General features: G+C 49.2%; 1 protein-coding gene across 4 annotated transcripts; it reads right to left on the reverse strand.

The window, feature by feature from the left end:
* Window positions 1-13,899: 13,899 nt before the first annotated feature.
* Window positions 13,900-47,984, reverse strand: AKAP1 (A-kinase anchoring protein 1). Of its 4 annotated transcripts, XM_073879566.1 has the most exons (12): window positions 35,229-35,438; window positions 33,894-33,959; window positions 27,457-29,080; window positions 24,798-24,931; window positions 21,951-22,077; window positions 21,232-21,359; window positions 19,183-19,360; window positions 17,594-17,744; window positions 17,080-17,147; window positions 15,751-15,824; window positions 15,453-15,515; window positions 13,900-14,880 (listed from the first exon to the last, which is right to left on the reverse strand). In XM_073879566.1, the coding sequence occupies exons 3-12, from the start codon at window positions 29,054-29,056 to the stop codon at window positions 14,806-14,808; spliced, it is 2,598 nt and encodes an 865-aa protein (XP_073735667.1). In that variant the 5' UTR covers window positions 29,057-29,080; window positions 33,894-33,959; window positions 35,229-35,438; the 3' UTR covers window positions 13,900-14,805. The 4 variants fall into 4 exon arrangements, with proteins under 4 accessions (XP_073735667.1, XP_025707028.2, XP_025707027.2 ...); XM_025851243.2 differs by lacking the exons at window positions 33,894-33,959; window positions 35,229-35,438 and adding an exon at window positions 47,884-47,984; XM_025851242.2 differs by lacking the exons at window positions 33,894-33,959; window positions 35,229-35,438 and adding an exon at window positions 47,646-47,800.
* Window positions 47,985-66,545: the final 18,561 nt, after the last annotated feature.

Raw genomic sequence — 66,545 nt, forward strand, 5'->3', positions numbered from 1 at the left:
GGCGGGGAGCAAGTTCGAGATTTTCGTCTGAAGGTCAAACCCAAACATCCTTCCACGGGCGGCTGGATAAACAGTGTGGTACATCCATTCAAGGGAACACAGCGCAAAAAGGGAAGAGCTGATGCACGCACCAACATGGATGAGCCTCAAAGCGTACTGAGCAAAAGGAGGCAGGCGGAAGAGAGTACATCGCATAATGCCATTTACAGAAAACACTAACTAATCGGCAATGACATACGGCAGATTTCTGGCTGCCTGGGGTCGGGGTTGGGGAGGGACAGGGGGATTACAGAGGGACTCAAGTAAACTATTGGGGGTGACTGGATATGTTCATTGTCTTGATTGTGGCAATGCGCTCACCAGGGCGTTCATGTCAAAATTTATCAAGTTGTATACTTTAAATACATGCAACTGACCATCTGCCAATTATACAGCAATAAAGTTGAAAAACGTAAATGGACTAAACACCCCAAATAAAAGTTAGAGATGGCCAGAGTGGGGAAAGTAAACGATTTGACTTTGTGTCCCAAGATTTTATTTATATAATATTTTATATATGTCCATAAGTGACACATATTTAAAATATTCTTACATGTTCTATATTTTATGTATAATCATATTCATGATTATATACTATAATGTGTGCTTTTACATGTGTTATATTTGTATTATGGGAATATAGTTAGTTTTTATATCTTTTCTTTTTTAAGTAGGCTCCACATTCAGCGAGGAGCCCGACATGGGGCTTGAATTCACAACCCTGAGATCAAGACCTGAGCTGAAAGCAAGCGTTGGACACTTAACCGACTGAGCCGCGCAGGCACCCCTAGCTTTTATATCTTTTATATTTTATCTCTCTTATGTGATTTTTTTACATTTACAAATATATTTATACATACTACATATAATTTATTCATATTGTATGTGATGTATAACTTTGCATTTATACATTTTATATATTATGAATATATTCGTGTGTGTGTGTGTGTGTGTGTGTGTGTGTGTTTACATAGAGAATCCCAGATGTCAGGTCTCTCAGCTCCATAACGGGTAACATTGATCTGATTGCCCCATTCCACAGATTCCCCAAGATTTCTCCAAATCCCCAGCTGCTTGAAGTTCTAGACTTCCAGCCTCCCCTGGTTCTGGCTCTCAGCTCTGTCACTCGGATGTGGCTTTATTGACACCCTGACATTTGTTCACAAATGAGACACACACCTCTTCTCCCTCCCCATGCCCTAAGCAACTCAAATACAAGGCTGACGCCTAAAAACCGAATTTTCCATGAAGACTTGGGAGTGACACGGGCATTTCATGGCAAACAGCTTCAATGACAGGGTATTCCTTGGGCGGCCCTGGTTGAGAAGCTGGGGAGGGGGAGAGTGGGCATTCCCCTTGGCCACACCAACTCAGCCCTCCTCCCTCCCGCCTCCTCCCCTCCCGCCCCCTCTCTCCCCTTTGCACCCTCCCTGCTGGACCATCTTCTTCTGTGCCCCAGATTCTCTTCAGAGGAGGCCAGTCCTGCCTCCTACACACACAGACAGGTTTGTAACAACCCGTGCAAATGTATCCGTGGGCTAACTCAAAAAGCAGCACCTGAGATTGGCAAGCTGCCCTTCTGGTTCCTTTCTCCCTTGCCCACGCCCCTGCTCCTGGGACATGGGGGCTCAGAACCCCTGTCTTGCCCCCTCACGCTCTGACGTGTCTTTCCATCCTGTCCGAAACTAGGGCTTCGTGTCCCCGGTCCCCCCTCTGGGGGTCGTGTTTGCTGAGGAAGGAGCAAGCCGGCCGGTACAGAGGCTGAATAAACAGTAGGTAGAAATTAACTTGAATGTTCAGGGAGAAGAACAGAGGCTTTCGACGTGAGCTGGGGAGGGAATCCTAATTGCCAGAGAGAGAGAGAGAGAGAGAGAGAGGAGGGCCAGGCGCCTGGCCGCAGGGGACACGTGACGCGGGTTGTTGGCGGTGGCTGAGACAGGCAGGTACACTGCTGATGTGGGAAGTAGAAGGGCAAGAATTCTAGTGGAATGAAGACACTGTTGGGAAGGGGAAGCGGGCGAGGGGTCCCAGAGGCAGCCAGCTGAGGACATGTGCCAGGGCGGGGGGGGTCCCAGCTTCTCCCCGCAGCCCGGCTCAGAAGGAGAGGGCATTTGGGAACAGAGGTCTGGGTGGCAGGTGTTTTGACGGTGGCGTCCCCCCTGCAGATGGAGTTACAGCGAGGGAGGCATCCCGTGGTGGTTCCAGAGGATGAGCAGGGAGTAGAGGAGATGGGTAGTGGGGTCGTCAATGTGGAGGAAATGATGGGCCTCCCGGACCCAGAAAGAGGGGGGAGGCCCCATCCTGCAAAAACTTGCAGAAGCAAAGATGACCAACCCGTTTGAGAGGCTTCTACAAATCTTATCCTCATGCCTACCCCATGTGGCAAGCTGAAGGGCACAAATAATAAACAAAATATTTATCAAATGCATCCTAGATGCCAGGAAATTCACATTTAATTCCTACCATTGGAGGTGACCCTAGTTTACAGATGTGCAAGCTGAGCCCAGAGAGGCTAAGTAACTTCCCTCTTAGCCTGTATGCCAACCCAGAGACGTCCATGTATGTAGATTGCCTTTGAAGTTGGGAGGTTTCAGTCTTAGTGGCACATACCTGTGGTCAGATACATCGTGTTCTAGGGCCTAAAACCCAGCAGGATATGTGCTTTTTACCATACGACCTCACACCTGAACTGCCAGACCTAGCCCGGATCCACCAGAGGCAAGACGGGCACCACTTGTCCCAGGCTCCCCGCCACTGGCGTGAGCGACCACCCAACAGCTCCGCACACATTTTCTCATGTAACCTCCTCCAGCTCCACCTGAACGCAACTCTGGCACAGACGGGATATAAGGAAGGTCCCTGACACAGAGGCGTGAGAGGCTAGAACCCAAGACAAGATAAGAGTCATGGAAACCTTCGGGGGATTTCATCCTGTTAACTGAGTTTCTGTGGTATCTGCTTGAAGGCAAATGCCCTCAATCATTTACTCACTCACCCAAATATTCTTGAGGGCTCTGATGTTCTGGGTCCTGTTTCACATGCTAGAGTGTTACAGAAATAAGATACATGCCCTGCTCTCAAGGGACTCCCACCACGAGCAGCAGGACAAGGGGTGTGCTCTGGGGATGAGCTGCAGCTGGCTATCACCCACAGGTGGGAGGTGGGGGCGGGGGGCGGTGAAGACAGGAAGTACTTCCTGGAGGAGGGAGCCTTGGTGTGTTAGGGGAAAAGGGGGAGAACCAGCAGGGGGAACAGCCCTTGCAGAGGCTCAGAGGGGAGAGAGGCAGAACTTTCGACTGTCTGCAGTGACAGGGGGTTGAAGGTCAAGGGTGGCAGGGAGCCGCGCGCTCTGGAGGCCCGGAGGGTTCTGGAAGACTTTCTAGGTGGCATCAGGGATCTCCTCTGAGGATGGTGAGAATGGTCGGTGCCCCCATCCAGCCTGGAAATGGAGCTAAAGAAAACTTCCCCTGAGAGAAATGGAAGAGAGTCCCCAGGCCCTTTGACCGGGTCTTGCCCGGGCTAGTCCACCAGGATCTGAACTTGGGCACCCACATCTTCCGGAAGGTAACTGCGCCGGACCACAGGATGCCCCTGAAAACCACAGGAGGGACGCGCCGTGTCCCTGTTGCCGAGTTACACCGTGTTCTCTATGTACCTCGGGTCCGTGTGCATGCATAAATATTCATAGCTGGAAAAACAAGGTGACAGTCCTTTCCTGCTCCGGAAGAAACCACAGAGGACACCTGGCTTTCCCGTCCTTCTGCCTTTAAAGGCTGTGTCAGAGCCCAGGAAGGACTACACCTTCTAAAACCGGGCTTCCTTAATTTGTTTAACAAAAGACATCTCTGTGCTCTATGGCCTCTTAATTTCCGTAGATGTTAAAGTGCAGAGAATTAAAGAATCAATGACCAATTAAGGAGGCACTGGCAGCTTCTGGCCAAGACCATATTATTTATTTATTCAGCCAGCCACACTCATTTTTAAAGCGCCAACTTTCCATTTTGTTTCTGACATCAAAAATAAATCAAACTAAACTGTACACGTCATAGCTGAAAAAAAATTATTTGCATGATGCATTGCCCCTCTGAAGGCTCAGTAAGCCACCTGCAAAAGAAATTTTCGTGTCCAAAAAAAGATATAAATTCATTCTGGCACTGGAAGCCCCTTTGGGTATACATAGGATTGAAACGATAGAAATAAGATTTTAATTCACTAGTGATTTTTCCACCTACTCCTGAGCTTCTTTTTGATTTCTGAGCATCCATTTTCCTGGATTGTCCTGGGAGGGTTGCAAAGGTTTTAGTCCATTAACACAGTGGTGCTTTGGTGAAATGTCGGAATGGGCAGAGGTAAACAGCCATAGTGGGGACACAGGCTGGCCTTTTTCTGCTCCTGGTCCTGGCCTTCCATCCAGAGTGGGGGTTACACAATGACCCACTTTTTCCTCCATCCAAATGACACCCTTTGACATGCCTTACCTTAAAAGAAATACAAATTCGCCACCTAGTCTCTTGTCCCTTAACTGCTCCCCGATTTGCACAAGCCCTGCCCAAATTTGGACAATAAGGAGTTGTTCCTGCGATGGGTACCTTCACTCTCCACCCCCATTCCTCCCCCACATCCCCTCTCCTACCTCACTCCCACCCTCTCTCCAGCAATCCCTCAATCCCACTTCCTACTTATATCTACCCAAGGTCGACTCTAGGACAGTGATTTCAAACAACCCTGTGCACCAGAACCACCCGGATGGCATGTTAAAAAACAGTTTCTGATTCAGTGGGTCTGAGGTAGGGCTTGAGAATTTGCATTTCTGGTAAGTTCTGAGAATGAGACTATACTTGGAGAACCACTGCGGAGGCAGTTGTAGGGAGGGCATCCTTCCAGAAACTTGTGATATGGCGCCATCTAGTGGTCAAAGGCCACAGTGGCAGTGATCTCTACAGGGCAAGTTGCAAGACCCTGAAATTCACCCCTCCCCACACACCAAGAGCTTCATGGCTTGAGCACAGGGTATTCACTTTTGTTATCTCTACCTTCTTGGTAAGCTTTTTTATTGAAATTAAATGATCTCTTTTCATCCTCAGAACAACCACAGGGCAGAGCTGAGACTGAAATCTTTTGAGGCCAGAAACGACACGGTGCAAACAGACCTTGGTGTTTGTCCTCCAAATGCTGCTAAGTTAAATCTTTGGAAAAAAAAAAAAAAAGTTGGGCATGACAATCCTAACACACTGGCAGGCAGCGAAACAGCCACCTAGGTCACACAATACTTAAACCCTACTTTAACCCAAAATTTGGTCCTGAACACTCCTGGTAGCCAAGTCAAGGGAGGAAATAAAAGAGCAGCTCCCGAAGCAAAGGAGCATATCTTTTAAGAGGGAAATCAAATTGCCCCAAGTTCTAGGAACAGGGGAGCTCAAATTTAAGAGGGCATGAGTTTAGCTACGGAGTTAATTGAAAATGCAGATTCCTAGTCCCATTCTTAAGAGTTTCTGGGCAGGGCCCAGCAATTTGCATTTTTAACAAGCACTCCAGGTAAGCTCTGAAGCAAACGGCCTGAGCCCCAACTTGAGAAACATTATTGGAAAGAGTGTAACCTCCTCTCATGGCGCTCCTCTACCCAGGGCTGCCCCACAAACGATGGGAGCCACGAGGGATGTGCACACGTCCACCAGCCACCCTTTAAGAAGCAAAAAGAAACACGTGTGACTGATCGTATCTTTTTTAACCCACTATAACCAAAATGTTTCATTCTTTTTCTTCAATCATGCTTTTTCTCACAAAGTGTATAGTTTACGCTTACAACACCTCTCCATCTGGACAAGTCATGTCTCAAGCACTCCGTGGCCACATGCGGCCAGTGGCTACCACGTTGGACAGCACCACTCTCGATGCGCTGGAACTGGGAGCGGATGGAAATGTTCTATGATCTGCATTTAGGCATCATTTATTGAACACTTTCCACCGGGCCCCGTGCTAAGTGCCTTCCATGCTTTATGCCAGTGGTTTCATGCCAACCCTCTTAGAGCTCTCGAGATAGGATGCTGGGAATCATCCACTGCATGATCGGAGGGCCCAGAGGATGCAGGAGGAAGAGCGTGATGGAGACTGAGTTCAGCCGCTGCAGGTAGTGAGGGCTCTGGCAGGAGAGACACTGGGGCGAGGCTGGAATCCAATCAGCAGGGAGGAAGTGGATTCAGGGGTGGGGTAGGACTGGCCTGGAACCACACCTCTGGTTAGAAAATATTCATAGTGGCAAGCAACAGAAATGGATTTGGGATTGCCTGGAAGGTCACTGGGCAAAGCAACAGGATAGGAGCCGGAAGGGCAGCTGGGCAGGAAGAGCTCGGAGCGGTCTCTCTCTTGAGCAGGATTCTCAGTTCCAGAAGCACATCAGAGTCACCTGGTGAGCTTTATTTATTTATTTATTTATTTTTTTAGGATTTATTTAAGTAATCTCTACACCCAATGTAGGGCTTGAACTCTCAACCCTGATTATCAAGAGTTGCATGCTCTACCGACTGAGCCAGCCAGGAGCACTCCTGGTGAGCTTTTATAGATCCTGATGTGCAAATAACTGAGTCTAAACATAATCCGGCCCCACGGCCCGGCCCAGGAGTCCTCCTCCCAGATGCAGGCCCAAGAGAAATGAATATATACATCCACCAAAAACCTAGGAGTGAGTCAGGGCAGCTTTATTCATTCCAGCCCCAAAGGGACACTTAAATGACACTCCTCAAATGGGTAGAGAAGCTGTGGTATGTTCATGCAGCAGAAGACACACACCTTCTCAGACCTCGAGGCCGGTGGAGGGAGCAGGATGCAAGAGTACTTGCTGGATGATCCCATTCATTCAAAGTTCCAGAAAGGCAAAGCTAATCTTACAGAGGTCAAAGAATAGTGGTCACTGGGGAGAGGGTGCTGGCCAGACAGGGCCTGAGAGGAACTCCTGGGGTCCTGCAAATGTCCAACTTCACCTGACTAGGGTGACCCAGGTGTATCTGTGTAACAGGGCATCACATTCTACCCTCAAGAATTGTGCACTTTATGTAGTTTAACGTGTCATACTCCAAAAGTAACAATTCTAAAAAATGTATCTCAACGCCCAAGCTGCCGCCCAGCCCAGTGAAATCTGCATCTCTGAGAATGGGTCTGGGCACTGGGAGTTTTGAAGCGATTCCAGTATGCAGCCAGTTAAGACACTACTGCCCCAGAACGGCACTTCTCCCAACCTGCATGAGCACATAAATCCCCTGGGGGCCTTAGGCAAAGGAAGAGTGGGTTCAGTAGGGTGGGGCTTGGGATTCTGCTCCCAGATACTGCCAGCACTCTGGGATTGTGGACTACACTCTGCTACCCAAAAAGGGTCTTCCTGGTCTACCCCGGGTTCGTGCCCACCCTATGTGAGCGGAGGTTTCTGTGCTGGATTGCCCTACCAGGAGCAAGGCTTCTACCAGGAGGGAGTCTACAAGACACAGAGCTGCCCACCACAGACACCCTTAGGGACCCTGAAGATTCTGTAATTCTCCAAGTCTAAAGAATTCATGGTTGGAAAGGAGGCAGGAAATACTAAGGCTGCATTTAAGTTTGATTAAATAGGGCCAAGTATGCAGGAGTGTTTATAGTGGGGAGGTCAGTGAGCTTTTTTCTGTAAAGGACTAGGTATTTCTGACCTTGCAGGGCATATGGTCTCTACGGGAGGTCCTCAGGTTGGTGGTTGTAGCACAATGGACAATATGCAACCCAACACCCGTGGCTGTGGGCCAATAACACTGTATTTACAAACACAGGTCTGGTTTGTGGCCTGAGGCTGACATGATGCTGTCATTTGTGTGTGTGAGGGATGGGCCCTCTCGTAGAAGACACGAGAAACTAAACCATCTCCCCGGAGAGGAAACGTGGCGGCCTGGGAGACACAGCAAGGAAACCACCTTTCACTGGTTATCCTTAGATATCTTTGGAATCATCAATTGTGTGTATCACCTATTTAAAAAAAAAACGAAAGGGGCGCCTGGGTGGCTCAGTCGGTTAAGCGACTGCCTTCGGCTCAGGTCATGATCCTGGAGTCCCGGGATCGAGTCCCGCATCGGGCTCCCTGCTCGGCGGGGAGTCTGCTTCTCCCTCTGACCCTCTTCCCTCTCGTGCTCTCTATCTCTCATTCTCTCTCTCTCAAATAAATAAATAAAATCTTTAAAAAAATAAAAATTAAAAAAATTAAAAAAAATTAAAAAAACGAAAGAACAAAAAGATAGGACTTGTACACATGATGTATTTGCAGACAGCCTCCTGTGAAGATGTGCGTCCTCCTTTACCATCTCTTTCTCCACGTGTCCCCGAGCCAGAGCTACAGGACAGCCCCCATCTTGGTGGGAGGGTGGCCCCCACCACCTTCACCTCTTTCCTCGGCCTTCTCTTCCTTCAAGGTGGTGGGGGCCACCTCCTGCAAGGAGCTTTCCCAGAAACACGGGAATGCTAGCCTCCCTCATCCCCCCATCAACACAGCCCCTTTGGCCACCATGAGAAGCAGAAGCATTGCATGCACGTACGTAAGAGCAGAGTCTGGGGTCTGGAAGGCCCGAGTCCCAGTCCTGGAGCTGCTGATCTGTAGCCTGTTTCCCACCTCCCCAGCGGTTGCCAGGATCCCCTAAGGAAGTGAGGGAAGACACCTCCACAGGAAAGCACCATCTATGTAGAGACCACCAAGCCCCCCTCCCCAGGGAGAGATGCTTCCCTACGGGCCAGTGTCTCATCCTCACAGGCCCCTCGCAGGATGCCTGACATACAGCAGGCACTCAGTGGAGAGAAAGACATCAGTGGGAGCAGGCAGAGCTCCTGTCACCAAGCCAAGGAAGCTGGAGAAACATTAAGAAATCCATCCCAGGTCGAGGTAGGAGGTGTCTGCCTTCCGAGGCCTTCCAGGGCTTCTCAAATGGTCTGCCCGACCAGATGTCAGCTGGGCCTATTTCTAGCAACAAACAGCCAAGATCTCACCTAGATGATTTGCTTTGTAAAAATACAGTCAGCCTCATTAACAGGAATCTCCAGGAAGGCTCTTATTTATAGAACAAATCGGTCTAAAGGCAAAGTTGGGAAGTACCTCTGTGTTCATCTAAGTCACCCCCGGGTTTTACGGATGGGGGGTGGGGGATGGGGGAAGAGAGAGGGTGAGACACTTGTCCCAAGTCCCATGGCCAGAGCTCTCTGAGTCCTCAGAGGAAAGGTCAGGGGCCCAGAACGAGGGACCACTGATCAGCACAGGCTAGAACGGGCTGCAGATAACACACCAGCTCAACCTCAGTGACCTAGGACAGACTTGCTTCGCACACCTACATCCATGGGGGACTGGCCGCAACCCTGCTCTTTGTGGCCTTCACGCCGGGACGCAGGTGCACAGACCAGGCCCCACCTGCAGCACAGCCATGGCTGGGAGGGAGAGAGGTGAGTCTACCTTGGGCCACACACTGCTTCTACCCACCGTTCATGGCCCATGCCCGAATGCAAGAGCACAAGGATGCACAATCCTACTGTAGGGGACAGAGGACGGCATTTTCGGCAAGGTGACCTTCATTCCAGCAGAGATGCTCAGCCTAGTAACCTGCTGGCATTGTTAGGACAAAAAGACAGAAATGTTCAGATGCACAAGGTGTTCTGAAAACCAAAAAAAGTCAAAGTCATACTCCAGACAAAAGTGAATCAAAATAAAGACCTCAGGAGCAGGTGTGTAAGAAATAGTAGGAATAAAGCTAGTGAAACAAAGTTGGTGAAAATGTTTCCCGGTAACGTGACTGAAGTTTAATGTCACCATTCTAAAACTCTTGAGATAGAGGCATATGTGAAAAAAGTTTGGCATTCTGAACTGGATTCTAGATGATTCTTGTAACAAAACCCAGGAGACAGAGAAAGTGTGTGCATGCACATCTGTAGGAAGAAAGGCAGAAATCTTTCTGCTGAGTTTCCCTTTTGGGGAGAAAGGAGGAAATGTAACTATGTGGTATTAAGAGAAACATAAATTCAAAGTTACTGGCAAATAACTGATATCCACTGATAACACAGAAACAAGATGTTAAATGCTAAATTGAGGGGCACCTGGGTGGCTCAGTCGGTTAAGTGGCTGCCTTTGGCTCAGGTCATGATCCCAGGGTCCTGGGATCGAGCCCCGCGTCGGGCTCCCCGCTCCACAGGAGTCTGTTTCTCCCTCTCCCTCTGCTCCTCCTCACCCCCGACTCCCTGCTTTTGTTCTCTCTCTCAAATAAATAAAATCTTTTAAAAAATAAAAATAAATGCTAAATTTACTACAGGGAAAAGTTCTGATCAAGCAAATGAAAAAAGCAAAAACAAACAAACAAAAAAGGCCTAAAATCACCCAAAACAAAACAGAAAAATGAACTAAATGGCAAATAATATTGCAACGGTGACTACAATGAACAAGTCAGATTCACCTACTGACCTCTTAGATTTCGCTAAAAGAAAAAAAAAATTCTGGCAGTGTGCTGTCTATAAGCCATCCACCCACCTCATTAAATGACAGAAAAAAATACAAAATTTAAAACAAAAAGCACCAAACAGAATACCAAAGATACTTCACATTGATGAGAAAATATCACCCATGAGCTTTTTCAAAGCTAGCAACACAACAGCTTCTTTCAGAAGTTTCCACTTATGAAGAACAGGAAAATGTGACAATACCAGAATCTTTTAATGCACTTTTCTTGGGAATGGACAGAAAGTACAGACCAAAAAAAAAAAAAAAAAAAAAAATGGAGGGAGAGGGCAAGAAAGAAAAACTAGATATGAATAATTTATAAGCTCAATTTAATATATTACATAAAACTTTATAACAAACCAACAACATGCATTATTTTTTCCAAATGTTGGTAAAACATTCACCATGATTGCCTCTCAAAAAAAAATCATGCTAAAGGTCATCTGGAAAAATAAATGTGCAAAGGAACCTAGAGCTTTTTGAATAAGATAAGGACACACACCAACATAAGGCCGTCAGTACTGGTATAATGTTGATCGGTGGGAGGCTGGTACCCAACAAGGTCGCCGCCTGAGCACCTGAGCCGTGATTAGTCAGCAAAGACAGGCTGGAAGTGTAAAATATACACATAGGATTCCCCAAGACTTAGTATGAAAAATACTATAAAATCTCATTGATATTTCCAATGTGCATTACATGTTGAAATGTTAGGTTAAACAAACTACTAAAATCAGTCTCACCTGGTTTTTTCCTTTCTATTGAGGCTCCTAGAAAATTTTAAATTACACACGTGGCTCACATGTTTCTACTGGACAGTGCTGGTGTAGAAACAATCCAGATGTTCCCTTTTCTGTCCATATCCCTGATGACCTTTCCCAGTGGAGATTTTTTTTCCCTTTTAGATCATCAAAGATCAAAACCATTCACTCTGGCCTAGATGCTACGTGTTCTTCCTGGCTTTATTTACATTTCTCTCAAATTTTAATTTCTCATATAAGCAAAATGATTGATCACCTCCTGCCATGGTGTTTTTCCCATTCTCAGTTGTTAAGACTGTTTCGCAGGCTGATGATTTAACGACCGTAGTCTTTACATGGGGATGCGGAACAAAGCATGATCAGTTCTCATGTTACTTCAGAGTAGCTGTGGTTGCGACCTGCCTTGGGACAAGAGCCTGGCTTTGAGTGTCCAACTGCAAACCACTTTCTAAGTCACCATCTATTTCCAGGGTCAGCTTCTGACTGGGGTCTCATGAGGACCAAGTATCTCCTCCAAAACGGCACACTGTCTTGACACAATAAGCTCTCCATCACTCCAGCTACTCATCTTGATTTATCTTAAGCCCGTGATGGTTAAGGGGCATGCAAGAGGCTGTACCAGGCCTATCAGTAACCCGGGCCCCAGCCCCCATGCTGACACCCCACTGGGAGCAGCCCCACTCGGCAGGGCCCCGAGGACCAGAGGGGAAGCAGTTGAAATAAACACCTGTAGTAAGAACAGGTTGGAAGCTCTAGCCTCCTGCACCCAGCATTCCACCTGTCTCCCCCATATCCCAGGGCAGGTGACCAAGTCTCCCTCCAGCACCATGAGTTTTCAAAGTCGTACTTAAACCAGCCCCCTGGATGGCCCAGTTAACTCAGAGCAGATGTCTAAAATACACTGGCCCAGAGTACTGACGTCCAGAATGGGGGAGTGAGGACCTCCCTAAACCTACCCCTCCATAAGAACAAGATTACCAGCAAAATGGTCAAAATCAACTTTTTCCGAACTCTGTAATCTAAGAAGGGTTAATTCAAAGAGTACATGACCTTCACCAACCTCTAAACTCACTTTACTCCCATATTTCAAAACCTCCTTAAAGGGACCCATCCCTGAAGGCTAAGACCATAAGCCCTGAGCAGCCCGCCTCCTCATCCCCACTGCCCATCTTCCCCAGTCCTAGGGGCCTCGTCCAAGGGACCCTGACCCGTGCCCCCAGGAGCTGTCTCACTGGAAGCCCTCATCTGGTCTGGACCACCCTGTCCCCCACCAGGCACCAGAATTCTGTGGCCCCCTCCACCAAAACCTTTCAATAGCTCCCGAAGGCCAAATCTGCGCACCAGGCTTTGCGACTTCCCCCAAACTGGCTTGAAGGCTCCCACACACCCTTGTCTGCTCCAGCTGATACAGAGTTGTACAGAAAAAGCTGAGACTGGGTGTAACCCAAGCTGGCCAATGTCACAGCCAATTACTGCTGGAACTTAGGATGACTTCAGCTACGACCCCATAAGAGCTTGCCTTGGGCCAAGCTCTGTACGAGCAGGGAACACTCCCATGATTTTCCTTCATTGCCTTGAGGTTGGTCCCATGATCTGATCCTACAGATGAGGGAAACGGGCTGTTAACCACTCGTTACCCACGGCCCGGGAGAGTGGCTGCAGCTCTGTGGGAGGATTCCTTCAGTGTGAAGGAACCTTGGGCAGCCTCCACTCTCCAGAAACCCAGGTGCAGGGCAGGGGGGGGGGCGGTAAGCTCCGAGACACAGGCCAAAGGGCCCGAGTCTGCCTTTGCCCTGGAGGGTCTGTTAAATCAAAACGTTATTCTGGGGCACCTGGGTGGCTCAATCAGTCAAGCATCAGACCCTTGATTTCCACTCAGGTCATAATCTCGAGCCCCATATTGGGGTCCGTGCTCAGTGGGGCATCTACTTAAGATCCTTTCTCTCTCCCCCCCCCCCTTCCCCTGCCCATCCCTCCCGTGAGCACGTACTCTTTGTAAAATCTTTAGGGGCGCCGGGGTGGCTCAGGTGTTAAGCGTCTGCCTTGGGCTCAGGTCATGATCCCAGGGTCCTGGGATCAAGTCCCACATTGGGCTCCCGGCTCTGCGGGAGGCCTGCTTCTCCCTCTCCCACTCCCCCTGCTGTGTTCCTGCTCTGTCTGTCAAATAAATAAATAAAAATCTTAAAAAATAATAAATCTTTAAAAAATCAAAACTTCACTCTGCTCTCCCCATGTAGGCATATATTGCTCCTACCACCGCAATAGATGACATAACTTCAAAGATCTATTGAGAACGCCCAAGGAATTGTGGAAATCAGTGCTTTAAACTCAGGCCTGGCTATCTGAGACACTCACTAGGGGAAGCCAGAGGGAAGCTTGGCTGCCACCTTGTGGGGCAAGGAGAGGGAAAAAATGGAAATTTCTGGCTAAAGGGGCTCCTCTAGACGGGGCCCCTCCACACTCAGCACCACCTCACTCCCCACCCCAACCCTCTCACCCTGGAAGAAATGGACTCAAAGCTACAATGTACACAGTTCAAGATTTATATTAAGTTACTTTCTTATGTCAGCCCAGTGCTAAAAGTCAGTCTAAAAAAAAGAATCAAACACACCACGGGAAGGTAATTCAAATGAGTTGATTTTTTTTTTTTTTTAACAAATTTGTACAGGAAAAAAAAAAAAATCCCAGCTCACAATCTATACCCTACAGTCACCCTGTCCAGTGTGCTGGAAGCCACAGGAGCCCGCAGGGGTAGCTCACTGATCATGTGGGGTGTGGAAAAATCTTGAGTTCCCTTTGTTCTCCAGTGTATCTTATACAAAATATTACATTTTTTTAAACATATATTTACAGAGTTTGCACAAATAGAAAATGGTTACAAATTACAACCAGGCTTGGCAAGGTAACCCTTCCCCGCCCCCGCCCCCCCACGGACCAAGGCCAGAGATCTGACTGCTTCGTATTTACATATGCATTAAAAAGTCTGCCTTCCTAGAGACCTAGATGAAGTTTATAAAAACTGGCCAAACATCATAAATTTGTTGACGTAAGCTGTACAAGTAATCAATACCAATTAGTGATTTCATGTCTTGCTCCCTGAAGAAAGATTTTGAAGGAAAAGAAACCCTCTCAGGCAACACATCCCTTGGTCCGTCTGCTGCGGTTGGTTTGGCTCTGAGTGAGGGGAGCAGGTGGGAAGGAAGATGGGAACGGAGGTGGTCAAGGACAACCTGGTTGAGACAGTTTTACTTTCACTTTTTTTTTTTTTTTTTTTTTTAAAGGCTTGGAACCAGCCTAAACTGACTGGCTTGTTAAACACCATCCTATGGCTTTGAAAGAACCCATGGTTCCTTCCTTGTCTGAAAGAGGAGACTTCTCAACATGACTACAATGTGGGGGGGGGGAAAAAAGACGACTTTCTGGGGAAGATAACGTTTGTTATTCTGATGTAGTGTCTTTGCCTCAGCGCCAAGCCCGGTTTCAACAGTGCATAAAGACTCCAGAAGCGTCTGTGGGAGACGGGGGTCAGAGGCTCGCGTAGTAGCTGTCTACCCACTGAGCAAGGCCTCGCTCCACCAGCGACCGGTTTATCAACACCGCCTGGAAAACAAAGTCCCTTAAGAGCTTTACCCACTGCACCTCGGGGCCGGCTGTCAGGCCGACGACGGTTCTCCCTCTCTCGGTCCCAGATGACCACTGCACAGGCCGGGCACCAGAGAAGTGGCGGGTGGGGGACAGGACCCTTCTAGGCCAATGAGGGCATTTACTGAATGTTCTGTCGGCATGAAGGCGGGCTTTTCAGTACACTAAAGAAATTTAAGCATTAACACCGTGAAATGGGGTGGAAAACCCAGTGGACACAAGGTCCAGAAAGGCCTAGGTCCAGGAAGGACCACTGACATTTTGTTGTGGGGCCTGTCCTATGCACTGTGGGAGATTCAACAGCACTCCCCAGCCTCTACCTGCCAGATGCCACTAGCATCGCCACCCCCGACTGGGGCAACCAAAAAAATGTCTCCAGACATTGCTTAATGTCCCGAGGTTGGGGGGGGGGGGTGCACTGGTCTACAGTTACATCCTCTGATTAGCTCAAGAGGATACAATGGCAGAATCAGCTCCAAATCAATCTGCGACTGCTGGCCAATAACTTAAAGGAAAAGAACAGAACTTACTTCATTTCCAACCACACTCCATAGCTGAATTAGAGGAAGGCCAGTTGGACTGTAACTTGTCACCTAGAAAACCAACAGAAGAAAGCAAGCATGTTTAAAAGCTCCCCCCCGCCCATGCACCCCTCGTTAAAGACTGCTGACCAACCCAGGGCCCAAGCCACAAAGGAGAAAGGAATTCAAAGGTCAGTTGCCAAGAATCCAAGATCCTTGATAAGAGGCCGGGAGGCACTGCACAAAAGCCAGGCAGGAGGCTCCTCAGACAGACCCTGGCCAGCCTGCCCGCCTCCCAGGCACACACCTGAGCCAGCAGCGCTGTGTTTCCGGTCATCTCGCTCATGGCTGCATCCGCTTCAGGTGAAAAGTGGTCATCATCTTTAAAAGGAAAAGGCAGCATTTAGGCTTTCATGGAGGCAAAGCATTCTTGTTGCTCACACAGCTTCCAGGGGTTTTCCGAGCGGATGCCTCCAGGGACCGGAGAACTTCCATCTGGAAGAGCCACCTGTGGCAGGGACAGAGGCCAGGCCTCCGTGGGGCTCTAAGCGGGTACACTCAAAGGGGCTCTGCTACAGGCTACTGCCGGGGGACAGGAGCAAAGGGACAGAAACTCTGTCTTCAAGGGGAACGCTGCTGCCGCCACCACCTCATCTGGGTGCTGACCAGGCTGAACCTTCCTCCGGTGACACCCGACGAAGGTGAAGCCACAGAGCGCGGCGGGGCAGGGCACGGGGCGGCACCCCCCACCGCCTCACACGGTTAGGCGCAAGCACACAGCCGAGGCAAGAAACAGCAGGATGGGGAGGCAGGGCCACAAAGGTCTGGGAGGGGGGGCGACGGGGGGGCACTGCAGCTGGGCTTGGACAGACTGCGGAGACGGACAGAAATGGACGGAACCACAGAAGAGCAATACGGGTAAACAGTAGGAGGCTGTCACCCAGCACTCGGGCGGCCCAGACTGCAGCAAGCCTGCAGGGTCTCCAGAGCACTTCCCGGATGCAGACCAGAACAAGATGAGTGGACTATCACCTACAAATACCAAATTCCTCATCATGGGCAGCTGCAACTTGACCACCGTCCACATACCAGTTCCTGGATTTATGTAATTCCTTTGGCCAGCCCGAAGGACAGACACCATCCCATTTTCCAGGGGGTTTAGAAAACCGGCGAGGCTAACTCGCCCAGATCACTCCGCTAGTCCCTTCCGTCTGGGGACGGGGTCAGTGTAGGATACCACACCAGTGAGTGTCAGCACGGTCCCCACGGTGCCCCAGGGGCAGAGGCCCAGATGAGCAGTGCTGCGTGCCTCTGCACCTACCCTCGGCCACGGATGCTAGGACCCTGGGTCTCAGCTACGTCCTGTGTTAGAAACCTCTCCGAGTTGGTGGCCTGGGGAAAGTCCAGAATGGCGGCCCTGGAAGGGTGGTCCATGGGCCAGCAGCACTGGTGGCATCAGCTGAGTATTTGTTAGAGAGGCACGTCCTCGGGCCTCGGCCCAGACCTATCCAGTCAAACTCTGACCGAGGCAGCAAGCTGTGTTAGCCTAAGTCCCCCAGGCACAAACGAAGGCTCTCAAGGAGAAAGACATACTCTCAACCATGGTTCCCACCTTGCCAGGGGCCTCATCTGTTACCTGACAAGGGCATCACGCTGTCCAGAAGAACCTCTGCTCCCTGGAATGGCAGAGTCACAAAGTCAGATCTAGAAAGGCAAGGAAGGAACACTGTTTATGAACCTGAAGGCTGATTCCATTTCAGGCCAATATTTACTTTGTGCTTTAGCGCTGTGAGCCCTCAGCAAACCCAAAACGAAACCAAGCAGAGGCATATATGACAGGCAGCAGGCCGCAGCTCCCAGCATGTCTGAATGCAGGCCTCCCCCCCTGCAGCAGCCTGACCTCAGGGGGACTCCTGGCATCAAGCTCCCAGAGAGAAGCCTGCTTCACTTCTGCCCTAAGGATACTTGAGGGACCTCTGCCCCAAGACGGGCCTTTCTAGCTGAGGCAAGCAGTGCAGTCTGTTTCTATCAGAGTAGGCAGCAGAAGAGTCAACCTATGTCCCAGGCTTGGTAGAACTGAGCCAGCTCTGCAGTAATCCCACATCCCCTGACACATGGGGTGTGTACATGTCTGAGGAGTGCGGACCCACCGGATCTGCCGGAGCACGTCCACTTTCACTCTCTTATATCCACCGTAGTCCACGTAGCGGATCTCCACTTCATTGCTTTCCTCATAGGAGGCCACCACTTGGGCTCGCCACCAAGCACCGTCCACGCCAGGGGCAGCGCAGATGACCGTTACTGCAGGTCAGGAAGAGAGCGTGTGGATACTCCTGGCCTAGGGCAGGGCACCAAGGGTCACCCCGGTCGATGCTACCCACCTCCCCACATTACTTCTCAGAGGCCTGTGCCTCCACAGGGCTGGGAAATAGCCAGGAGTCTCCAAAGCTGCCCTGGAGGCCGAGACCGGCGCCAAGGGACGGACCTGAACGTGGGAAATCTGGCCTCCCATGTATGCCACCCAAAAGCTCTCTAGACCAAAAAGCATTCTTCCAGATCCACTTACTCTCTGAAACCTAAGGCCTGAGATGAACAAGGACTGACCAGAGGAACAAAGTAAAAAAAACCAAGAACCAAGTAAAATCCAAAATTCAGGGAATGGGGACTTACATTCTTAAGGGAAAGTCCCATAAAGAATCTAGAACCTCCCAAGTGCAGCAGACCTTGTTAGCCTGTTCCGGCCCATGGTGACTCTTAAATGATCAGAAGAGGACCCCTAGGCTTAAGGCCGCCTCTTCTAGCCTTTGCTTCAGGAAGGTGCCAAGAACACAGGCCTCCCAGGCAGCCATGGCCAGGGAGCAAGTGCGTCAGCAGTCACCTACCCCGCCCCACGGCAGCAGGGACCGGACACATGGGACTACGGGGTGAGGGCCTGCGCACAGAGCTGACCTCATCATGTCCTCACCCTGACCCTTAAAGGGAGCCCCTGGTACAGTCCTCTCAGACCCCAGTTTGGTCCTCACTGATGGACTGAAGCAACGTTAAGAGACTCTGATGACAATTAAATCCTTATTTCTGCTACAAAGGTTTCCCTAAATCCTTAAAAGCCCATCAGGGTGCTCCAGGGTAGGAGTCCCTGCTAGGGGTGGGTGAAGAGATGTTCTGACATTGGATTCTTGCCAACAAGAGCAATAAGAAAAAGTGATAAAGCACAGACTCAGAAGCACAACTGAGTTTAGAGCCCAGTTCCTGCTCAGGTATCACCTGGGCCAGCCATCTGACTTGAGAGCCTGTTTTCTCATCTGTCACATGGAGGTGAGACACCCCACAGCAGGGTCTACTGCTCTCAGGGAGCGTCTCTGAAAACCATCATCTGGATCAGGTACTTTACATATAACACACATACATCCAACCCTGATTCCTCAAACAAGTGGGCATCGCCCCATTCAACAGATAAATGGCAGAGCTGGGATCTGAACTCATGTGTCAAAAACCCACTCCAACGCCATGGGACTCTGTCAGCCAGTGGAAAGACCATTTCCATTAGGAAAGCTGGGAAACTCAGCCCAGACTAACTCCACGCTGATGGCAAGAACTCAGGGATGCTGTTCATGTGAAGGATCCCAGAACATCCTCCTCCTGGGTCAAGACCAAAGGAAGGATAGGCCACTCCCAAAACTCCTCCCCCTGGCCTGGCCAGAGCCCACGGCTCCCCAACTGAGCCCCAGGCAGCACTTACTTTCCACCGGGGTGGGCAAGGTGGGGATTCCGGGCTGCGAGTAACACAGGTACATCTGCTGGTCCAGGCTACGCAGTGCATGGAAGGTAGGGTGCGTGTGCTGCTGCACGAACAGGTGCCCGGCATTGACCTGGTTGACCACGATCACCTCCACAGTGATGCCATCAGGGAGCATGAGCTGTAGGGAAGGGGAAGGGGCAGCAGGCACTGCAGCGATCCTTCCCTTCTCAGGTTTGAGGTAAGCCCGGAGGCCCCAGGGCAAACCTCTGAGCTGGCACATCTCTGAAAAGGGCGTGGCAGCCCAAAGCGACACGGCACCCAAATGGCAGAAGCCCAAGGTCAACTACTTCAGCCATGGAAAGCGTACTCCAGCGGCCCTTGTCCTGCAATGCCAAGAGTAACCTCTAGAGGAGGCCTCGTCCCAGGGCTGGGCAGGGAGGAGCCAGCTGTACATACCATGTAGGGCCTGGGCAGGAGCCTCTCTCGAAGCAAGGGAACGAGGGGCCACAGAGAACAAGCCACCAGAGAGTAAGAGGTGGGCAGGCCCCAGGCCTGTCAGCCAGCAACCTGGGCCCTGCAGCTGACCCCAGGAGCTCTAAGTCCGGCAGGGTCCCTCTACTCTGCTTTCCTGCCAGCAAGAATGCAACAGTCTGAGTCATCCTGTCTCCTCCTCTCTGCACTCCACAGACCTCCTCCCAACTCATCCCCGCTCTGGGATTTGGAATGTAGGTTTGCTCAGTGGCCAGGCCCAACATTAAAGGCCCTAGCAGAGGCCAAGACTGTTCACAAAATGACTTGTCCCTAGACACTAGTTCTCCTGATGCCAAGTTACAGGCAACATCTAGGTGCCCTGGACACAGGAAGATGTTGAGGCCACCTTCCAGTCAGGTGGCTGGGCCTCTGGCTAAGAGTCCTGACCTCCCCACCTCCTCCCAGTGCAGCTGGTTGAAAGGCACCTGGGATCTCCTCTCCAGTTCCACCAAGCCACACAGAGAACAAGGGAAGGAAGCCATCCCAGCCGCTCAATTATTTACAATTAAAGAGTGGGTCTGGTCCAAGCCTGCTGGGGAAAAAAATGCTAGCGTTCAGAAGTAAAGCATGGAGTCGGGTTCAGCCCGCTCCCCAATATCCACAGGACAGTAACTGGACACCCATCCCTCCCCCCATGGCACAAGCATCTTCAGAGGCGGCAAGATTTAGAACCAAGAAGTCAACCCTCCCAAACCAACACCAGGGAGACAATTTTCCTAAAGCAGCACATTCAGCCCACATGTGAAGTGCCGTCATCATCTCTGGCCTACAGAACCCTACAATTCTCCTACCAGGGACAGAAGGCTCAAATAGAGCAGGAGGCATGCTGCAGGATCTTGAGCGATAGGCCCCAGAGACCCTAGAGACCCCAGCACACAGAGGCCCCAAGATGTCAGCTTCCCCTCCTGCCAAACTCCAGGAGCAACCTCCAAAGAGCCACCTGGATCCCAGGGTCAAGTGGGGAGAATTTCTGCTCCTTTATCATCTAGGTACCTCCCGTGAGAGGGAAGGGGAAGGGGAAGGGAACCCTTCACCAGGGCCTCCACTAGACCTGGCTCAACTAGGAGTAAGGAACACAAGGACCCACTCCAAGCCCATCCAGGCCCACAAAGGTGGGTCCCATCCAGGCCTCAGAGGTGTTAGCCTGGGACTCTGGACACATCACCAAGCCAGTCTGGGTGCACCCAGTCTCCTGGATAGACTATAATCCTTTCTAGGCAAATGCCTTGAAAACACAAAAGGTGCCTGGGTGTCAGAGCCCGAGGAGAATGGTCCTTCCAAGTGGGGACAGAGGCACGTCTGGCTTTGTACTAGCACCTCAGCCCCAGAGCCCAGCCGCAGAGAATGCAGGCTAGAAGCAGAACCAAACTGACCAGAGGAGGCCAGAGGTGAGAGGTCACAGGCATCAACAAGCTCTTGCCCTTCTGGGCCCACAGTCTTGGGAGTTTCTTATTTGGGGCAGATTGGAGTGAAAGGGAGACAAGAACGTCTGGTCTGGTCTGCCAGGCGCATGCTCACCCAGGAAGTCATTGGAAGAGAAGGCAGTGCCAGTGACGGCAGGGGGGGAGCGTAGATATTGGTGAGGTTCAGTTCTTTGAACTTCTTCCCAATCAAGTTCAGTGCTTTGTCTACATGATGCTGAGAACCTAAACGGGGGATAGAGGCAGGAGAGTCACAGTGGGTACGACAAACTTCAAAACCAAACTCCCGCACATGCCCCACTCCACAAGAGTTTTCCTAGAGTTCATGTGTATCTTTCCGGAGCCAAAAAGCTGTTTCGCCTTAAGAAGAAAAGCATCTAAAGAGGCTTAAAACCCACTGACCTTTCCAGTGGTACCTCTGCCGTTGTGCCCATGCTTTGAATGCAAGAGGAGGCTAGCAGAAGGGAAAGGCCCAGCCCTCACCGACCAGAGGGCAATCACGTTCTGCTCTGCAAGGAAGCCACATGAGGCAGCAGGCACCCTAAACCCAGGCCCCCCAACCTGCCCATATGAGTGCCCATGCCTCTCCTGGCCAGAAGATCTGGGGGAGGGAGCCGAGGCTCCTTCAGGTAGCTGAACAGGAGAGGAGAGCTAAAGGAAGACGCCCCTCTCCCCCGCCGCACCACGTTCCCTTCACCTGGGATGAGCAGGGTTTTCTATTCGGAGACTTAAGATTCCAAAAGGGGAATAATTGGGACTTAAATGCTTTACATTTCAGGGAAGACAATGAAACCCAAGCCAGCAGCTGCCACTGACCTTCTATGTGGCAGATCTGGATGTTCTGGGTGTAAGGCAGGGTTGAGATGTAGATCTTGGCACCAGATGTTTGCTTCAGAAAACTCACATACCGCCCCTGCTTGCCAATTAGCCGACCAACTAAGTGCTGAGAGAGAAAGAGACAACTGGGGGTGTTAATAGGAAACCAATTCCCTATGTTCCCAAAGACCTACCTTTGTTTTACACAAGGTCAAGCTCAAACATACCATTAACTGTAAACATGCCAGCAGTCATCTGCCACTGTTCTGAGCGCTTAGCTCTGAAACAGATACTTTTATCAACATTTTACAGATGAAGTTAACAAGCTCAAAGGGGCTAAGTAACTCACCCAACATCACACAGCTACTAAGTGGCTGAACTACAGTCTGACTCCCATTCTCAGCAGTTCCCGTTTCTTCCCCGACAATGTGGCCCACATCCAGAAAGCTGCAAAGCCAGAATCTTCTCCTCCCAAATCTATACTAGGAGAGGTTTCACCAGCACAAAGGTCGATTTACAACTCCTCCACCTCCTCAAGTCTATCCGGGTTCGAAGATAAAGAGGCTCCATTCGAAAACAAAAGTCAAAGAAAGAACCCTTGCGCTTCTGCTGCCAATTGACAGTGGCCCAGAGCCTCTGGAGCATGAGGCCTGCAGAAGTGCCCGGCGTGCCAAGAGCTCAAGGCAGACAGAAGAAGCCCAACTTAGCCATGATGTAAGTAAGACAGGCTCTGAGACAATCCCAAATGACCCCACCCCAGCAGAGCCCCCAGGGACACCGTCGCACTGCACCCAGAGCTGCAGAGCTTTTTTTTTTTTTAATACAAATGCACTTTATTGTTTTAAACAGAACAAAAGAAGAGGCAGAAAATATTTGCATATAACAAATCCTAGCTTAGAAATGTAGTTTTTTAGTGGTGATGTCTCTAATCAGTCTTCAGGGGTTTTTTATTTTTGTTTTTTTTTTAATTTGCCTCACTGTGTCTTGAGCACTGATATTAGAGAAAAGCACATCGGCACAAAGTGTAAACCAGTGCCAAAGCACTGGAAGAACATGGAGAGCAAACGTGGTTTTTCTTATTTCCTCTAAGCAATCGTTCATAAAACAAAAGGTGATCTTTGGCATAGATTCATACTTTAAAGGCATTAATATTGCATTTATATCAGGTAAGCAACTATACAAATATGCTGAGGGCCTTGAAAATACTATTCATCAGTTAAAACAGAGGAAGCCTGAGTGTACAGTACCGACTGAAGACCAGTGTTACACATTCGATGTTGGGATTGAACACACATTGGAGCTGAGAAGGAAGGACCTTCAGGCAACGGTTCTTACTCCTTTACTCGTCCAGTTCTGGCTTTGGGAAGAAGTAGGATTTAGACAGCAGTGATAAGTGCAAAAAAGGAAAAAGTCTTCTCTCTCACTTTGCTAATAGGAAACTTACGGTGCTAGTTAAATATACTTGGGAGAGAGGAGAGGATACAGGGCTTGGTTAAGGGAGGTAGGAATATACTGAGGACTATCTCCCATTGATTCATCCCCAGTGGTGCCAGTATTCCAGTCTGCAAGTACCAATCTCCCTTAGGTAGGAGGTGCCCTTCAGACAGGACTGCCTTTCTATTAAACATTCCTGGGGAGGGGCGGGGCAAGCACCAGTTCTTAGGACTGAATTTCAAAAGGATAAAAAGGATCTTTCAAAATTACAATGAACAAGCACATATCTTTAAAATCTTGTTTAGGAAGGGTAGGAGGGAAGAATACAAAAGCCAGGATTGGACAAATGATTTGGTTAAAAACTAAATGCAGCATTTCAGCTCAGAAAGAACAGTAAGAGCTAAGAATGAACGATAAGGCCTCAGCACAGACCTCTGCAGGCAGTGACAAAGCATGAGGCGCCTGGGAGTGGCCCTGCCCGGAAGCTGCCTGCCCGTGCCCTTTGCAACCACTGGAAAAGAGGGTACAATGGCTCTCGGGGTCACGGGGGGAGAAAACACCAAGGGAACCAGCACCCCGGGGTCAAAGCAGCCCACCTGACCCAGAGTTCAAACGAAGCCAAGTTTCCACCGCGGGAGGGAGCTAGGTGCCCAGGAGAATTCAGCTAGCCAATTATTTCTGAGCCCCAGCAATAAACATCAAGATCAAGCTAATAAAATTGTTAAGTCAGAACAGCAAGAAGCTCGAAACCACTTCGGTACCCTGGATTGGAAGACTGGTGAAGTAAACTGACATTCACACAATGAATAATGCAGTTAAAATTATATTTTCAAAGCATAACACAGGAAAATTAAATTGTTAAATATTTAAAAGCATTAATTAAAGCAACATCATCTCAGTTTTGTTTAAAAACCACAGGGTGCAAGACGAGAAGAAAACACCCGTCTTCACAGTCACTCCCGGGGGTGAGATTAGAGCAGCTTGTTATTTTCTTCATACATGTCTATACTTCTCAAGCTCTCTGAAATATGGATTTTTGCTGTGCTCAATTATCAAATATACTTTGCGCTGTGGAGCTTTAGAGCAGAGCACGGCGAAGGGACTCCCGCCTGGCCCACGTCCTCCGTTTGGTTTTTGCGAGCATCTCCAAATAGAGGGGAGCTCCAGCACACACAGGGAAGCCCCAGGGGGAGAGTGAGTAGCCTGTGAGTTTCAAGGAGACGAGAACAAGGCCCCCCTGAAGGCAGCTGTGGGAGCTCCACGTCGCAGGAAGCTCTCTGGGCCCTGGCAGAGTGCAGCCCTCCCTTGCCCTCCAGCCTCCGGCCTGCTCAGGGGCTGCTTCGGGTTCACTGCCCCTCCCCGCCAAGCCCGACGACCGCGGGTCCGAGGGGACGTGGGACTCGCAGCCCTTACCTTGGGCACCCCAATCTCCCAGATGATGAGGTCCACCTTCTTAGGACTGGAGCCTGCTTGGGCGTTCTGGAAACTGTCAGTCTTCCTGGGGCCACAGCAGCCATCCACTGAGTCCATGCTGTTCCCGTCCGAGCCTGCAGGGGAGGAAGCAGCATGCACAGACGCCCAGACACCAGCCAAGAGCAGTCAAAAACGCAGCACTTCCAAATCCATAATCCCAGGAGGCCCCCGCCCCACACCCCCTCCTCAAGCTTGGCAGGTGACTGTCAACCCGAAATCTAGAAGGCTTAGAACAACCCCAATGAAAGGAGGCCTGGGGGTGTAGATACACCTAATTTTAGCCTGTCACTCACAGCCCCACTTGCTGGAACTGGCGGCCACGCCCAGCCACAGCTGCTGGAGCAGAGACAAGTGGTGAGCTGGGAAGGGGGGGTCCACAGGGTGGGTGAGCAGGCCAACAGGCCCAATGGTCCCCACAGCCAGCTATCAGGGCTGGCCTCCACAGAGACCGACCAGTCACAACGGGCCCACGCCCTTCCAACTGCACCAGCCCCTCAAGACCAAGGGACTCTAGTCCCCCACAGCCCCCGACCCTGGCTCATGGACGGTGAACTTCAGTCAAGCAGAGCTAGAAGAGTCCTCCCTTGCTGGCCCATCCGACGGCCCCATTCTTATCCTGCCCCAGGGCCCTACTGGAAGTAGATGAAGGAGGCCCCCTCTCTCTCTGCTTAGGACTGACTTGTGCAACTCTGAATGCTCTTCTGGGCTCATGGTGGGTCTTTACCCCCTGATCAAAAGACTGGGCTGAAGTTCATGCCCCAGACAGAGCAGGAAGCAGGACCCTGGCATCGATGTGGTCTGCTCCACTCCCACTCAAGAGTGTGCCGGAGGGGCTATCCCAGAAAAACACGGGTCCAGACCAGCTCATGAGGAAGGATTCTAGCTTAAATATGGACGACTTAACTGCCAGAAATAGATTGCTCCTGAGATTCTACTAATTAGGTTATTATCCACATGGTTTCTCCAAACCCTGGACATAATCCTTTGCCAAGCAATGCATGTACTGTCTGGATGCAGATTCCGCCCCCAGCTAAGGACAAGTCACCTTCAAAGTAACCTTGTCCCTCAACATCAGGGGCCCCAGCCTCTTCTGGACAGTACAGGACTGGCCGATATGGGTCACCCCAGGGACACCCAGAGGTGGCTCAGACGACGCGGGACTCTAGCAGGCCGCCCTCACAGCCAGCTTCCTCAGCTGGTGGTCCCCGGGCCCCCCCGGTTTCAACTTCCTCAGGCACAGGCAGGGCTGTGCACACTCAGGTGCAGATGCCAGGGAGGCAGGAGCCTGTGCTCTGCATGCCAGAGTGCTGAGGGGATGGTACCGCCAGCCTCCCATCTGTTGTCCCTATACATCCCGACCATCAGCCTGCTCTCCCGTGAGGCCTCAACGCCAGGCCTTCGCCACACCTGCGTAGCTGCCACGATCCATCTACAGGTGGCACAACATGGCTGATGGGCTTAATTCAGCTGAGGGCCAGCGGATAAAGGGAAACTCCTTCATTCTTAGAAAAATTTTTGTCTACCCATTTTAAGATCTTTAAAAAAAAAAAACAAAAACAAAAACATTCTAACATCCCCGAAATTTGGATACATCTTATAGTCTCTGGCCTTCTATGATCATGATCACAATGGTGAGTTTTCTTTCATTTAGAGGTACAGAAATCAGTGGTGTCTTAATTCAACAGCCATCTTAGAGGTGACAAAACTGGTGTGGGATACACACCAGATGCAGCTGGAAGCAGTGAAACTCCCACTAAAGACTCCCAACCTTCCTGGAGTGGAGACAGTAGGTTCTGGCTCCAGGACAAGCAAGTCAGAGACCCCCACGGGGAATTCACGGCCTCTTTGCAGGAGATAACTGAAAGTACCCCAGGGTGGCTGCGAAACCAGGGTCAGGAGCTGCTGACCTGTATGCGAGCGGTCTGAACTGTCTATGCTGGGGTCAGCACTCGAAACCCCCAGTGGACACTTCGTGACCAAAGTGCCCCTCTTTCCTGGGGACGGAACTGCAGCTGCATAGAAAGTAAATGGCGGAGGCTCTCTGCGGAGGAATAGTGGCGACAAGGCAGGAGAGCGAGAGCCTCCCTCAAGTGTCAAGGCTGTGGCCGCTCTCTGGGCACTTACCCGGTAAGAGCTTCTGGAGGAGGAAGGCAGGTGAAGACATGGGAACAAGCACATGATTAAAAGGAAATAAACCATTGGGAAAAAAAAAAAAAGTTCACACCCATTCTTGGGACTTGGGAATTAAAGCTAAGGAGGCCTCTCCGTTACAAACACCTTTAAGAGGTTAGGTTTAAGAGAGGCAAAGAGGCATATGGAGGTTAATCACCAAACCCACCATGGAGCTGGCTCCTTCGGGAAGACTGGGGAGGGCCCTCGGCTGCCGAACCAAGTTACAGCCCCCGCGGCTTTGGGGGGTTCGGGAGAGCCAGGCTCCGCTGGGCCCCGACTTTCTGCAGGCCAGCTGGGACTCAGAGCTGAAGATCATTACTACTGCAGGAGCAGCAGAGGGAGAGGCAGACCAGCAGCCTTCGCCTACAGGACAAAGGGAGAACCCCCACCCCGTCCTCTAAGCGAGGAGCATCCAAGACCCTCCTACCTCCCGAATGATCTGCTTCTGCATCCACGGTCCATCTGTCCTCATTCCCCAAGTCTGATAGCTCCCCCTTCAGCACCCCATTGCTGAAGGGTACAGTACTTTCTAGCAGCGGTGGCGGGGAGATGGCCTTGCTCCTGGGGCTTGAGTTGGTGTCTACACACGAGTCTTCAAGCCCCGAAGTGCTGATGGAATCTGAGCACTGCTCAGAGGCCACTGAAGGGGCCTCCTGGCTGGTGTCAGAAGTGCAGGGGATGCACCCGGCATTTTCCACCAGGACTCGGGCTTCATCTAGCGACTCTCCCTGGGGGACGGCTGGAGGTGGGCAAGGCGCCAGGGAGATGTGGTGTGCGGAGTTCTTTGGCTTCCTGTCCTTGGTGGGGCTGGACAGAGGGCTGCTCAGGCAGCTCCTGTAGGTCTTTGGTGGTGGCAGGTCCTCTGCGGGCAGGTGTGGCAAGGGGAGTGTGGCATCTGCGGCGGAGGCTGCCTCTGCCTCCTTGGTGGCTGGAGCAGGCTCCTCAGCATCTTGCCCCGGGGCAGATTTCTGGCAGACCGGCACACAGCTCTCCTCCTGCCCTTGGAGCTGACCAGCTGAAGCCTGATACACCCGATCTGCAATCCTGCCCACGGTGGTGGCCAGCACCTCTTCAGTTGCCTCCAAGATCACTCTGGAGATGATCTGGTAGGCAGCCTGCTCGATCTTCTCATTTTGCTCCACTGTCTCTTTGCCTGGCCCCCCTGTGCCATCTGCGTGGCAGGCTCCGCCGCTGACCCGTGGCACCAGCAGCTCGTCATCCTCCATCAGCTCCGTGTGAGCCGATTCGATGAGGCTGCTCAGCAGCTTCCCCACTGCCTCCTCCTCCTCCTCCGTCTGCGGTGGGCTGACCTTCCCGCTCTCCCCCACTGCTCCCGAGGGAGCGGGGCTGGGCGCCTTGCTGCTGTCCGATTCAGAGTCGGGCTCCGGGGACTGCACACCCTCTTCCAGCACGCCTTCTCCTGACGCTGCATCACCGGTGCCTTCGGTCCCCCCCGTCTCTCTTGGCTTCTCTTGGGGGGCCGCAGCCTGGCCCTGCCAGCCCCCCCCTCCCGTCGCACTGAACGGGGACTCTCGCTTGCACACCTCGGCCACTTCGTGGGCAAAAGGAACACTCTTTGGGGTTGGGAGGGGACACTCTGGAGGAACGGACCCAGCTTCATCACCCGTTAGGGCTAGTTCCACCTTTGCACTGTCATCTCTGCGTGTTCCTGGTCGAAATCTCGTGTCCGTGGTGTTAGGAAGGCTGCCTGAGGACTCGGACCTGCGACAGGTTGGATGTGGCCGCAGCAAGGCTGGGGGCTCTGCGGGAGGCTTGCTCACGGTAGACGGCTCCTTTTCCGCCAGCAGTCCGACGTTGGGGGGCGTGGACACTACTCCAGGACAGAGGTTCTCCCTGGGGCGTGGCTCTCTGATGGTACAGCCAGCCCTCAGCTCCATAGCGCTGGCCTCCACCTGTCTGTCCTGGCTGCTGACATGCCTTTTACGAGAGAAAAACCACCACCAGCCGAGGACTGCTAGCATTCCAGGCAATGCCAAGGGGAAAAGTGAACGGAATTGGATGGCCATCCTGGAGGCCTAAAGAAATTACACCTGGAGAGGAGGAGAGAGAGGGATGCTATGAGAGCCAAGTAGGGGGACCCTGATGACACTGCACAAGAAAGACAACCAGCTGCTCTCTCTCCCCTTCCCTGCCCCTCGAAGGGGCACCCCTCCCCTTGCTCGTCCCCAGAGTGTGACCCACTGGAGGCAGGTGGGCAGGGAGACAAGCCCCCTTTTGCTCCCTCATCCGTGCACAGTCCCTTGAAATAAGATGAGCCTTCTCTTGGACCCAAATCCCTTCCTTCATCACTTCTCAATGCCAAATTCCATGCTGCCCCAAGGGGATAGTGTGTTTAGCGTTTTAGTTCTCTAAACTCCCAGAACACTTATCTTATTCAGGTGACATTGGAGTTTTTTGTTTGTTTTTAAGAGCGAGAGTGCGCAGGGGAGAGGGAGAGAGAGAGAGAATCTCAGACTCCCCGCTGAGTGCGGAGCCCAACGTGGGGCTCAATTGCACAACCCTGAGAGTTCACGACCTGAGCCAAAATCAAGTCAGACGCTTAACCGACTGAACCACCCAGGCACCCCGACATTGGAGTATATTTAAAGACCCGTGAAACCACACGTATGTATGTCCCTCACATTACCCACAAAACCGTAAGTCAATCAAACAGTTATGCGGCAAGAAAGCACTGGAACAAAGGAGGAGTAAGAATTCAAAAGGATGAGGGGGAGGCTCCAAGCTGAGGGACCAGCAAAACATACAGTGGCAAGGAACTGGTCATGCTTTCAGAATCAAGTTGCTCAGTGGACTCAGTGAGGGTTCTGGGGCCTCCCTGTGGAGTCTGGACTTTATCCTGTAGGCAGCAGAGAGCCAGCGGAGGTCTGCGAGGCCCACGCACCAAACTGTGTTCCCAAGTGATCCTGAGAGCAGGAGGGACAGCATTATCAATCGACAGGAACCTGGACACCTAAGTCAATTGGATCCGGGCCAGGAGACACACTAAAGGGCCAGGAGCAGGCAGCAGACACGTAAAGGAGATAAGAACCTCAGTTTTCTTCCTCCTAAGCTGGGGACACAGCTCATAAAGCATGGTTGGTACGAGGATTAGTTGAGATATGTATTAAGTGCTATGCAAAGCTGGGTTAGCTCTCTTTAGAGGTCTGTGACAGACTTATTTTAGAATGCTTATAATTCAGTACCTCCCATGCCAGTAAATTTTATTCTGTCTGCAAAAATCACAAGCCTTCTTAAAACCAAAAATCCTCCACTGATATGGTGAATTATACCTTAATCTGGGTTTGTGCTTTATTATGCTTAATTTGGATTTATGCTTCCACTGGGAACCAATGCTCTAGGACTCTGCTTCTCAGAGGGCGGTCTACGGTCCAGAAGCACTGAGCATCACCTGGGAACCTGCTAGAAATACAGCCCCATCCCAGACCTACTAAATCACAAGCTGCATTTTAAAAAGACCCCCAGGGGATTCACAAACACATTAGAGTTAGTGAAGAACACTGGGAAACATGTTCTGCCCCAAAGTGAGGGGGTGGGGAAAGCTATAAACCTTCTTCCTAATATCTGAAAGTGAATCCGTGGCACTGGAAAATATCAAGCAGAGCTAAGCAGTGGCCAGGCTCAGAAGATCCTATCAATCCCTCTAGGCAAAAAGTTTGATGACACTCCTCACAACTTTAAATTCAAACACAGAACCTCACTAGATGCTTTCCCTTGTATCACTTAATCCTCAACCACCTGGTCTGGAATGTATTGCCATCATCAAGGTTAAAATAGCTCAAGGTCGGCAGGGTGCCTGGTGGCTCAGTCAGTTAAGCATTCCACTTAATCTCAGCTCAGGTCTCGATCTCAGGGTCCTGAGCTCAAGCCCTGAGCTGGGCTCCATGTTGGGCATGAAGTCTGCTTAAATTAAAACAAAACAAAAAAACCTCAAGATCAGAGCACCTGGCTGGCTCAGTCAGTGGCGCATGCGACTCTTGATCTTGGGGTCACGAGTTTGAGCCCCAAGTTGGGTGTAGATATTACTTAAATACTTAAAAAAGAAAAAAAAAAAGCTCAAGGTCATACAGCCAAGGACCCGAACTCGGGTTCCATTCCACATAAGTGATAGAGAAGTAGGCTGATCTCACGTACAGACATGGAAAAATTGTCGTGACACAGAAAATAAAAGCTGTAGACCACCATACATAGAATGTCTATGTCCACATAATCCTACTGAAAAACCAGGAGGGATACATGCCAAGCCTTTCAGCTGTGGGAGAGGAGGACAGTTTTGCACATTGATCCTGTATCCTACAACCTTACCGACCTCATTTATTACTTCCAGTTTTTTTTTTCTTATCTGCTAATATAAGATAAAAATCTCTTCCTTTTGGGGAGATTTAAACTTCTCTCTCAGTGGTTCTCCAACTTAGTGGCACATAGCATCACTTGGGAAGCTTTTAAAATCCCAAGGCCAAGGTGGCACCCAAATCAATTAAATCATAATCTCTGAGGGCGAGACCAAGGTACCAGGTTTTTTGGTTTGTTTGGTTGGGGGCGGGGGGAGTTGTTTAAGATTTTTCTATTTTTTAAGTAATCTCTATACCCAACATTGGGCTCGAACTCACAACCCAAGACCAAGAGTCACACGTTCCACTGACTGAGCCAGCCAGGTGCCCCAACCCAGGTGATGCCAATGTACACTCAAGTTGGAGAATCACTCTCCCAGAACAATGTGCACAAACCCCAAGAAGTGGTAGATTACATTAGGGTCTTTGCTTTGTATTCAATGTCTTCCGCATAAAAATAAAATCTGAAAGGAACAGAGGCTTTGGGGAAAGGGTGCTCTCAGGATAAGGCAGTATGCCTGTGACATGGCCTACAGTCAGATCAGTCCCACCCAACAGGTGACCTGCAACAGTAAGTGTGGCTGCATCTCAACCTGGGTTCTCCTCTTGCCAATTTAGATTCTGATTCCCTACTAACTAGACAATCTCATTTCAGCAGGGTTTATAGTTATGATTCCCATGGTCTTCCAGCAATTCTCTGATCTCAGGAACAAGATTCCATGCGATGGGGTAGAGGAAGATAAAGACTCCTAGGGCTTAACGACCCATAGAGGGCAGTCTCCTGTTTTACACACCAAGAGCCCAAGGCCAAACTCAAATTGAGATGTGTAAGGAGGGAGCTGCTACCCAAGATACAAACTGCCTCTCACCCCCTTGGTACTAGAAGTTGATCCTAAGGGTCCAGCAGCTGACCCCCGTTTCACCTCTGGAGATTCCAGGAACCGGCTGTAAGGCAGAGGCCCACACTCAAGCATACCCTCCCAGCCTGGCTTTGGTCCTGTACCCTAGTGGATCCACACTACAACCCACACCCTGCCCCCCCCCCCGTGTCACTGTCCCCCAGCCCCCCCACTTTGTCCCTTCTTCTCCCGGACCTAGTTCACACCGAGCACAGGACCAGTCACCTGGGGCCACAACACTGCTCTGCAGCTTGTCAGGATACCTCTACCCCCCGCCTAACCCTCCCCACCCCTGCCCACTTGTTCCCCAGGGATGGAGGCTCTGAGCCCCCAAACCCACCCTCCACAGCCCTCTAAAGACAATCATCAGCTGTAGCTACGTGGCTAATTACAGCTCAGGAAACAGTCTCGGCACCATTTCCAAGGCAGATGCCTCCTGCTGTTGTGGCACGAGGACCCCTGCGAAAGTATTTAACATGGGTACCCTGACATGGCATCACCCAACCCAGGGAATACTGAATGCCCCCCCGGACCCCCAGTGCCCACCACTCCGCGCTCAGACTAGAGCTGCAGAGTCAGGAGAAGGACCCCTGCTCCTCCCGGGAAAGCCCTTTCCGCCATGGGGACCTCTGGGGGCAGGAACTGCCTGACTCAAGTGCTCCCACAAATTGAGAGAAGAGGTATGAGATCCCCGGACAGCAGAGGGGGTGCTTTGTTTTTTTCCTTGCTACCTGGGGGCTGTGATTAGAGATATTAGCCATCGCCACCAAGAACAGAGCCAAGAGCCAAGAGCCCATAGGGTCAGCAGCTGCCCCATCCAAAGGAGCCTCGGGGGGTCTCAGTGAAGGCACCGCTGCCTGGAAGCACTGCTCAGGGAGCGCCAGGTGACTTAAGCCCCCACATCCCCCCAGTCATGAGAAGTCCCTCACTTCCTCAGCCCTTCACTTCCAAGGGTCTTACCAGAGCCAATCTCATCTCAAACAGACTTCTTGTGAATCAGGAGGGTGCCATTTTCCCTGCTTTACATTGTCTGATAGGCCTAGACAGGTGCTCTAAGAGGCCCCAACCTTTCCTGAATCCTCAGACAGGGCGGCCTTCACCTGTGCATCCACACATAGGCCCACATGCCCACCTTCCTTCTCTGGGAACAGACTCTCGAGTTACTCTCTTTGCCCTGGTTTTTAGGTTGTTGTTTCCTGTAAAAAACCTGAACTTCAAGATATAAGTGGCATTTAACACTGTTGGTCTAAAAGCCTTCACACTCACAAGCTAATTGAAGGCAGCCACTTCCCCCAGGACCTCCCCCTCCCGAGGCCCCAGACACTCAGGCAAGCCAGAGAAAAGCCCTGCAGAAGGATGCAGAGCCCTGCCTGAGGGTTGGTGGGGAGGAGACGTGGCTATTTTGAATCTGCTGGAATAGCTGCCTGCTTATTTTTAGCAGGCCCATTTGCCCAGGAATAGACGCAGGCTGGCTGGCTGTCCAGTGGTCACAGAGAGCGGAAGGCAGGCACGTGCCGCGGCCCCACAAAGCCTTAGGTTCACCTGCTCTGTCCAGGTTCTAAAAGGATTCCTCTCCTTTCTCCCAGAGGAACCTGAGGCTTCTCAGAAAAGCTTACCTCTGGAGAATGGCCTCACTCCCAGCACCAATGACGAACCCAGTTACTGCAGTCTAGAGCCTTCTGCTAAACAAGAAAACAAATTTCTGGGAACAGTACAAACAGTGTTGGTCCCAGTGACTAAGCCCATTTGGCTGCAGTTATTGTGGGGGAAAAAAAGAGCTGCATATAATTAATTGATGGGAAAGTTGATCATAACAACAAGCACTTAGGAGCGAAGTGGCTATCAAGTCCACTGTGGACTTGGGCCTGGTCAATGAAGTCACATTGACTCAGCATTCTGAATGGACTTTTATACACCCCCCCTTCAAGTGGAAATTTGATTATTTCCATTATTCCACGGTTATGTGTTCACATTACCAAAGACTATCCCCAGGTGTTCAAGATACTCCCATCTCCAGAATGCCCAGCCCGTCAAGTTGTTGCTGAGGGGCTTTTCCCCTTGCAGGGGGGTCTTCAAAGGAGAGGAAACAGCTACATGATGCAGAACGTTTAGCACTTGCTGCCACTGCATTCAGGAACAGCAGCAGGCTGTGGGCCAGGCCAAGGTCCCCCTCCCATTCCACCCCCACCAGTCCGCTGGAGGAAGACCACATACACAGAGGTCTGTGCAAGACCACAAGAGAGCCTCCTGGTTTCCAGAGGATGCGTTTACCTGGTTTCTCATCAGGTTGAGGTACACACATACATTCACTCATGTAATAATTTACACATAAATATGTTTAAGATGCTGCAAGAAAAAAAGATTCTGTCCACCAGAAGCTCATAACGCATACTGAAGAATCTGTGTATGTCTTGCTCTCTCACACACACACCTGCACCAAGCTGAGCCCAATTTCAGAAGCAGGCAAACAGAACCCAAAGAAGCCTGTCCCAGAGGCAGCCAGAATTTGCTCAGGTTGAAAGCGTGGGTTAATGACATAAATTAAGGTTCTAAACCCAAGCTGCCTTCGGGGGTAGAAGGGAGCGGCAAGTCCCAGAGCAGAGCAGAGCAGGACAAGTCCTGGGAGCCGAGGCTGAAAAGCTGGTAGGGGGCCAGACAAAAGGAGTGTGACCTTTACTGTCAAGGCAATGGGGGCAAGTGGCAGCAGTTGAAACACGGCCAAAGCAGAGCAGGTCACAAGAGGCAAAGGCCCGGGTGATCTCCAAGTGGCAACTAGAGTCCAATATTGGCGGCTACTTACTCACTTGAAATGTGACCCGTGTAACTTTTTATTTAATATTAATTTAAATTTAAATAGCCACATTCAAAGACAGCGAAGTCCTAGAGGGTGTTCCGAGCAGACCGGAAACAAACACAAGAGCTGGGTAAATGCTGTGACAGCCAGGGCCTACCTTGTTGGGTGGTGTCTGGTGCTGCCCCTGAGGGTGGAGGACGATGGTAAGCTGGGCCACTCGCCCTCAGCAGCATGGCTGGGGCCCAGGAATCAGAGTGCTGGAGCCATGCCTCAGGGATGTAGGTCTCAGCCCAGCCCTGATGGTCAAACAGTTGTTACCTTCATCTGTAGGGGGCCTGTGTGGGCTGTGACTCACGCTGGCTGGCACCCTAAAGATTCCAAATTAGCTCACAGTGGGGCTGTGAGGTCCTGCCCCATACTGTCCTCCACACCCTTCATTGTGATGGCCCCACAGAGCAGCCAGGTGAGCTCTTCTCAGCCCCACTCCCTGTTCTCAGCAGATCAGCTGTCCGAAAGTCACAGACCACTTCCTGGGCTGCTCTCCAGGAAGCTGGAGGCTTAACCCAGTACCGTCTGGGTGCCGGTACCGTCTGGGTGGGAGCACTTGCTCAGTGAAGCCTTCTCCAGCCAAAATGGAGACCCAGAGCCCAATCCCAGGAGCTCCAGGTAAGAAGAGCCAGAAGCAAAAAATCCCCTCTCTGGACATGGTCCCAAGTTAAGAGATGTTTAAACTAACTCCCAGTTTGGAAAACTTGGTAAAAACTCCATACAAAGGTGACATGCCCAGACTCCCTTGCTCTGCTGACCAAATATCTGGCAGATCCAGTCTCATTAGGTTTCAAATGATTAAAAAAAAAAAAGGCGGGGGGGGTGTGTGTCAGTATTTTCTACAAAGGTCTTCCCATTGTTTCGTCTGGCGGGTAGGAATGTGGTTTTCAAAGTTTCTGTGGTTTTCAAAAACTTTAAACAACGATGTCACCTCCATCCTGTCCCTTGCCCCAGTGCGTGGCAACCAGACCGCTTTACCAGTAAATTCCGACGGATTTCTGAGGACAGTGATAAAGCAGGTACCAAGGAAGTGTTCCTAGGTACACAGTGTTCCCGCCCATGACCACAGAAGACTACCCAAGACTGCCCCAAAGATAGGAAGTTGTGCTCTGACAACAAGCATCCCCAAAAAGCTAATGAAGACGACACACTCCTTCAGAAGGAATCAGAAAGGATGGTGTGAGGCAAGCAGCCCTTCACGCCACCACCTCAGGTGAACAGAGTCACAGGTGCGACACCGATTTTCCAAATGGCAGAGAGTGGAATACGACCAACTCAGAAATCACATAAAGGCCTAAGGTAATTTCTATCCAACAAATCTTGAGGAGCACCTACAGGTACAAAGCACAGCAGAACACAGAAATGAAACAGACAGAACGTCCTTTCGAGGCACTTTCAAGTCTCAACAGTTTCTTTTGGGGCCAAAAAAAAACCAATGACCTTCTTCAATGGGCCTGTTGGTACCATCCTCTGCCACTGACCAACGGACAATTTTGGTCCAAGAGTCAGGCAAGTATCCTGGCTGGGGTGGGGGACAAACAGGAATCAGGCTGCCAGTTTCCACAGATTAGAATGTTCTAATGTCCTGGGGTGGAGAGGTTGTTAGCCTGAATGCCAGCACCGTGAGAGCCAAGGGGGCTTGGACTGTCCCATTCGATATGCAGATTTTCGTTCCATACCCATTTCCTTGGCACCTGATGCCCAAATCCAGACCCCTCTCATTTAACTATTCCATAAAGTGAAACCAGATACTCTGCTGGCAGGGTGAAAGGCTTGCGGGCGCCTCCTTGTCTTTGCTGACTTCCCACCAAGTCTTGGGCCACACCCCAAACCCATGCCTTCAGAAGGACTTGTCCTTGTCTGTTAGGACCAAGTCAGCCTGCTTCTTGTTGGCTGCTTACCCTCCCCCGCTTTTTCTCAGCAAGCTCCTAAAAGATGGACTCCACCAAGACAAGGGGGTAAACCAAGAAAGGAGGGGGCACCCATGCACAAAGCAACACCAAAGAAGGGAAGCATGGAGTCCCAGGATGAAGGGGAAGCAGAGCAAGGGAGGGGGGTGCTTCCCAGGAGCAGCATGAACAGCTGAGCACCTGCTATGCTGAGCACAATGAGGCGCTCTGAGAGTAACTGCTGAGGCACAGTGAAGAGCTGGAGATGGCATGAGACACAGACAACGGAGTGAAAGAAATACAGGGCGGGGGGGCGGGGGGCCACGAGGAAGGAAATATGGAAAACCAAGAACTTTGAGGCCATAAGCAATATTTACAGCATAAAATACATTCTCAGCAGCTTGACCAGAAGTTGTGCTAGCTACCTCCCCGTGTCAAGAAGATGAGGGGAGGAAAAAAGTGTAGGAATGAGCCAAGTCCTTACCTTCCAGAGTAGAAAAACAAATCAGGTAACATTAAAAAAAAAAAAAAAAAAAAAGGCAGGCAACAAAGGAAAAGCATCCCACTTAGTAATACAGACGTAAATGGCAGGGAGGACAGCCTAGAAGAACTGAGGGCGGCTGCCTCTAGAGGAGAGGACTGGTCGGGGAAAGGGCTGTTCTTTCAAAGAACAACTGTGTATAACTTGTGTATCAACTCTTTCTACCAGCAGTGCTTTGATAGAACAAAAAGTATATTCTTGGGTGCCTGGGTGGCTCAATCAGTTAAGCGTCTGCTTTCACCCTCAGGTCATGATCCCAGGGTCCTGGGAGGGAGCCCCGCATTGGGCTCCCTGCTCAGCAGGGAGTTTCCTCCCTCTCCCTCTGCTGCTCCCCCTACTTGTGCTCCCTCTCTCGCTCCAATAAATTAAAAAAAAAAATACATTCTTAACTATTAAATAGCAAGAGATGCTCTATTACCATAGAGTTTTAGGATTCTTGTTAACCAGTATAATATGTAGTGAGTGTCAACTCATCTATGTACAAACATGTAAGGCTTTTGTTTTCTAGTAACTGAAGTCAATTCTGCTTCAGAGCCCCCCAACTGCCCTGCTGACCTAACAGTAGTAATCACAAAGAGCAGAGGCTTATTGATGGTAAGAACCTTTCAAGCCAAGGCACTGGGGCTCCCCACCCCACTGAGGGCTAACCAGCATCAGGTAGCAGGACCCCTCAGGGCTAGTCATTTAATAAAGATTTTAATTCCCACTGTGAGCCAGGTTCCACCAGAGAGGGGGCTGAGGTGGTGGAAAGAGCCCTCAGAAAGCAGAGAGAGCGGGAGGGGTAGGGAGTCACATTTCCGAGAAGACACTGTGAAGATATAGCAACCCAACAGCATAAACTTGCAGCCTCTCAAAAGGTATTCAGAGAACTGAGCCTAGGCACCCCTTTTACATAACGAGTTAACTATACTCCTGTGCATCTGGAAGGGTACTCACTGAGTCAGTCACTCAGTCATGTGTTTAGAGGGGAACCCAGGTTGAGAAGAGCTGGTGAAGTATACCTGGGAGAGAGGGAGCCTCAGACAGAATGGCCAGGGAACGCCTCTCCAAAGGTGGCAGCAGGGCTGGAACACTGAGGAGCAGCCGTGCCAAGATCTAGGAGGCCAGGGAAAGGAGAGGGGGAGAAAGTTCCAGGCAGGGAGAACATGTGCCAAAGTACTAAGGCAGGAACAAACTTGGCTGACTCAAGCGACAGCAACAAGGGGGGAGGTGAAGATGAGGCTGAAGGGCTGCTGCCACAGAAATCGCTCCCCACCATCACCGAGCCGAAGCCCTGCTGAAGGTCAAGAACCCAGAGGGACAGGTTCACCCAACTTCCTCCAGAGAGGAGAACGGACTTGCCCAAAGAGACAAGGGGCTGTAGTTTTGTTTCTTTTTTCTTTTTTTTAATTTTTTGAGTGATGCAGTTTTGAATTTTATTTTTTTAAGAATATTTATTTATTTGAGAGAGAGTATGAGGGGAAGTAAAGGGCAGAGGGAGAAGCAGACTCCCCGCCAAGCAAGGAGCCTGATGTGGGGCTCAATCCCAGGACTCTGGGATCATGACCTGAGCCGAAGGCAGACGCTTAACCAACTGAGCCACCCAGGTGCCCCTTAAATTTTATTTTTAAAGTTTTATTTAAGTAATCTCTACACCCAACATGGGGCTCAAACTCATGACCCTGAGATCAAGTTGCATGCTCTTCCAGCTGACCCAGCCAGGTGCCCCTGTAGTTTCTTAATTAATAAACAGAAGCAAATTCTGGAATCTATTTCAGAAATAGGGTGCTTCTCTGGCTGGTAGACCAGCAGGTACACACTACGTGAGTCCAATAGGGGCTCACTTTCTACTCGGAGTTCTCAGCAAATGCATTTGCCAGGAAGCCCCGCAGTCACACCACTCAATTAGCCTTGGAGCCAATGTGAGGCCCTTACTCTAGCCCCCCACCCTCTCAGATGAATCTGTTCCAAGAAGGCAGTCCAGCCCCAGGGAGCAGATGGGAATGGATGTGCATGCATGCATGCGTGTGTGTGTGCGCGCACACACACACACACACACACACACACCCTTGCTACTTCTTTGAATCAGACTTTGCAAAAACAACCTCGGTCTCCAGCCAACATAAACCATAGGCAACAGAGGGCCTTATACGGCTCGAAGGTTTCTTAATCAGAAAAAGATGGGCTGGAGTTGGCAGCTCCAAGTTAGAGGAAGGAAGGAACAGAAAAAAGGGGGAGAAGACAGGATGGTGGTGAGGGCAGAATTCATCAAACTCCTTCATATCTCTTCAGCTTCAGTGTCCCCCCCCACCGTGAGAACTCCTAGTAAGGGGCATGGCTCTTACCACCTCTCGATTTTGTTTTCGTTTTTAAGCCAGAGGATGCTAGTAATCAGGCTACCAACAGAACCACAGTTTTACAGAAGTTTTAGTACCTGTGTGGAGGCCTGCTCTTGAGTCGGGTGACTTCCCATGAAAATGGGATAATGTGATTTCCAGAGAAATTGGCCGCTAGGGCAACAAGAGGTCCTAAAACTAGGGCGTTTCCTGGCTCCTGGGCTGCCTGTATTAGGGACCTGCCTGGCCCAGGAGGCAGGACTGGGCCTCTGCCACAGATCCAGAATAGAAAAGGCAGCCCCAGGGACCTCTTAGGCAGCCACCGCCCCCCACACACACCCCACGAGAGTTTCTAGGGTGACTTTATTCTCCTTCCTCCCAACTGGGAGACAGCAGTAGCGTCCGCACCAGGACCTGCTTGCATGCTGAAACCACATGTACTTGGCCTTCCTAAAGGATGCCACCTGCTAAGAATAGCGCACAGAGAAGCTTGGCTGGGTGGGCCTCACCAAAGTCAAAGGACAAAGCAGGGAGGTTATTCTCAGCACAGCCTTTTCTCACCAGAGCTCAAGGCACATCAGGGTGCAGGCCTCCTTCCAAGGCTGCTCGGCAAGTCTCTCCTGCTCCTTTCTCTGTGGAGGGACAGGATGGAGGTCTACGGTCCCAGGCCAAGGCTGGAGAAGGGGTAGGGGTGGCAGGGCAGTGTGCTGAGGGCTGGGCTTGACCAGATCTGTGCCTCCCCCAGCAGAGACAGATCAGGCTACTCCCAGGCAACAGCCCGTTGAGGGCTCGGGGATGGGTCTCATGACCTCCATGTGAGGTCTGACAGGCTGCATTATTATAAGCCAAGGAATGAGGGACTTGAGGTTGTCTTTTCAACCAGGTGACTGAGCTACACCAGAGTCTGCAGAGCCCGTTTCCAGGCCCTAAGGCACAGCTGTCTTACAAGGCCTACAAGGCTGTCTTAGTCACAGTCATTATTTGTGCCGCTCAAAGGCACTGGAAAGTTGCATAATTTGGAGCTAAAACATGATTCTGGAAAGACAAGTGTTAGAGCAGGATCCTGAACTTCAGTTTCCCGTAAAATGAAAACATCCTGTAAAATGGATTACTAATACCTCCATAGGAGGGTAATGAGGCTGATGACTCAAAACACCGAAGAGCTTGACTGTGGGATATATCATTTCGATCTTTTAAAAACCCAGTTTCATTTTCCAGATGAGGATGGAAGGATAACAGGGCAGTAAGAAAGAAACTGTCTCTAAGCAAGCAGCTAGAGAGGGAACCCTCATCTAAGTACAAAGCAGCCCTGCGTCCTGGGGTCCGCTTAGTTTACTCAGGGCCTCAGCTCCCTCATGCAAAGGAGAAATACTTTACCTTGTAGGGTTAAGATAAAATAAAAAGGGAACACAGCTGACTCTTGAACATGGGTTTGAACTGCATGGGTCTGCTTGTATGCAGATTTTGGGATACAGTACATTACTGTAAATGTTTTATCTTCCTTATGATTTTCTTAACATTTTTTCTCTAGCTTACTTTTTTGTAAGAATACAGTACAGGGGCGCCTGGGTAGATCAGTCGTTGGGCGTCTGCCTTCGACTCAGCTCATGATCTCAGGGTCCTGGGATCGAGCCCCGCATCTGGCTCCCTGCTCAGCGGGAAGCCTGCTTCTCCCTCTCCCACTCCCTCTGCTTCTGTTCCCTCCCTCTCCCACTGTGTGTGTGTCAAAAAATAAATAAAATCTTAAAAAAGAATACAGAATAGAACACACATAACATACAAAATATGTGTTCATTGACTACTATGTTCCCATAGGCTTCTAGTTGGTGTCAGGCTGTTAGTTCAGTTTCTGGGGAGTCAAAAATTATACGTGGATTTTTTTTTTTTTTTTTACTGCACAGGAAGGGACGGGGGGAAGGTGGGGGTGCAGGCTGGTTCCCCTAACCCCCATGTTGTTCAAGGGTCAACTATAGTTTGGGGGGGGAAGACCCTCCTAAGATGCCAGGTATACAGCAGGTGCTTAACAGGTACCTGTTATGCATCCTATGCTGGCTGGCTCCAACACAAGAGAGCTTTCACATTATATGCCAGTCGAGCAGGGTTCAAACTAGGCATGCCCAGGACTAGGTGAGGGGGTATCTGGAAATAAAGCTCACTCCCCAAAGCTAGCCCCACATCAACACTTCAAGACCACCACTGTGGCCCAACTCTTCGCAACGCCTTCATAAAAACAGGCCTCCTGGGGCGCCTGGGTGGCTCAGTCGGTTGAGCGGCTGCCTTCAGCTCAGGTCATGATCCCGGGGTCCTGGAATCGAGTCCCACATCCGGCTCCCTGCTCAGCAGAGAGCCTGCTTCTCCCTCTCCCTCTGCCTGCCACTCTGCCTACTTGTGCTCTCTCTCTGTCCAAAAAAAAAAAAATAGGCCTCCTAACACCCAGATGGACTGGAGGGGCAGAATGAAAAGGACGCTTGTTTGTAAGGTGTCTGCAAATCTGGTTCAGCATTGGTCTCACAGTGGGATCCTGCAGGAAGTCATCAGGTGGATGAGTGAAGGACCAAGCAGCAAATCTGCTAACATCTGAAGACCAAGGACAGTGGCCTTAGACAACCAGCAAAGGCCTTTAAGATAATAAGTTTTCAAACCAAAACAGCTTTCCGAGGGCTTAGCATCTGCCCCTCCTGCTTCAGTGCTCCCATCCCCAGACTCCTCACCATGCTCCTCTCTAGAACCATTTCTTAATTGGTCACTGCCCTCCAAACTGGCAAACCAGAACTTGCTTCTTAACATGCCATAGATAGAGCTGATAAATAATTGTCACCAAAGCTGTGGGTTGGTGGACTCTAGAGGACTAAGCCCAAACATGTGATGCCTTACAAGGTGAGACAATTAAGCTTTTACAGTTGAACCAAAGCTAAGACCAGTGCTGTCCAACTAGAACCTTCTGTGATGGTGAAAATGTTCTAGGCCTGCACTGTCCAGTACTGGCCACATGAAGATACTGAGCACTTGAAATGAGAGTAATGTCACCAAGGAATGGATTTTTAAATTGTATTTAATGTTTAAAAGTTTTATTTTTTTTAAAGATTTTATTTATTTGACAGCACAAGCAGGGGGAGCAGCAGAGAGAGAGGGAGAAGCAGACTCCCCACTGAGCAAGGAGTCCGATGTAGGACTAGATCCCATGACCCTGGGACCACGACCCGAGCCAAAGGCAGACGCTTAACCAACTGAGCCACCCACGTGCCCCTAATGCTTAAGTTTAAATTGAACCAGACACACTAGTTGCTACCCTATAGGACAAGGCAGCTCTAGACCCTCTCCCTTAAGGATAGATTTAGGAGATAAGAATAGAGATATAATAAAAAAATAAGGGGTGCCTGACTGGATCAGTCAGAGGAGCATGCCACTCTTGATCTCGGGGTCGAGAGTTCAAGTCCCATGTTGGGTGTAGTGATTACTTAAATAAATTAAAAACTTAAAAAATATTTAGCACTGTAGCATCTCAGGGCTAAGAGAACTTGAGATGCACTTAAAACAGTGGACTGTGGCATTTTGTTTTAGTCTTTGACTTACACTATCCACAGAGCCATGCTTCCTAGCCCAAACACACCCCTCCCCATACACAGCCCTGCAGGTAACTCCACCCTGCAGCAGCCCAGAGGCACTCTAAGGAGCAGAATCTGAACACCTTTGATTGATGTTAACCAACCCTCCTTCTACCAGCTGAAGAAACTGAGACCCCAGAAGGGTTTAGAACCACTGCCAGGTTTCAGCCCTGAAAACTGGGCTTACCCCCCAAACCAGGGCTCTTGCCAGCTAAACCCAGCATTGAAACAAGCCTCATTCATGAGCCCTCAGCACTGTACATTTTTACTTCCACGACTCACCTGAGGCTCTGCTTTGTTACTGAATGTTTGGGCCTCAGTAACACCAGGCTGAGTGAAGGCAGGCTGCCAGTATTACCAGATGGGGACAGAATGTTTACTATCAATTGCTGCAAACTACCAAACTGAGCTGTAGAAATATCCAAACGGCCAGGAATCGGACAGAACGAAGACCATTTAGTAGGAGGAAAAGTAAAGAGGACACCCTGAAAGCTACTTATTACTGAAGGCCAGTCTTCAAAATGCTGCATAACATACACTCCTTCACTGCAACAATCTGCTTAGAAAGCAATAGAAAGATTAGGAGAAAAGCCCACGGATTTGACTATTCCTTCTTCTCACCAAAGCTCTCCAGAGGACCTAGTTAAAGCACAATGCCATACTTGTCAGTATCTCTGCCCCTCAATTTGTATTTATATTAGCCATTGAAACAATCCCGATTGACCTCCAGCAGTCACCCTCCTCAATTGTACTCAGAGGTGTGAGAATTAAAGGATCAGGAAGGTATTTGCTTGTAACTCTCCCAGCACAAGACTGTAACTGTCAAGGAAAAGGCATCCTCTAAAATTATAGTTCCCACATCCCCACCAGCTACCTCTCCAGCCAGACTCTGTCCCACTCAAAACACCGTCACTGATCCTGTTTTCCACAGCCCAAGTATAAAATCGGGTACTGGAGCCAGGAGTGGAGTGCCACATACAATGGGTACTTAATGTTAAATGATCATAAAGGTGAAATCTGCATGAGGCATTACACCAGAAAGGGCTGTGGAAAAAAGAACTTGCCTTAGAAAGCCAAGTTTAAGATTTAAATACATCCCACGCAGATTAGCAACTCGGTAGGAGAGGATTTCAGCACGACAAGAGGCCCAGAGGACCCCTGCCTCCCCGGAGCAGAGGAAAACAGAATGGCAAACAGAAGGTGGTTAACTCATACACAAAATTGACTTCCTCACAACAGCACAACAGACCAAGCTACAGAGAGGTCCTCTCGTTCTAGACTCACAGGGAAGATCAGGAAGGAGTGGCCTGGGGAGAATGGGCTGGAAGGCACAAGCTGGCCAGGCACATGGGGTGCCCACTCCTCAAAACCCTGAAACGTGCACTCGACCAAATCATGTTGTTGCAGGCTAGAGCCAGGAGGCTGGGAGCAGTGTGGGGAAACCAATTTGCTTTCTTTCCAACCAAGTTTCCAGATCAGAGGCTAGGGGGAGGGTTATTTTTAATAAAATCCAAATCACTCAAGTGATTCAAGAGAAACTTAACGTTAATCTCAGAGATTCTTTAGGAGGAGGAAAAAAGCAACGCTTGAACAGCCATCATGAACCAGGCACAGTGCCCAGTCTAAAATATAATCTCAATCTGTCTTTAGGATGAGAGGAACACTGTAAAGGCTAAAACTAGCCTTCACCCACAAACGATGGCTATGGCCAGGCCTGGGTCCAAAGCAGCACAAATAATTTAGATTACCAGCTAGAGCAAAACAAACTGCTTTAAAATATTGATACTCAGCAATCTCACACTGGAGCCACAGCCACTTGGCACCTGAGCAGGCCCCTTTGACAACACACACCCATGTGCTCACCCTGCAGTAGCCAAGGGTTGATGTACTTCCTACAAAGAGCTGGGAGGAGGAAAGGATATTCATACAAAAGGCTCCAGCGACTCAGAAGTCTCACTCCAGGGCTTAGATGGATCAGTTCTCTGCAAATTTTGGGCCATCACCTAGCAATATGCATGACAAAGGAGCCAGCTTAATCCAGGTAGGCATTGAAGCTTCAGTGATTTGCATAACTGTAGGATCAAAAGGCCCTCTTCAGACCTGGAGCCATACTTTGTCTGAAAATACACCCAGGAATTAATACCCAAAACCCACAAAACTAGTTAGGTGTGAAAGGGTTAAAGTTCAACACAAAAGCTCCCCCACCAAACACAACTTCCCTGGTTTCCAGTGCTCAGAAAGTTTTTTAAGTTTTATTTTTTAGTAATCTCTACACAATGTGGGACTTGAACTCACAACCCCAAGATCAAGACTCACATGCTGTACCTACTGAGCCAGCCAGGCACCCCTCCGAAAGTCTTAAATAATCAGCAGGTGAACCACTTGAATGCCAGAAACAGAGAAATCTGATAAATGATCAAATCATGCTCCTGCTACCCTCTACTCATTTCTAAGATGCTCTATGCCTTTAAGAGCAAAGGGGATGGGTGGTGCTTACTAAGAGTCCAAGCTTTGCTTTCTGAATAGAGTTTAAAAAAAAAAAAAAGAAAAGAAAAACTAATTTGGGAAGCACTTGGTTACAACACAGTAAGGTTACTAGTTGCCAGAATTAACAGCTTTTTGTGAATGGTGTTCTTTGATCAGTAATTGCGACAAAGGAGGGAGGGGGGAGGGGGGATAGCAAACCAACAGATATGACCGTACCAGGTGTCCAGCAGCCCAAATTTCCCGGCAGGAGATAAATTTAAACACAAAGTAGCCTGCACTTCAATAGGGAAAAGATAGCTCGCTTAATCTAATTGCTCTGCCCGTATGCCCTACCCGGCTTGAGCGGCCTCCACTTTACACCTGGAGTGAAGAGCACCGGGTTTCTGTTAGCGGCGGCCAAGCGGGAGGAAGGCACCCGCCAACCCGGGCATCCCTGCAGGAGAGGAAGATCTCAAAACCCCCAGGGCTTCCAGCAGTCCCGGGTCGGTTCGGCACCGCCCACCATCAACAGCGCCTTTCCTTCCCTAAGCCTCCCTAGGAGGGGGATAGGGAGGGACTGTACCCTAGGGCACAATGGAACTGGTGGAAGCCTGACTCCGAGGCGTTCAGACCACGTCTTCCCAAACACATTTTGACCCATAACCCCGAAACTAGCGTGGTCCCTCCACACCACGGGCCCGGGGGGGGGCGGGGTGCAGGCGGAGTGTGACACGTGACCCACGCGCCCCGAAGCATGAAGTCAGCGGGCACAACGGGCAGGACAGCCTCCACCTCTCCCGACACCCTTGAAGGGTCTGCAAATGCTAATCCTCTCGAGAAACACCCAGCCTTTGACCTCAGGACCCTAACTCGGCTCAAAAGGTCCCTGCCCCCGAAACAGGGTTCCAATCACCACCATGTCCTAGCCATCCTCCGAGTTCGGCAAACCAAGCCTCTTTCCCAGGTTCGCCGCAATGAACTCCCGGGGGCTAGGCTACCTGCACGGGCTTGCACCGCTGGGCCTAGGTGGGGAGCAACCCAGCGCGAGCTACAAGGGGCCCAGAAGTTGAGTAAGGTTCCTGAAGTGACCATTTCAACTCTAGCCCTTCAGGAGGAAGAAAGGGGTGCCCGCGGGCCTCGGGACACCTCCTCGCCCTCACGAGCACCTGGCCCTGCCCACAGCCCGCCCCGCCGCCGCCTCTCCCGGGTCAGACTTGGCTACACACGACCTTTGAAAAGTAAACGCGTGTGGGGTTGGGCGACCTTGGGTGGGACACGCTCGGGTCCGTCTCACGGGAGCGTGTGCGCGCTCGGGGAAAGTTAAGCCGCAGAGGGGTGCCCCGGGCGCCGCGTCCTCGCCTCCCCCGCCCCAGAGGGCTGTGACGCGCGTAGGGGGCACCACGCGGCCGCAGACCATGGCCCCAGCCGCGTACACGCGACCTGTCAGCGAGAGCCCGCTGGCAGACAACCCTGGCGGGGGAGGACGAGGGGGCGCGCAGGCGACGGCAGCGAAAGGGCCTGCTTGACAGCAGGCGGCGGGCCGGAGCCCCTCCGCACGCGCTCGGCGTCCGCAGCCTCCCGCCTCCGGGGCACCTGGAGCGCACGTCGCACACCGCACCTGCACCCTAGACTCGCCAGCGCCCGACGGCGCCGCCCTCGGGGGCCTGGCAGGTGGTCCTCGGGCCAGCAGCCCCGGCGGCCCCAACTCACCAGGTCCTCGGCGACAGTCGGGATGCAGAGTCCTCGCCCGCCGCCGCACCCCCCCCCCCGGCCCCCGGGCCCAGCAGCCCAGCAGCCCAGCCCCGCTGCGCCGCGGCCGCTCCCCCACGTGCTTGCCCAGGCCGGAGGAACACAGAGACATTAAATACTGAGGACGCGCAGCTACGTGCCCGCTGCGCGACGCAACGCTCCGCCCCCCGCCCTGGTGCCCCCGCACCGCCCCACTCACCTGCGCGTGCGCGCCGCCTGCCGCTCCCGCCCGCGCTTCTCCCAGCTGCGCCAGAGAGGGCGCGGTCTGAAGCGCTCCGCCAACATCCCGCAGCCACCGCCCGCAGCCTGGCCTCGCTCGGGCTCTCGCGAGAGGAGCTGTAATCTCGGCGGGGTTGGGGAGAGCGGCCTGGCTGCAGCCGGGGAGACGTCGCGGAATCTCAAAGGTCTACCCGTCTACCCCGCGAGCGCAGCGTGGGGTCCCCTGCCTCGGCTTTGGGCCGTCTCCCTGCGTCAGTTAGGCCATCTGCGTGCCTTGTCGCGGACAGCCCCCTGGAAAAGGCGGAGGGGCCGGTGAGGGGCAGGGCTCCCCTTGCTCCCCCGGAACTCTCAGTACCTTGTAATGCATAATCAGGTGGCCATTAATAATTTTTCAATAATGACTGCATAATAGGGAGTACCTGGCACTACTCGAATGCAACTTTTTTTTACCCATTTTCACATTCGGTGATGTTGAACTAAAACAAACACTTTCTTCTAAATGGGTTTGGGTTTTGGAAAAATCCCTGCGAAGAGGTGGTCACCATGAGTCACTAACTCTGCCAGGAAACGGGAAAATAAATTGCCCCCAGACAAGTGAACAGGATGGGGTCGCAGTTGGCTAGGCCCGTCCTCAGTCTTAAGAAATAGGGACGTTAACTAAACATTTGGGCAAATAGATCATGCTAACCACTAACCATTACTTGGGAAAACGCGTCATCCTCATTAGTGACCAAAATGCAAATTTAAATGACAATGAGATACCATTTACTATTGAGGTTTAAGTATATATTCGTGTGTGTGTATATATATATATATATATATATATATATGAATCCCAATTGCATGCTGCGATTAGCGCTATGAAGGAAACAAAGAGGAAGTTGAACTAGGGAAGAAATAGCAAAGTTCTATGGTTCCAAAGGCATAAAGTAAAACTTAAACTGAAATCTAATGGTTGAGAAGGAGCCAGCCTTGCAAATAGTGTTTGGGAATAAGGATTAGGAAGTATTCCCAGCAGAGGCAACCACACAGGCAAAAGGAGGAAACAGCTTCTGGTGAACTAGAAGATCAGTGCGGATGGAATACAGTGGGGGTTGGGAGCAGTGCTGGAAAAAGAAGGTTGCAGAGGGAAGAAGATTGTGGGGAGAGGGTAAGAGAACTAGACCACCTTATAAAGCATAGTAAAGCTTGGGTTTTATTCTACTCTGTTCAGCCCCAAAGCCAAGCACGTTTCCACCTCAGGATCTTTGCACTGGCTTTTTCCTCCAACTGGAATATTCTGCAGAACCTTGCAGACTTCACTTACCTCTTTCAAGTCCTTTGCTCAATGGTCATCTACTCAGTCTCAGTGAAACTTTCCCTGTTCTCCCTATTTAAAATTGTAATGACACACACACGCGCACACACGCACACACTTCTCTGTCCCTCACCCCTTCTTTATTTTTCTTCATAGCACTTATCACTATCTACAGTCTATATACTTCATTTATTCACAAGAGCTGATATTATTGAAGGCACTCAGTAAAAAAGGTGTTTAATGAATGAATGGGAAGCCATTAAAAAAGGTTAAGTAGAGAGTAATACTAGGGGCACCTAGGTGGCTCAGTGTTAAGCATCTGACTCTTGATCTCAGCTCAGGTCTTGATCTCAGGGTCATGAGTTCAAGCCCTGCATTGGGTGTGGAGCCTACTTAAAAAGAGAGAGCGAGAGATACAATATAACTTCTGTTTTGTTTTGTTTTTTAAAGATTTTATTTATTTATTTGACAGAGAGAGACACAGCAAGAGAAGGAACACAAGCAGGGGAGTGGGAGAGGGAGAAGCAGGCTTCCCACAGAGCAGGGAGCCTGATGCGGGGCTCGATCCCAGGACCCTGGGATCATGACCTGAGCCGAAGGCAGACGCTTAACGACTGAGCCACCCAGGCACCCCATAACTTCTGTTTTTAAAGGGAGCTGAAGCTGCTACGGAAAGAATGGATTAGAAGACGACCAGTACAGAAGCAGGGAGACCAGAAGAGAGACTGCTACAGTGGGCCAGATGAGAAATGGTACTGGCCTGAGCTAAGAGTCATGGCAGTGGATATGCAGAGACTGCTTTGGACACAAGATATATTTTGGAAGAAGTACCAACAAGACTACTTCACTCAGGGGCGCCTGGGTGGCTCAGTCGTTAAGCATCTGCCTTCAGCTCAGGTCATGATCCAAGAGTCCTAGGATCGAGCCCCGCATCGGGCTCCCTGCTTGGCGGGAAGCCTGCTTCTCCCTCTCCCACTCCCCCTGCTTGTGTTCCCTCTCTCCCTGTCTCTCTCTCTCTCTCTCTCTCTGTCAAATAAATAAATAAAATCTTAAAAAAAAAAAAGACTACTTCACTCAATGTTGTTGCGGGCAAGAAAAAGGGAACAATGAACAATGCTTCCTCTGGCTTGAATCACTGTTAAATGGGGTACAATTTATTGAGATGAAGGAAGATGGGGCAGTGAATCATTGGTTTCATTTGGGACCCCCTACATATATAGAGTTTTGTGACATTCGAGTGCAAAAAAGTAGTTAAGTTGTGTGTGCAAGTCTGGAGGTCAGAGAAGTGGCCCACGTTGGAGATACAAATGTGTATTGAAAATCATATGAAAAGTGGATATTTTATTTTATTTTTTTTAAGATTTTATTTATTTATTTGACAGAGAGAGAGACAGCGAGAAAGGGAACACAAGCAGGGGGAGTGGGAGAGGGAGAAGCAGGCTTCCCGCTGAGCAGGGAGCCCGATGAGGGGCTCGATCCCAGGACCCTGGAATCATGACCTGAGCCGAAGGCAGATGCTTAACGACTGAGCCACCCAGGTACCCCAAAAAGTGGATATTTTAAAGAAAGACAATGCCTTGGTGGTAGAGGAGGGATGGAATGTCTACAGGGGAGAACCTGGGAAAATGGTGTCCAAGCATTGGTAGGAAAAAATGGCGAGAGGGAGGAAGTAGAAGAAAGAGGGAGATGAGAGTATGAATATGGTTATGAGGCGGGGCAGAAAAGCAAGGGCAGAGGAGATCAATATGTTAGTCCTACCCTAGGTGTGGGCACATGAGCGAAGGAAGAGGCGAAGTGGGGTAACTGGAATACTAGGGAAAGCGCAAGACACCATTCACAGGGGGGAAGCTGAACACACAGGATTAACTATAATCACAGCTCAAGCTCAACCTGGCAGCTGTGGCTGAGGAGGAGGTGGCCACAAGGTCAGGGCAGTGCACGGGTCACAAGGTGGCCCTAGTATGAGATGAGAAGGTGGAGGAATGAGAAGGGAGGTGAGGATGGAAGGCCATCTTAAGACCTTGGCCCTGACGAGGGGACTTAAACTTTAACATCAGCTCAAAATGGGCAAAAGTCTGCTTAAGGCAGGGATTTTAAGCTAGGATGCATAAAACAGCTTTAAGGATGTTTACAACCCCCCCGGAAATTGCTCACATGGTTTTTTTAAGTATGATGTTTTTCTGTGAAAATAGACATGGATAGCTTCTATCAGATTCTCTAGTCCTGATGTAAAAAATAATAACAGGAGGGCGCCTGGGTGGCTCAGTCTGTAGAGCATGTAACTCTTGATCTCAGGGTCATGAGTTCGAGGCCCACATCGGGCATAGAGATGACCTAATAAAAAAAATTTTTTTTAATAAAAGAATAAGAATCTGGTAAATGGAACAAGACAGAAGGTAACGCTGTATCTTAAAAATAAAAAGGACACTGTATCTTAAAAAAAAAAAAAAGGAATATGTCAGTCAGAAGGAGGAAGTGACAAAGGAAACCAAAAGAAAACCTGGGGAGTGAGTAGTGCCTGTCTAAGGGACGAGGTACTCAATCCAATCTAATCAAGACACTGTCCTCTCTGGTAAGTGGAAATGGTCAGAGCAAAACCCAATGCTATTATTCATTTAAATCGTAGAACTCTGCTCCTCACTCTGACTCCATACCCACCAAGCAACCTTCTGATAATTCTCTCCAAGGAGAGAAGCCATGGCTGGACCTGTGGCAGGCGCCGGTCCACCTTATGGGTAGATTTTGGTCACTGTAAGTTCCATAAATGGCCCTCTCGTTTTCTCCATCTCATAGACCTTGTGAAGGTTTGTTGTTTGAGTTAGGTTTCAGTTCTGAAACTCAAACACAGTGGAGTTTCTGAGCCTGTCATAAAGCTGAGTGAGGGCTTGATACAGGACCACTGCAACCTTCATCAAAACATCAGCAATACGTCATCTTGTGAGGCTCTTGTTTTTTTAATTAGGTTCCACACCCAACGTGGGGCTTGAACCACAATCCCGAGATCAAGAGTCACAAACTCTACCAACGGAGCCAGCTAGGCGCCCCTGTGAGGCTATTACAAAGTCAACCAGTGTCTTCTCTTAACAGCACATTCAACTTCAGGGGGCACATATTTGAGAAATGTCCTGCCTTTCCTACCGGAAACATCTACAAAAGGAACTTTTTCAGTGCTAGCAAATATGAACTGTCTCCTTTTTTTTTTTTTTTAAGATTTTATTTATTCATTTGAGACACTGAGATACAGAGAGAGAGAGAGAAAGAGCATGAGCAGGGAGAGAAGCAGAGGGAGAGGGAGAAACAGGCTCCCCGCTGAGCCAGGAACCCGATGTGGGGCTCGATCCCAGGACTCTGGGATCATGACCTGGGCCGAAGGCAGACGCTTAACCATCTGAGCCACCCAGGTACCCCATGAACTGTCTCCTTAATGGGCAATACACTGAAGGAGTGTCCTAGCACCTTCGGTTTCACTGAATAAACAAGTGAAACTAAACCCCTCCCATTCTCCACTGGTTATACTCCAGGATCATGTGTGTCTACAGAGAAGAGTAAATGATCTACTCCTAAAGAAGTCAATAGAGTTAGGGAGGGGCGCCTGGGTGGCTCAGTCGTTAAACGTCTGCCTTCGGCTCAGGTCATGATCCCAGGGTCCTGGGATTGAGCCCCGCATCGCAGGGAGCCCGCTTCTCCCTCTCCCACTCTCCCCTGCTTGTGTTCCCTCTCTCACTGTTTCTCTCTCTCTCTGTCAAATAAATAAATAAAATCTTTAAAAAAAAAACGGGGAATAATAATACCCATAGCTATTACTTAATGAGCACTTAATGCCCAGCACTGTACAAAGTACTTTCTCCTAGTCCTCCACCAACCTCAAATACTAGACGCTCTCATTCTACTGCATTCCCATTCTGCTGCCATTAGTCACACAGCAGCGGAGAGGCACGGTTTTAACCTCAGAAATCTGGCTTGGAGCCCACGGACTAACCAACTCCCTACAGCACTACTGGGGGCAGACCTAGAGAATCAGCAAGCAGTTTCATACAGGAACATGTCTGCTCCGTGTTTGAATTGTGTCCCCTTAAAAAAGATATGCTGAAGTCCCAACCCCAGCACCTCAGAAGGTGACTTTATTTGGAAATAGGGCTGTTGCAGATTTAAGTTAAGCTGAGGTCATGCCAGAGTAGCTTTGACCCCAATGCAATCTGACAGACAGCCACAGAAAGACAAGAAACACAGGGAGAGACACCATGGGACAAGAGAAGATTGGATTTATGCATCTGTAAGCCCAGGAATGCCAAAGATTGCCAGCAAGCTACCAGGAATGAGAAAGAGACAACCCTTCTCGAACCCCTTCATTTTTTACTTCTTCCCTCCAGAACTGTGAGACAACATATTTCTGTTGTTTTTGAGCCACCCAGTTTGTGATACTTTGTTCCAGGAACCCTAAGACACTGATACAGTACCTTTCTTTCTGGAACTCATGGGAGCCAGTTGGTAAAAGGGAATGTGAAGTTACTTAGTGGGTGACAAAAGGGGCCTGTCCCCTTCCTCTCCTCTGGACCCAAGGTGTCCTGGCTTCACAGAGCCGAGGCCCCATCCAAGTGGCAATCATGAAGGGACCTCAGCCAGTACCCAGGCTCTGGAACCATCGCCACCATATATTTCCTGGGAATTTTTCGGCTACATATATAAGACCTTGATTCGGGTTCTGTTCTGTGGTCCTGCGGGGGCATGGTCGGCTCTTTCCCAGAGCCCTCTCCACTCTTCTCAGCTCATTCCAATGGCAGTGCAATTGGGAAGCAGAGCCTAAGAAACTCTGTAAACTACTTCAGACAGTGTGGAGTTGTACACAAAAGCAATTTAGGTCCTTCACCTGTAGCCAAGCTCATGCATAAAGAGAAGCAATTAATTATCAGAGATTGTTACCTACTTCATTTTATTCCACGGGAGGGATTTCCTTCTGGGCCCACTGTCGTGATCCTCCCAGGAGGCCACCTGACCATGCTGCGTGTCTGTGTAGGGATGCGAAAGTTGCTTAGACTCTAGAACGCTGCAGTGAGCCCTCTCTGCTAAGATTTATAATCTGTTGTGCAGTGTTTATTTTGTTAGTTTGCATACTTTTTTGTGCGCCACTGCAGCTGGGATCGTCTGCAACAGCAAGATCTAGAAGTCTCAGATAAGTCGCGGGGATGGGAACTTCCGTGGGGATGAGACCTTTTGCCAAGGTGACCCACCTCTAGGAGTGATGGGGTAGAGCACATAATGATATGGGAGCTCAGACACTGCACCCACATTTTCCATTGTCCCCAACCTCCACTCACCCCCCGCGAGTCCTCTGGAACCGTTTTCTCGGCTCTGTCTATTCTAAAACATGGCAAGTTTCTGACTTCCGTTTGATGAGACATTCCAGTTTCCTACAAACTGACGCGTTCTACCCAGGACTGCCATTAGGCCACACAGTGGCATTGTGCAAATTAGGTAACAGGTGTCCCTTCCCCCAGACAGACACAGCTCTGTGCCAGGCTCCACTGTGAGCAGAGTGCAATAGCACAGGCTGGATTTCAGCCTCTACTTGCCCTTGGGCTAGATGTCCTTGTGCAGGACATAACCTGCACAACCCTCCATGACATTCCTGCAGCTGGGAGTGAGTCCTAACAGAACAAGTGCTGTCTACTACGACAACAATCAGCCAACCAGACCTCCGGGGATTTTGTGTACCACACTGCGATGGCTTCGTTCACTTAACTGCTGCCAAAGCCTAAAGTATTGCCCTATTCAGCACAGTTTTTTGTTTGGTTGGTTTCGGTTTTGTTTTGTTTTTTTAAGATTTTTTTTTAAGTAATCTCTATGCCCAACATGGGGCTTGAACTCACGACCCTGAGATCAAGAATCACGTGCTCCACCAGCTGAACCGGCCAGGAGCCCCTCAGCACTGGTATTTAAAAAGCTCTTGCCGCAGACATTCTCTACTTTGCTGGCCGGTCCCCTGCTCCCTTGCAGTGTATTCAGTAAACTTCTATCTCCTTTGTTCTGCCTGGGGTGAATCCTTTCACTGCCCATCCGATCGGATTACCCCCTGTTCGGTGGCCCTCACAGGGAACTGCTGCCGTGCGGGGCCAGGACTCTCCCTGGATTTTCTGGGAATTTCTTGGGACTCTCCCTTGGTGGACTGACTCTAGTACTCCCTGGGGATCTGACGACCTCTAGCTGAGGTTACTCCTCCGTGAGGATCCGAAGCCCCAGGGGGAACCTGCCAGATCACCCTTGCCCTAAAGGGTAGGGGATTTTCCCCCTTCCCTCCCTCTCCTTTCTCCTTTTGGCCCTCTGGCAGCCTAACCCTCGTACTCCTCAGGCAACTGATGGTCTCTGGCCGGGGCGACTCTCTGCTGTTGGTCCGAAGGTCTGAGGGTGGACAGGTTGGACTGCCCATGTCCTCGCTTCCCCGTCTTGGTCCTCCTGAGGCCTCCGTTCCCAGTGTGTGGCACAATTGGTAGTTCGTCCAGGGCGAATCCGCATATATTGCAGACTCAGTTGGGACCCTTCCCGAAGCCGGCTGACTCTCAGCCACCTTGCTTCTTTCTGCACCCCCTTTTTTCCTTTGTTCCCATGGGTCCAGCTGCCACCTTGATCTACAGGCACCACACGTTCCTATGGGTCTGAGTGAATCCGGACAATTCCATACACAAATGATGATTCCACAAGGGTTCCAGCCTGTGCCATCGGAGGATCCCCTGCCCCAAATCCCATGGACCTGGCCACCAGAGAATCTCACTCAGATCTCCTCTCAGCACATTAATCTAATACCATGCTCTGGTCTCTAACTGCGCAGAACCCCTGATGGATAGCCCCCACCCCCATCCAGCAGGAAGCAGCTACTGAAGATGAGACCTCCACCCAAATGCCAAAGATTTGTCATTGTCAATCCATCGGGGAGGAATGTAGAGGCTGCTTTTAGGCAAACAGGCTTGAGCAATGGAAGCTTGAGTAAGGCAGAAGGGCCCACAGTGACCACCAGACTAAATACAGACAGGCCCAGCAGGTGACCCACCTCAAAATAGCCATAGGCCCTAGCTGACCAATGGGCTACTTACAACCAGGAACAGGGACCAGAAAATTCCATATGTTCCTATAACTTCTCACTCCCCCTAATAACAATAGCCCCCCCCCACCTCCTGGCAGGCAGTCTCTCCTTTGTTGTCCTGCCCATGCTCCCTTGCAGTATATTTAATAAACTTCTATCTCCTTGTTAATTAGTTAATTAAAGAAAAAAAAAACACTTGTAACCTCACGTAACTTGATCTAGCCTCTCAGTATCCTCATCTGTAAAATGAGGGTAATAACAGGACCTACTTCATGTGATTTTTGTGAAGATTAAGTGAGATAATCCATATGAAATACTTCGCACAGTGCTGAGCCCAAGAAATAAAAGCCATTATTCCATTTCAAGTGCTTTTATTAAACAATCAAGAGCAAGTCAAGATTCACTCAACAGATATGTATTAACAATTATTTTGTGCTAGATCTTGTGTAAGGTGTTGTGGTTACCAAGGTGAATGCCCCCCATCTGGTAGAGAAGGCAGACGTGAACATACATGAAGGCCACGTGCAGCGGGGTCAGTGCTGTGACAGAGGTAAGTACAGAGGTGGGATGAAAGGTGGTAAATGTCAGTGAGGTATATTCTGCCTGTGTTAGAGTTAGGGAAGCCTGAATGTATCCCCAGTACTCTTTTTGCATTTGACATTTGCCAGAATAAAATATATTGCTCCCATTAGCTGTTGTTGCATACCAAACCATCCCAAAACTGAAATGGCTTAAAACAACCACTGATTGTTAGCTCATTGGGATGATTTGTTTCTGCTCCATATGTTGTTGGCTACGTGACTGGACTAAGGTGGAGGATCCAAGATGGCGCCCCTCACATGTCTAGTGCCTCGGCTGTCATGGCTGGAACAGCTTGGGCTGGCCCTGTGTTTCTTTCTCTCTCTTTGTTATCTCTCCAGACCTCCCGCTTTGCTGGACCCCCCTACATAGGGGCGGGGGGCTCCAAGAGAAGGAAGGCTGAGGCTGCCAGGTGTCTTAAGACCTAGACCCAGATCTGGGCAGCAAGTTACTCAAAATCTCTTCCACCTTTTCTTCATCTGTAAAATGAGGGGCAGTAAGATCTAACTTGCCAGGTGTTTTTTTTTTTTTTTTTTTTTTTTTGAGAATTAGAGAGAATGCAAGGAAAGTACTGGCACATGGCAGATGAGATAATTGAGGGGTGACAGAATACTGTTATTTGTTTTCTTGACTTACTTCTTAAGTAAGGTAATATGACTGTTAGATTTGGAAACACTTTTTTCCACCTGTTATGGGAACACCCAACAGGCCTCTAGTATTGCCTGCCCCTCCCTGAAAACCTCAGCAATTATGCCATGGAGTTGGGGCAGGCTTTGCGAATTTGTTCAACCTTTTGGAAAGCAATTTAGTAATCATTAACAGACTCATAAAAAACGTTCATATCCTTTGACCCAATAACTAGATTTTCAGAAAATTATCTCAAGGGAATTGATTCAAAAGAAAAGCAACATACACGTCAAACTCTTCATTGCCATTTTCTCTAGAGCAATCTAAAATGGAGAAACAGGGGTACCTGGCTGGCTTAATCAGGGGAGTATCAGACTCTTGATCTCAAGGTTGTGAGTTCAAGCCCCATATTGGGTATAGAGATCACTTTAAAAAAATAGAGAAACAGCTTAAACATCCAATAGTAAGAGAATGGTTAGCTAAAATATGATACAAATAAATACTTTCTGGAATATTATATATTTTCTAAAATGGCAATTCTTATCACTACGCTATAGCATGGAAATTTTTATAAATAAAATGCTAAGTGACAAATTCAGAATTCAAAAATGTCTCTACATGAAAAAGGACTAGAGCCAGACATGGAAAACAATTTTTCGGGGGTTTGGGAAGTGGGTTTGGAATTGATTTATTTTCTTTAAAAATATTTTTTATTATTTAAAATCAAAATCCCAGAGGAAAAATTTAGGTAAATTCGTATGGAAAATGGTTTATTTAAAAAGAAAGGCCATAGAGTAAATGGTAAGAATAAATTGCAAAGCTTTTAAAAATACAACTGCCTAGGGGCACTGGGTGGCTCAGTCAGTTGTGTCCAATTCAGTTTCAGCTCAGGTCACGATCTCAGGGTCGTGGGATCAAGCCCCGAGTTGGGCTCCGTGCTCAGCATGCAGTCTGCTTGAGCATCTCTCTCCCTGTCACTGTGCTCCTTCCCCCCCAGTAAGTAAGTAAGTAAGTAAATAAATAAATAAATAAATAAAATCTTAAAAAAAAAAAAAATACAGGGGCGCCTGGATGGCTCTGTCGGTTAAGCATCTGCCTTCAGCTAAGGTCATGATCTCAGGATCCTGGGATTGAGCCCCACATCAGGCTCCCTGCTCCATGGGGTGTCTGCTTCTCCCTCTGCCCCTCCCCTGGCTCGTGCTCTCTCTCACTCTCACTCTCTTTCTCTCAAATAAATAAAATACAAGTGTCTAAGCTTCTCCCTACAGATTCTAATTCAGAGGGTCTCAGGTAGGGCTCAGCTATTTATATTTTTTCGGAGCTCCACAAATGGTTCTGATGTACACCAGGGTGAGACCCACTGAGATGGTTACATCATTATCCTTTCAAATGATAGAATAAACACTCTGATCAGAAAGAGTAATGCAAGGGGCACCTGGCTGGCTCAGTGCTACAGCATGTGACTCTTGATCTCAGGGTCATGGGTTTGAGCCCCACGTTGGGTGTAGATTTTACTTTAAAAAAATAGTAACAGGGCGCCTGGGTGGCTCAGTTGGTTAAGCGACTGCCTTCGGCTCAGGTCATGATCCTGGAGTCCCGGGATCGAGTCCCGCATCGGGCTCCCTGCTCAGCGGGGAGTCTGCTTCTCCCTCTGACCCTCTTCCCTCTTGTGCTATCTCTCATTCTCTCTCTCTCAAATAAATAAATAAAATCTTTAAAAAAAATAAAAAAATAGTAACATAAGAAAGATTTACATAATTAAAACATTTTTTCCCCTAATAAAATATGTTCCTACTTGTGGACCTTTTCTATTTTCATTTATTTACTTGTACTCTGATAAATTTGTAGCCTTTGTATGTAATCCAGAACACAGAAAGGACAGCTTTCAATAAACACACGTGGTTCTGTACAATGCAAGGGGGAAAAAAATGGCATAAGAGCTGATGGCCTGGGGTTTAGCAGGAAGAGCAATAGAAGCAGAGAAAGATCTCATCTCCATATCAGTCAAAATATATTGATGGAATTTGAAGGATGATCTCCCACTGTGACCAGCTGTGGACCTTTCCTGAGGAATAGAAGTAGTGGGTAGTCTCGTGAGATTTAATATGCATATTTTCTTTCTTTTCTAATACTGGCATTAACCCATAGGGAGTTATTGTTAAAGACTGAGGAGTAGAAACTGAAAAAGCCAAGTAGAGCCTTGTTCTACCCAACTCAGCTTCCAGAGAATATAGTGAAAGAAACAGTAGATTCTTTGAGAAAATCCTGGATCTCCAGGATTTTCATGGTGACTATGTTTCCTAAGACCATCATTTCCCAAAGTGTGCCCTTTGTAAAAGTAGTTCCTCAGGGGACTGGAGGATTTTGCTTGAAAAGGGGTTTCATGATAAAATCAGTTTGGAATGTAGGATTTAACCAAGTTAGAAAGATTTCTTTGCAGGACTTCTCCAAGCCTTTGTGAATCTTTAAGAAAGAATATAGTATGAAATAGGCAAACCCTATGTTGGTGGATGCAACACACTTTGCAAAACACTTCCATAGACCATAAGACTCCAGTCAGAGGTAAATAAATACTAGTTTATGTATAAATGTTAAAGCAAGGAAAATTAGTACGGGGTATTATGGTCCTAGATTTGCATTATTTCATTTGGATTTTTCACCTAAGGAAAATTAACTTTCATGTGAAAATTAAGAGATAATATTAGGAGAAAATTCAAGAGCCTCTCCAGATAAACTCTTAGAACTGGTGAGAAAGCTCACTAAAGTTTCTAGACATAAGATCATTGCCCTCACTCACAAATTGCTTTCCTATTCACCAATAGCAAACGATTAGAAAATTTAATTTTAAAAATACCATTTATAATAGGGCCAAATCTATACACTCTCTAGGAAGAAGTCTAACAAAATATGGTCAGAACTACTATAGAGAAAACTAAAGTCTTTATTCAAAGACATAAAAGAATTCCTAAACAAACAGAGAGATTACATACCATGTTTGTGATTAGGGAGAGTCAACGTGGTAAGCGTGTAATGGTCGCCATCTTTCACTTCATTTCCTGATTAAAACTTCTATTTCTCTCCTACCCTTCATTCTCTTGTTTCTTGTAATGTCTAAGAACAAAGATGGTCTCCGCTCTTTCATTGTCAGAATGTGTTCTGCCTGTCTTAGTGAGCCTCTCATGAGGCATGTTTCAGAGCTCCATCTAAAGATGCCCAGTAATACCGGGCTGGCTCAGTTGGAAGAGCATGCGACTCTTGATCTTGGGGTTGTGAGTTCGAGCCCCACGTTGGGTGTAGAGATTACTTAAAAAAATAAAATCTAAGGGATGCCTGGGGGGCTCAGCTGGTTAAATCGCTGCCTTCGGCTCAGGTCATGATCCTAGGGTCCTGGAATGGAGCCCCGCATCAGGCTTCTTGCTCAGCAGGGAGTCTGCTTATCCCTCCACCTGCCACTCCCTCTGCTTGTGCTCACTTTCTCTCTGATTTAAAAATATATATAATTTTAAAAAATAAAATCTAAGAAAGCAAGCAAGCAAGGAAGAAAGATGCCCAGTAACATCCTGGTGGTTGTTTGTAGGATTTCCAGTACAGTATAAAAAGGTCCTGAAGCATTTTAGTGTACTATCAGATTCTCTGAGCAGCCTATGCAATTTATTTGTGTCTTCCAACTACTAGATACCTCTTTGGATACCTTAGCTAAGAAGGGCTTTATCTGTGCTCACAATTGCCCAATTTAATCTACTAAATGGGGTGCTGTCGATGTAAATGAAGGTGGCTTCCCAGCTCACAGCAAAATCCACAGAGGCCACATTTGTGCTACATTCCCTCTGATAATAGACTCAACTGTAAATCATAAACGTGGGGAGGAGGTGATCCAGGCTGGGTTGATTATAATGCCTCATTCCTCTGGCCTGTAACTGGATTAGGTGGTGAGCACATGACCCAGGCTAGGCTGATCAGTTTTTCCTGATAGAGGAAAGAAAAAAGCTAACAGGAAAGAGCAGAAGAGACCAGTCATTTTTGAACTCCTGGCTCTCATCATCCCTGCACTTTCATGGGTTGAGGATATGAGCCAAGAAAGGTCCCCCTTTTTTGCTTAAATTAGTTCAATATGGCTTTCTGTCTCTTGCAACCAAAGAATCTTCATAATGAGTAAGTAGGTGGAAGCTTCCATGCTTCGATTGCCCTGGAGTCTACACAGGTTGCTAGTAATATGGTCCGAGGTTATTCAGGGAAGCAGAAATTCTACAAGTTATGGAATAAGGAATTTATTACAGGAAGGAGAGCGTGCACAGTGGTGGGAGTAGCTCAGGAAGTCTAGGACCAGTCGGGAAGTCAGGGATCAGAGAAGAGGTCACTCTTTGGTCAATCTGAGAAGCTAAACACAACCAGCACTGAAATGGGATGGCAAAAGCAAGCTCACGGGAGGTCAGTGGGAAGCTGTGCCCCTGTGCAGTTACTTACTTTGAGGATCACTGTCAAGCGTCTGGCAGTGAGTCTGGGGCCACCGTCAGTCAATAGGGTTAGCAGTTGGTAGAAAGAGGCCAGTCAGGAGCAGAGGAGAACAAGGCCCATAATAATTGTTAGGACCAATTCTAACTTTGGAAAAGGAAGGTTAAGGTTGTTAAGTCTGCTGCTTGAGAACACAATACAAAGTTAAGTTTGCTCAGAGACCACCTCTGACTTCTTGCCCCTGTCGTAGGTTCTGTTGGCTGGCTTCTGCCTTGCTCCTGGAGCCGAAAATGCCCTTTTGACTGTCGGCTGAGCATTCTCTCTAGGCCTCCTAGGACTAAGTCCCTGACTTGCTGTACCCATCAACCCCACCCAAGTCCTCTGAACTCCAGCCGGGAGCCAGGGGCACTCCTTGCAAACAGGCTTTCCTGATACCAGCTCCTTCAAGTTTGATTTCCGATTGCAGCCAACTCATGACATGCTTAAGCAATACTCCTCCAAGACACCCTGAACCCCTACATTGTTTGTACCAGTGGTTCTTCTTCTCCAGAAGCAGAGTCACCTGCCTGTTGTGCATGGCCTCATCACTTCCTTCTCTTCAACTTTCACTAAAATGTAACTTTCCCTCGATCACCAGCTTTTGTGGCATATTCAAACAGCTTCTTCGATTTTTGTGTGTGTGTGTGTGTGTAGAGTTCAATCGGAACGTTCCTCCGTTTGAGCCCAGCACAGCTGATGTCGACATTTTGTATTTCATTTTCTGACCGAATTTCTCTTTACTTTAATACCAGCACCAGCAGCTGACTTTCTTTTCCAAAGAAAAAAATTTGTGGTTATTGTCATTTTTTTTTTTATCACCTAAGGAAAGTTTCTGCATGCCCAATCATGAGGTAAGAACCAGAGTCACGGTGGGATAGGATACTGGGCATTCATTCAGCTGATTCCCATATGTCAGGTGCTTGTTCTGGCAAAATGACAAATGACTACATGTCACAGATCTTTGGGGGTCATTCCAAGGCATCTTAAGCTGTGAGTGTGGCATCCAAGAGTACCAAGGGTATGAATTTATTACTTGTTCTGTTGTTACCTCTATTAACCTCTTGTCATATCAGATGACCCTGACACCTCCTGCTTTACTAAAAAAAAATGCTTATCATCATCAATTGTCTTGGTCCCCAGATTCCATGCCCTGCCTGCAAATTGGACAGCCTCCCAGAACCCACACCTGTGGATCACCTTCCCTGGGTATATCCTGAGTGTGTGTGTGTGTGTGTGTGTGTGTGTGTGTGTGTGTGTGTGTGTTTTATAAGTAATCTCTGCACCCATCATGGGACTCAAACTCATGACCCTGAGATCAAGAGTCATATGCTTTACCGACTGAGCCAGGCAGGCACTACTGAGCAAGTGAATGAAGTACCAGGTCCCCACCCCTTCCCACGTGTCTTCCTTCAGTGCTCTGGGACTAGTTGGCTAGATGACCACTGTTGCCAATAACACATTGAGCACTTGAGCACTGGATGTACTGACTCATGGAAATAGCTTAAAATACCTTTGCTGGCTCCAGGGAAAAATACCAAGAGAAAATAAAGGCATCTATGAGATATTTGGGATCATTAAATCATCTCATATGAGCCATCCTAAACTCTAACAAATTGAGCAAGATTTTCATTGACCATATTATAGCCATCCAGTTGGGCTCTAGATCAAATATATGATCCAATGGCACTTTTATATACTCCACAGCTCATTGGACTCCTTGGGTAATCATTGCAGAGCGTACATTTAAGTCCATTTAATAGAAATTGTGGAGTCACACACTTCTATTGTTCTAGGTGATTACAGATTCTATAATCTTTTAGGATGTATTTTTGGCCATATCTCTGACTTATTCAGTGCCAAGTCCTCGGTCAGGAGTCCACTGTCCTATTGTAATAATATTCCTATGAGAACATGAAATACGTATTTATTTTTTCACTCAATGAATGTTCTAATTTTTTTAAGTAGGCTCCAGGGGTGCCTGGGTGGCTGGCTCAGTCTGATTGAGCCTCCGACTCTTGGTTTTGGCACACATCATGATCTTAGAGTTGTGAGATTGAGCCCAGAGCTGGGCTCTGCACTGGGGGTGGAGCCTACTTGAGATTCTCTCTCTCCCTCTTCCTCTGTCCCTCTCCCCCGCTCATGCTTTCTCTGTCTCTGTCTCTCTAAAAAAATTTAAAATTTAAAAAAATTGGGGCACCTTGGTGGCTCAGTCAGTTAAGCATCTGATTTTGGTTCAGGTCACGATCTGAGGGTCCCAGAATCGAGCCACATGTCCAGTAGGGCTCCATGCTCAGGGGGGAGTCTGTTTGTCCCCCTCCCTCTGCCCCTCCCCATACTCGTGCATGCTCTCTCTCTGTGTGTGTCTCTCAAATAAATAAAATCTTAAAAAAATTTTTTTAACTTTAAACATTTTTTTAAATTTAAAAAGCAGGCTTCATGCCCAACATGGGGCTTGAACCCATGTCCCTGGGATCAAGAGTCACATCTTCTACTGACAGAGACAGCCAGGTCCCCCGAATATTTTAATTTTTTTTTTAAAGATTTTATTTATTTATTCATGAGAGACAGAGGGAGAGAGAGAGGGAGGGAGAGAGAGAGAGAGAGAGAGAGAAGCAGAGGGAGAAGCAGGCTCCCAAGGAGCAGGGAGCCCGATGTGGGACTCGATCCCAGGACCCTGGGATCATGACCTGAGCCGAAGGCAGACGCTTAACCATCTGAGCCACCCAGGCGCCCCCGAATATTTTAATTTTTGAATGATCCACTCTGCCACTGAGCACATCGCGAGAGTTCTGCCTGATTTGTGCACTGAGGGTGTGTGTGTGTGTAGCAGACAGGGAGGAAGGGGGTGGTGTGGAATGGATATGATCCTTGAGGAGAAGTTCCATTTAGGAAACTATGACAAGTTTCCTAAAAGGTGAAAAAAAAGAAAGAAAGAAAGAAAGAAAGAAAGAAAGAAAGAAAGAAAGAAAGAAAGAAAGAAAGAGAAAGAAAGAAAAGAAAAAGAGAGAAGGAAGAAAGGAAGGAAGGGAGGGAGGGAGGGAGGGAAGAAGGGAGGGAGAGGGGAGGGAGGGGGGAAGGAGGAGGGAAGAGGAGAAGAGAGGAAGGAGGGAAAGGGAGGGGAGGGGAGGGGAGAGGAGAGGAGAGGAGAAGAGAGAAAACAGGAAGCCTGCTGGTTGAGACAACCTTGAACCTTTGGTTTTATCCCAAAGACCCAACACCTTCAGCTTCCTCCATATTTCTCCTATGGAATTTCAACTTATTCTTGCTCTTACTCTGGACAAAATGGAGCCATTCTTTCTTTCCCTGACCCTACTTTGGCTGAAGGCCCGAGCATCTTTCCCCTGAAGCCTCAGCCTCTCCTAAGCACCTGTGGTAGGCAAATACTGACTCAAAAAGTTGTCCCATCTTAATCTCCAGAACATGTGAATTCACTATCTTACGTGGTAAAGGAGACTTGATGGGTGTCATTAAGTTACGGATCTTGAGATAGGGAGATTACCATGGATTACCTGTGTGGGCCCAGCATCATCTCAAGGGTCCTTACGAGAGGAATGTGGGAGGGTTAGAGTCAGGGAAGGAGATGTGAATATGGAAGCGGAGGTGGGAGTGATGGGGCCATGAGCCAAGGAATGCAGATGGCCTTCTAGAAGCTCAAAAAGGCAAGGTAACAGTTTCTCCAGAAAGAAGGCAGCCTGATCAGTATCTTAGCCCAGTAAGACCCATTTTGGACTTCTGACCTCCAGAACTGTAAGAGAATAAATTTGTATCATCTTACTCCATGAAATTTGGGGTGATCTGTTACAGCAGCAATAGGAAAAGAATACAGTGTCCCAGCCAGCATTGATGAAAGGCAGAGACAGTAGGTTATCGAGAGAAGCACTGCTTTGCATGGTGGCCACTAGCGACAGGTTGCTGTTGAGCAATGGGCATGTGGCTAGTCTGAATTGAGATGAACTACAAGTGTGAAATACATACCATATCTTAAGGACTTCATTACTATTTTGGATGCATCAGGGTAAATAAAATATACTAGAAATACTTTCATTTGTTTATTTTTACTTGTTTAAATGTAGCCCCTAGAAAATTAGAAATTCCACGTGTGACTTGCATCATATTTCTATTGATCAGAGATTGGGATGAGTCTTGCTACTGTAGTTTCTGACATTACTGTGCAACCTGATTGAGTCGGCCCAGGTCTTGCACTTCCAGCTCGTATGCCTCTGGTTCCTAGTAAGTACTCCAGGACGCTACCAGAAAGGGACATGCCCTGAACTACCCTGAACCTGCCTGACTTGAGCCTTGGTACCTTGCTTTAAGTTTTTCAAACTTACGTTTTAGGGGCTGAGGCCATTTTTTAAGAAAAAGAACACAGAATTAGGTATGGGTGTTGGAATACTCTGTGTCAAGTGAAGGACCTCCAAGCTTCATTAGCCTTACAGTGAATCTACCTGTCTTCTGTCTTCACTCCCAAATCTCACCTGGACTGATTCCTTTCTCCTAGCCTTTTCTTTCTTTCTTTCTTTCTTTTTCTTTCTTTCTTTCTTTCTTTCTTTCTTTCTTTCTTTCTTTCTTT

The sequence above is a fragment of the Callorhinus ursinus genome, unplaced genomic scaffold (genome assembly GCF_003265705.2).
Source record: "Callorhinus ursinus isolate GAN/ISIS: 27379988/994484 unplaced genomic scaffold, GSC_fseal_2.0 scaffold34, whole genome shotgun sequence".
Taxonomy (NCBI): Eukaryota; Metazoa; Chordata; class Mammalia; order Carnivora; family Otariidae; genus Callorhinus; species Callorhinus ursinus.

What these genes read in the sequence shown, in the direction of transcription:
- AKAP1 (XM_025851243.2), bottom strand. Translation starts at nt 29,056, where the DNA reads ATGGCCATCCAATTCCGTTCACTTTTCCCCTTGGCATTGCCTGGAATG. An exon ending in CCAGATCTGCCACATAGAAG is followed by an intron (nt 21,360 to 21,950) that starts GTCAGTGGCAGC and finishes TCCCCCGTTTAG; the next exon opens with GTTCTCAGCATCATGTAGAC. An exon ending in GACGTGCTCCGGCAGATCCG is followed by an intron (nt 17,148 to 17,593) that starts GTGGGTCCGCAC and finishes TTGCCTTTCTAG; the next exon opens with ATCTGACTTTGTGACTCTGC.